The sequence below is a fragment of the Urtica dioica genome, chromosome 5, assembly GCF_054948205.1.
Source record: "Urtica dioica subsp. dioica isolate 48M chromosome 5, U.dioica_male_clone48M_v1_H2, whole genome shotgun sequence".
Lineage (NCBI taxonomy): Eukaryota > Viridiplantae > Streptophyta > Magnoliopsida > Rosales > Urticaceae > Urtica > Urtica dioica.
In genome coordinates, this window is record NC_142760.1 from 10,724,751 (window position 1) to 10,796,839 (window position 72,089).

Below are 72,089 nucleotides of genomic sequence, written 5' to 3' on the forward strand. Positions count from 1 at the left end.
ATTCGTTTGAGGACAGGGGGTGGTGAGTACCCATTTGTGCTAGTTAGCGGTAAGGACGATGTCGAGGTTACGTATCCAATTAACGTAGTTTTTGGTTTTGAGTTTGTTTGAGGAAATGATGATCGAGAGGGTTGAGAGACATGTTGCATAATTAAGCTGAAACAAGTTTATGATTTAGTCTTTGGTTTAGGGTTTAAGTTTGTTTAAGACTTGATGAAATCCAAAGATGTTATAAACCAAACGATAATTTACTCCCTCAAGAGAAGGCCGCAAAAAATCACCATTTATAAGTAAATGACACATCATTAATGCTTAGCCCAGATGTCAATACACCAATTTTAACTAGCCACCTTTTAAATTGGTTTGATCACTCATAACCTTTCGCAGAGCCTCAAGGGATGATTACTAGGGATTGAGTCTAAGTGTGCAACCAACCACTTAGTCCAAAAGAACAACTTTGAAAAAATAATCCCCCAAGATGAGGCATTGTCTTCATCGTCTCACTCTCAGACGTAGCTCATTGAGCAATGATCAAAGCAAAAATGCCATAGAGTACTCCCATTGAAGAGAGGGCCACAAGAGTGACTCTTAGTCTCACGTTAATTGCTTCTTTCATTAGTGTTGGGGATCGTGGGTTACAAACAACAAGTATAACCCTCCCACTTAGTTTTGGAGTTGGTACATCGACTCTTACGGAAACGGATTTCCTAGTTATAGAGCTATAGAGTGGACAACTAGAAAAGAATCCTAGAGGTTCATGTTCAAAGCAGTGTTAGTGCATAAAGGCACAAGGTACATACTCGGATCTTTTCCTATTTTCTATTCGGGAAAAAGCATGAGGGAAGTGTGAACTTCAACTCATTCGAACACTTGAAAGTTTGAGATTACACATCTTTATTTTTTGGCTTGTCCACGAGGAGACCTCCCACTCAAATTTTCAAGAGCATATAGATCTTGAACATATGTGATATAGATATAGTTTTGAAAACATTTTGAAAACTTATTTGATTTGGATGACAAAATATTTTCAAGTTTGAAAACGAAAATCAAAACATTTTAATCTTTCACATTATTTTTATAATCTTATAAAAAAAAAACATTTTTGCTCAAGAAAATTTTCTCATTAGAGTTCTATAACTCATGGTAGTGGGGCTGAAAATCCGGATTTCTAAAAAACTGGACTTTCGGAACAGCCGCGCACCACAGAGTAAAATCGCTATAACTGGCGGCTCCAATGTCCTTTTTACCCGAAACCAATTGCATTGGAAAGAGAACAAACAGATCTTTAATTTGATTCAAGAATCATTAAATTTAGAATTATGAACTGAGAGTTATGTCACTTTTACTGCGGGTTTTCTCGAGCTCAAAGAAAACTGGAAATAATTAAAGGTCGGACTTTGAGTGCGAAAAAAGAATCGAGTGTAACAGAACGTTTTAGGAAGTTCTTAAAGCTTTTATTTGTGTTTTATTAAAATGGTAATAACATGGTATAAAAGAAATAACAACAAGCATAAAACGATTCATGTAAATAAAAGAAACTAGTAAAACAAGATAACTAGTCACAAAATTTACTCGAAAATTTATCAAACTTAAAAACACGTTTTTCAATATAAAAAATTAAAAACTTTTAGAACTGATTCTAATGTGTTTTAATAACATCCCAAACTCATAGAAAATCAACATGATTTTTAATTTAAAGGCAAGAGCAATAAATAAAAAAAAAACTAAGAACACAATTCTAACTTGTCACAAAATTAGTAAAATTTTGAAAACGATTTTCAAGCTCATAATTTTAATAACATGTACATGCATATCTTTGTCCATAGCTCAGATACCATTTTTTGGAATTGATCTAGGGTTAAGAAAAAGTTTAACGCTTCGAGCAAGCGGCGGAATTTAAAAATTTTCTTTAAAACAAGTAAAACGATTTTACTAATCTAGACAAAGAGCAAGTACATGTAAATAAAAACTATAAATGAGCATTATAAATTTACTAACCTTTTAGAAGCTTGAACATTGAGAAGCCTTCAGAAGGTTGAAACGTTCGTCTCCCTTTGCAGCACGTCTCTCTTCTTTTCTCGGGAACTCGAGCTACCACGAAAGTTTCTATCACAAGAATCACTCAAGAAAGAATGGAATTAGTGTGTGAGCACTTTTAAACACGACGACTCGAGAACAAATCTCAAAGTCGAAGAGCTAAAACCACTAGGTCAAATGTGGACCTAGGTTCCAAAACAAAAACGAAAAGAAAACTAGAGAAAGAGAGAGGGAAGGGGCGGCAACCACAAGTTCAGGAGATAGAAGCTCTCAATCTCTAACTTATGTGGGATGAATAAAATGTGAGAATGAGGCCTCTATTTATAGGGGACGGATTACCTTGAACAATGTAGTTTCCTCTTCTATAGAATATCACATATTCATGAGCACAATTTGCTTATTACCTAATAGAGTCACGGCCAAGCATGATCCAAGCAAGTCCTTGGATTTGTTTCCTCTTTTATTTTGCTCTCTCCTTTCCTCTAATTGCCGCCCACTATGCTTTCCCACTAGAGGAAATTTGTTTCCTCTTTTTCTTTTGGCAAGTATCTTTATACATTAATGCACAAAAAAACTCTCTCTTTTTCTCCTTGGGTTGGGCGGCCAAGACCTTCTAGAAGGCCCTTCTAGATTTTTCTTCACTTGTTCATGAAAACATAAGAAAATCCATTAAGAATTTTCAAGTAAAATTCTATGAAAAGAAATTAATCCACAAGGCCCAATGAACTTATCATGGCCGAGCATCAATATGTCATCATATGACATTTTCAAAAAATTTATTGACAATCATTTCATCTTATGTCCAAAAGAACAAAAATACCATTTTGACAATTTTCGTAAAACTTGTCTCGTTCTTGTTTTGACTTAGCTTCTAGTTTAACTATACTCGATATGATTTGTGATAGTGACCTCATGTATCCAAATGAACTTAGCTTGAGCTAAAATACTTGGACTTAAAAGTTCATAAACCTTGTCCAAGTTTAGCTTAATGTCAACTGACTCCACTAAAGAGTTGACACTGAGAATCTCTCGGTTCAAATGAATTTATTTTCTATTCAAGAATTTAACCTAGTTTTAAAGAGTGGATCCACTGAATATTATCTATATTTACCCTTCATGAATATCATCAGCTAGTCGGGATTTACAAAATTACCATTTTACCCTTCTTGTTGTTATTTCCTCAACTCCTTTGTCGCTTGTGAATAAGTTAGAAACAATATATTGACTAGGAGCTAACAAGTCACATTGTTTCATCCAAAAGAGTCAAGACTCAATTTAGACACTGGCCAGTTCATTTATTCACATTCCAAGGAACAAAGCATGAGGTGATATATATTGCATTTCAGCAATCTTGTACATGAATTCCATATCTATGAGAACTTCACAACTTAGTACTTCACCAATACGTCATGTTCAGAATCACATAGTAAGTCCGAATTCTGACTTTCTCAAATGAGAATACGTAAGCTGTGAAATGACATGTCTCATTTCAGGATTAAGGTAAGCATGATGCAATTCATACGTAGTGACTTCGAGACATAAGAGGTTAAATGGTTTGTTCTTATCTTGTCTCTAGAAGTGCATTGGTCAATTCAGTACCTTCGGAAGATACCTAGAAGAACTATAGAGTCTCCAACTCTCAATGTCCTATAACCAGACATCATAGATTCTCCTAACAATCGTACTGAGGTTAATAGTCCTTTGACCCTTAGATTGTGAATATACCTTTTTAAGCAAACCATGAAGAGTTTGTTCATGCAAATCTACATTTGTCTCTTCATGTGTTGTTAGTTTTGTTTATGGACTAAAGACTAAGGTTTTATCATAAAGCTTCAGACAAGGAATAATGAATGAACGTTTCAACTTTTTATTAATGAATAAGCAATTACAAGCCAGAGTCTTCGTGAGACTTTATTACATCAAAAATGTACAAAAGTGAAGACTACAACTCTTCTTGTGGGCACCATTGACAACAGTAAGTGTGACTGGAAATATTTCGCAGCATCTCAACTTGGTAATTATCGCATATTTGTTTGTCTTTGTTTAATATTATTAGTTTGGTCACTTCGCTAATCACGAAGTGGATGTCTTATATGGAAGAAGAAGATAGTGTGAGAAATTTGATAGACGACGACATCGACTACGTCTCTGAGAAGAAGAGACTCAGACAGGCCAACAAGAAGGCTCAAAAGAGCTCGACTTTCAATATTGTAGACTGAGGAGGTTCCGCGGGCTTTGAGCCTGTCCATTGAAGTGGGAGACGATAGTGTCGAAGTGACTATGATGGAAGGAATCCCTACTCTTGAGGCTTCGGCCAAAGCCGCCCTGCCGAAGATCATGGTGAAGAGGAAGTCGACTCCGTCAAAGTCGGGCTCGGAAACTGAAGTCGTCCAATCAGCCAAGAAGTCCAGAGGGAAGAAGTCTCTGTTCAAAGAGATTGAGCTGACTACCGTGCTAGAGGAAAAATCTGGAGAGAAAGAAGATGAGAGGAGAAGAGGAAAAAGAAAGAGGAGAAAGAGAGGAAAAAATAGAATAAGAAAAGGAATGAGGAGAATAGGAGGAAACAAGTGGAGAAGGGTGAGGAAAAGGAGTGAGTTGAGAAGGATCGGGCTGAGAAGCGCAAGGGCAAGGTTTTCGAGCCCAGCCACACTGAAGCTGTTTTCCAGCGGATGATTCACCGAAGCAGATCGCACCCAAGAGTGGCTCGTTGACATCGTCAGGGCCTTCTTCTGCTGGTTCAGATTCAGCATCGAATTTGAAACCGAATAAGATGGTGATCCACTTCGAGTGGGATCATGGGATATACGAGGAAGCAAATTCGTCGGCATTCTTACTTCGATAGATCCGGTATCTCACCGCGCCTTTGGGCAAGGTGAGGTCGCTAAAGGGAGTGAATATCTATCGAGGAATGTCTCTCGTGGGCACCAAGGTACTTCACTTCGTGTCTTCATCATTCCTTAGATATCCTTGTAAGTTACTATATCTCACAATGATTTCTTTTGTATAGTGTCAAGGCGAGATTAACAATGGGGTTTATGCTTACGAGTATAAAATCCGCCAAGCTGAAAAGAAAGTCTGCTACATGGTCAAATCACTGGAGCGAACTGACGAGCTTGCGGCCGAAGTTATCTCCCTGGAGGAGAGGCTCAAGGAGTGCAAAGCTGAGCTAGCCCAAAAAGACGCCGAGCTCAAAGAGGCCACTGTCGATCAGCAATCCTTCAAGGAAATGAACTTGGAGATTAAAAATCTGTGCACCAAGATGGAGGGCAAGACTCGTGAGCTGAGTATTGCCATGGCCCATATTGACGAGCTTGAGGGTCAGGTCGCTCGCTTGGAGGAGGCAAACAGCGCCCTTTCGTCCAATGTGGTTCATGTTATGGCCGAGCTTGACAAAGAAAATACTCACGTCGCCAAACTCTGTCACGGTGCCCAGATGATCAAGGATCAGGCTATCCGTTCGGGGAGGAAAGCTGTCGTGCCGAAGTACAAGAGTGTCATCCCCAAGTACCGTGACCACTTTGCCGCTCACGAGAAGAGAGCACAAATCCAACGTCAGTTGAACCAATGTCGTGGCGGCTGGGGTTCTTGAGGACTTTGTGAAGAATGATCTCAAAGATGCTTTCGGCGACCTCCAGGAATCCAAAGATGACATCACAAGTTCATTTCAGCCCCTCTAGGAATCCAAAGATGACATCAACAAGTTCACTTCGGCGCTCTTGGTCGAGCCACTCCCTTCCCTCGCAGATGCGGAAGACGTAGTCTTTACTCTGAATTCGGAGAAGTCATCCTTTGGCGATATTTTTGAAGGTACGTCTGCCGAGATGGAAATCGATCAGTATGGCTCAAACCTGGTGCAATCGAGTTCGACACTTGCAGGTATTGCTGAGGAATCAATTGGTTCATTGAAAAATAGTGGTTTTCAACCCAATGTTAGCTTGTGAATACTTAAAAAAATGAAACGCTAAGAAAGAAAAACTTAAGACCACATAAGTCGTGGACACATTTCGATCGTCAGATGATGAGATGCATGTTTCATGACAACATGGTGTCTATTTCATGACTACACATAAAACGTTGACACATTTGAATAACGAGATAACACGTTACGTTACGTAAATTTGAAAAATAACAGAGATTGGTTACCAATACCTTGAAATATATCATTTCATCAATTTTTTATATGATAAAATTTGTGAGTAATTATATTTCTAGAGTATAATACAAGTCACTATCTCATGATCTCATACAATGATGGATTGCATGGTTCATAAAATAACTTTTTTAAAATTTCAACCACTACCCATCACCACGATGGAAATCACTACTTTTATTCGAATCAAGTCATATTGGTCGTATTTTGGAAACAAGAAATTAGTTTCGTGACCAGGATGTCAAAAAATCTCCAAGCTTCATGACCATGTTTCCTCTGTTGCGTGACGATGTGGTCACGAAATATGCGGAATTCGTGACAACAGCGGTCACAAAATCTATAATTCACGTGACAACTTGATCGCGAAACACCAAAATTTCATGACCTTGTGGTCACGAAACGCTGAAATTTTGTGACCTTGTGGTCACAAAACAAAACAGTTTCGTGACGACTGTGATCATGAAATGTTGTATTTTCTAGAAAAAAAAGTCAGCGAAAGAACAATGTTTCCATGATCATGTCAACTGGAAGATAGCTTAAGAAGAACAAAAAAAAAAGACATAAGACGTGGACACATTTGGAACACGGGATAACACGTTATGTTACGTAAATTTGAAAAATAACATAGATTGGTTCCAATACCTTGAAATATATCATTTTACCAAATTTTTTATATGATAACATTTGTGAGAAATTATATTTCTAAAATATAATACACTATCCCATGATCTCATATAATGTTGGATTACATAGTTCATAAGGTAATTTTAAAAAAATTAAACCCCCACTCATCATCGGCTGGAAACTATTACTTTTCTACGAATCAAGTCGCTCTGTCGAATTTTGAAAAAAAATATATAATTTCGAGACTAGGATGTCGGGAAATCAATAAGTTTTGTGATCATGTTGTCTCTGTTTCGTGACGATGTGGTCACGAATTTTTAAAAATTTAAACCCCCACTCATCATCAGACTGGAACTTTTTTTCGAATCAAGTCGTACTGGTCTAATTTTGAAAAATAAATTCATGACCAGGATGTCACGAAATCAGCAAGTTTCGCGACCATGTTGTCTTTCTTTCGTGACGACGTGATCACGAATTATGTGGAATTCGTGGTGACAGTAGTCACGAATTCCATAATTTTTGTGATAACTTGGTCACGAAACACACAAATTTTGTGACATCGTGGTCACGAAACGCTGAAATTTTGTGACCTTGAGGTCACGAAACGGAACAGTTTCGTGACAACTGTGGTCACGAAATGTTGTATTTTCTAGAGAAAATGCACCATAATAAGTTGGACCGCGAAAGAACAACGGTTTTCAGGATAATGTTAACTGGTAAATAGCATTAACAAACAAAAAAACTCATAATACACATAAGACGTAGACACATTTGGATCACAATATAACACGTTATGTTACGTAAATTTGAAAATAGTTTGGTTACCATTACCTTAAAATATATCATTTTACCGATTTTTTTATATGATAACATTTGTGAGGATCTATATTTCTACAATATAATGCAAATCACTATTTCCAAATTTGAAACATAGGTTGGTTACCATTACCTTAAAACATAGGTATTTTTTAAAATTTCAACCCCCACTCGTCAACAGGCTGGAAACCACTACTTTGTTTCAAATCAAGTTGAACTGGTCAATATTTTGAGGAAAAAAAATAATTTTGTGACCAAGATGTCACGAAATTAGCAAGCCTTGTGACCATATTGTCTCTCTTTCGTGACGATGTGGCACAAAATATACGGAATTCGTGACGTCAGTAGTCATAAAATCCATAATTTTCGTGACAACTTGGTCAACGAAACACCGAAATTTTCATGACTTTGTGGTTACGAAATGTTGGAAACCACTATTTGTCAAATAATCAAGTGATTCTGAGTGAATTTGCCAAAAAAATAATAATAATAAATTATGTGACCATGTTGTCACGAAATTGTTATGTTTTGTGATGATATGGTCTCTGTTTTGTGACTACAAAGGTCATGAAATATCAAGATTTTGTGTCCACATTGTCATGAAACACATATATTTCGTGACCTTATTGATACAAAATTCTAAAATTTTGTGTCAACAAAGTCACAAAACATAATATTTTCTTGAAGACATTTTCATGTAATTTTGAATTTCTCGATAAATCAATCCATAATCACATGGTTCATTGAAAATTAGTGGTTTCCAACTTGGTGTCAACTTGTGGATACCTAAAAACACAAAAACAATAACACTAAAAAATTCAAAATCCCTGCATGACACCACGTTGGAAACCAATATTTATCAAAGAATCAAGTGACTCTTGGCAAATTTGTCAAAGAAAAATTAAATTTCGTGATCATGTTGTCACTAAATTATTATGTTCTATGACACTGTTGTCACGAAATTTAGCAGTTTCGTTACAATGTTGTCACAAAATTTAATCTTAAAAAAACATGGTCAAGACTGGTATTAAATGAAAGCATTCTCCGAGGGCTTCGCGTTAATACAAAATTTTTGAAAATGGAGTTCGAAATTCAGAGTTATCGACCTTTAAAATTTAGGTTTTTTTTCATTCTTTCCTCTCTTATTTTTATTCTTTTATTAAAATGTATTTTTTATTACATATAAAGAGAAAAAGTTAGGTTAAAATGGTTACGCATATAAAGAAAATATATAAATGAACAATAAATATATAAATGAGATAAATGTAGATTAGGGAAAAAAAATAATTCACTCTCTTGATCTATTTCTATTATATAAAAAAAACATAATGAGAAAGAGCAAAAAATTTAGTCCTAAAATAGACACTTTATAAAAATCCTTTGTAGTTGAACGGAATAGAAAATATTGGTGGGACTAGGCATGATTTAAATATGTTTTCACTTCAATTTAGTGAGATGCTGGCATTGACAACTTTGTTTAAACGCCAAACTTTTTTTTTTCCCACAACTTTGTTTAAACGCCAAACTTTTTTTTTCTCTATATATATATATATATATATAAAGGCTGCTCTATGATCATTGAGACAAAGACAACTCTAATGGAGGGACGTTACGTATAGCAATTGAGCTTTAAATAATGAGTCTCTTAAATAATTGCCCACAAGTGGGTCATTTTTGGCAACCTAACTTGTCTTTTTAGGTTATATTATATATAAATATTTGTATTAACCATGGGGAATGAGATGACAACTATATATTTAAAATAGGGTACGAGATTATACATACTATTCACATGCTATTTCGACATTTGTACATCTTGTTGCACATGGGTGACATGACTCGTTGTCGTGTGTATTTTATTATAATCACGATTCACTTTCATTATAAAATATATATATATATATATATATATATATATATATATATCTTCATTAGGAGAGTTGTTATCATGTAAGTATGCAGATTAGCTCATGCAAAAAGGCCTTTAGGTTTCGTTTTCTCTACGCCGTTAATTTTATTTTATTAGCGGAATTAATCTGCTCGTGTCGTAATCCAAGTGAATTCAGTTTTGGTTTTTCTTCCCCATATGTCCCATATGTGTACACTCGCATAATAAAGAAAACAACAACAAATGGTTGACTTTGGAAATCATCAGGTTAAGAGAGAAAACAAAATCATCATCAGAGTTGTATTCACATACTTGCAAGCTCATACACACTTCATGACACAAAAACAGTTAACTTAAAAAGAAGGTTAAATAACAAAATTTAAATGTAAAATTTTGTTCGTTGATGATTTGTATGGATTGAATAAAAAATGATTGTCGATGAAAATGTAGATGTAAAAATTCTGGATATATAGAAATATTATGTAGGAGGATAATCATATGAAAATGATAGGTTATGAAATTGATTGAAAAATATATCAATTTATGTGGAAAACCTCACAATATTATGTAGAAAACCTCAAATTTGAATAAGGATTCGAGGGTCTTCATTGGAGGCAAGCATATTCAATGGGAACCCTCATTTTGAAGGTCATTTATCTTTAAAATGAGGCCTAATTTAAGGGTCTTTTACTTCAATAGGAGTCTTGAAATTTATCTCTATAAATTTTTTATATATTGCATATTAATCTTAAATATTTATGAATATTAATATTGTTATACTTACATATATAATAAAACATACATAACATACATATTGTACTCTTTAATTTTAGTTTGTGTTAATCTAAATTCATAATATTAATAGTATATGTGTTATTTTTAATTATTTATTCATCCACAAGTAAATATATCAATTTATTACATTAAAAATATCTAATTAAAAAAAATTATCTTTATGTGCCAAAAAATAAATATTTGACTAGAATTTAAAAAATGGGGTCAATTTTAACAATGTATAAAAAAAATGACTAATAAATAATAACCTAACAATATTTGAGGATCCAAATTCTGCACTCTCAAATATTGGGTCCACTATTCAAATCCTAAAATTAAAGTGTTTTACTGCTTTCAATAGGGCCAAACATACTCAAAATAAAGATTTGAGCGCTTTCATTGAGACGCTCTAACCTTAAAATGAGGGTTTAAGGACATATCAATGCCTTATATAAAATAATACATGTATTGAGGAAATGAATTAGACAATCAATATAAAAATTTAGTATTTTCCTTATTTTAACTACATTTGGCTTATAAGCCTTTAGGCAGATAACAAAACAATACGCAAACTAGAGGGAAATGCTGACGGGATTTTGAAATTTCATGGACATTTCAAACCTAAATTAAATCTCACCATATTTTAAATTTTAATATGTAACTATATAGTACACATAACGAAGTGATTCAGTAATGTTTTGGCTATTTTTATAAAAATTGATATGTTTATTTAAATTTTTTTTATAAATAAATTTGAATTTTTAAACAAGATAAAAGGCTCTGATAGAAAATATACACTATTTCACTCTCTTCTTTAGTGTATACACGTTGGCACGTGAAAAAACAGACATATTTGCCGTAACTTTCAATTTTAAAACCTGATTTTTATAAATTACTCCATAATTATATCATAGCATACTTCATCTATAAAAATAAAGAATGTTATGTCCGAATATCAAAGGTAAAAATCATCACCTAATTTGATGACCGAATCATATTGAATAAATAAGAAAACATAAATCAATAGCGGGAGTGTATTTGATGAATTTATGACGGTTAGTCTTATAGATCAACACTTATACTCTAGAGAACCATTTGTTTCTCTCTTTGTTTCACTCGGACGATGAGATATCAGAAAGTGATAAATAATTTCATGTGGTCTAGGGACCAGGAGTATTTATAAACCACCATTATGTTAACTTAGCATGCTTCATATTTCAATCCATCACATAAACAGAAGTCATAGTAATCTACACATTAAAAGCCAACAACTTATTAGATACATTAAAGCCCAATATCTATAAATCATATTAGATCACTTTTAACGGATTATCTTTAATGATAGTCTGCAATACATAATTATTTAACATATAAGTCCAACGTTTGATTTTAAGGATCCAACAATCTCCCACTTCGGCTATATGCTTAACCTTATAATTATGCAAAATAAATAAATAAATAAATAAATAACCAAAGAAGCTCAACTTTACTGTCATTACCAAAATGTATCTCATAACCAATCCGATCCATCAACCATATCAACATAGGATTAAAGCGGCATTCGCTACATCTATCATAGCTATACCCATTAATGGTCACGTATATTTGTACAACTGAACGACATGGATCATGACGTTGATGTGTAGTATGGAATTTCATGTTATGTGACCTCAACATGCCTATTTCCAATTGAACCTCGTTAAACCTTAGTGAGATCAAACCATATACCAGAAAACAGAGTATAAATAAACCAAAACTTTAATTTTGTAGAAAACCTCAATAATCATAAATAAACGAAACATGTCTATAACTTAAAAGCACTCTACGTAGCAAACAACAAACTCCCACTAGAACTTAATATCTTGAGCTGAAATAACACTCATATGAGCAATGTGCTAGTAAAATACTGTGGGTGATGGTCCCTTAGCAAGTGGATCCGCAATCATGGAGTTTGTTCCGATGTGCTTGATAGACAACTGTCTATTCTGAATTCTTTCATTCACAACCAAGAACTTGATGTCGATGTGCTTCGACTTCGTAGAGCTCCTATTGTCGTTGAAGTATAGTACAACAAATTTATCATCGAAAAATAACTTGAGTAGTCTTTCAATACTAGCTACTATGTGCAGCCTGGTGACAAAATTATGTGACCACATGCTCTGATTGGACGCCTCATAACAAGCTACAAGACATGGTGAAAGATACCATAAGAGACTGTTAAGCACTCTTCCAGGAAATAGCACCTCCGGCCAGCAAATAAATATAGCCTAATATAAGTTTCTTATTGTCTTCGCATCCAACAAAATTAGAGTCAGTGTACCTGACGATCTTGATCTGATTTGACCTTTCATATGTGAGCGTGTGTTCCTTTATTCTTTGTAAGTACTGCAGGACCCGTTTAGTTGTCTTCCAATGATCCATTCATGGGTTCCTTAAACATATGCCCAACATTCCTATAATGTACGCAATATATGGATCTACGTACAAACCTGAGCAAACATCAGACTTCCTACTGCCGAAGCATATGGAATATTTTGCATTTCTTTTTCTTCAAAGTCACTCGTAGAGCACTGATTGAGACTAAACTTGTTTCCTTTAGCCACACGGGTATCACCTGGTTTACATTCTTGCATGCCATATCTCTTTAGAACCTTTTCGATATAGCTCTTTGGTGATGATCCTAGAATGCTCCGAGAGCGATCTCAAAGTATCTGTATTCTTAATACAAAAGAGGTGTCTCTCTTGGTTTTGTGCAATAAGCCTATATCGTTGCTGGCAAGCAAAATGTCATCGACATATAAAACCAAAAAAATACACTTACTCTCACATAACTCAAAGTATATACATTCATCCACCAGGTTCATTTCAAAACCGAACTAAATAATCACTTGGTGAAATTTCAAATACCATTTCCGAGATTCTTGTTTGAGTCCATAGATGGAATTCTTAAGTTTACATACCAAATCATTTGCTTCTTTGGACACATAATTTTTTGGTTGCACCATATAGATTGTTTTCTCAATATCACCATCGAGGAATGCGGTCTTCGAATCCATCTAATGTAACTCAAGGTCAAAATGTGTCACTAATGCTATTATAATTCTAAAAGAGTCTTTCGTAGAAATCAGAGAGAAAGTCTCTTTATAATCGATGTCTTCCTTCTATGTGAAACCTTTTGCAACAATAAGAGCTTTGTACATTTCCACATCACCTTTCGAATCCCTTATTTGGTCTTAAATATCCATTTGCAACCAATGAATTTCGCACCTTTTGGTAATGGTACAAGGTCCTAAATGTCATTGTCCTTCATGAATTTCATATCTTCATTCATGGCATCGACCCACATTTGAGAATAAGAACTTTCAATGGCTTGAAGAAAGTTGATAGGTGTTATCGGTCGTTTTCGGGACATCGGAAATTCAAAAACGATTCAAGGCCGGCCGGGCTCCGCCGGCCAGAAGCCCAGCGGCCCCCGGCCCAATGGGCCCCAGCGCGCCGTAGCTTGCGCGCTCCAGTGCACCCTAGCTCGCGCGCACCCCGCGCCCCGGCCTCCCGGCCCGCGCGCGCTCCCGCGTCCCGGCCTCCCGACCCGCGCGCGCTCCCGCGCCCCTGCCTCCAAGCCCGCGCGTGCTCCAGCGCGCGCTCCCGCGCCCCGGCCTCCCGGCCCGCGCGCATTCCCGCGCCCCTGCCTCCCGGCCCGCGCGCGCACTCCCATGCGCCCCCGCATCCAAGCCCGCGCGCACCCCGACCGAGCATCCTGGCCACCTCGGCCGCCTCGGCCGAACATCCTGGCCACCTCGGCCGCCTCGGCCGAACACCTTTGCCACCTCGGCCATATCGGCCGAGCCTCTTCGCCACCGAACACCTTAGACAATGTCGTATTTCCGAGAATAACTATATGTGTTGTAAACACTGTAATTTCTGGAAATAGTGAGATACTTAGTTATTTAAATATAGTAGATCCTTAAAGTCCTGTGTATATATTGAATATGAACACGACAAACAAGGATGAACTATAAATAACCAAGTAATGGAAATAGGTCAATAAAGTTCTTATTTAAACACGTTCAAATAAATCACACTATAGTAAGTGGTGATGAGATCAAACCATGCAATGGTGCAACCTGTTTTGGCACCAAAGGGATGTACACCTTGATAGGGAGACTTGTTATCTTTAAATATAAAGTCTGGTGTATAATCTAAAGGTATGCGAAGTGTTAATTTGTTCTAAAGTAAATTTATTTACTGTGAACAAATTGACTTGACCTTAAATGGTAAGTCAAAGAACACTTGCAAAAATGCATGAACTAGAATGATATGAAAAAGGGACATATGTCAGATCGACATGAATGATAGAGTATAGATAAAAGTGGGAATCCATATGATGGGAATCTCAATCTTGGGTCAAGGTCTAAATCATCTATAATGATGGCAAAGAATTAAATTGGCTAAAGGAAACTTATCTTCTCAGGTCAAAGTGGGAGATTGTTAGGAATATTGCCCACTTGAAGATAATGAATAAATGATTACTAAATTCGATAATAAGATTACTTTATTAGCATTATATGATTAGTGGGTTGAGTTCTAAATAATTAGAATCAATAACAACTATCTTCCATAGCCTCCGTATTAAACTGAGTCACGTGTTGGGCACCTGAGTTCGGGCGGTGTGCTAAAACATGGTCGATGACTGATATACGCCTGGAAAGCTATATCTAAAGTCATATATGTGGAACACATGGGTGAAGGCTGATCACTATGTGGGAGCATTCTACACTTGTGGTAAGTGTACGACTTGGACAGGTCTTGGTGTAGATGTGTCGTTTAAGGACCGTTACGACACACTAACCGAGGCCACTATGATGGTCACAGTGAGACTTGATCTAAATCCTGAAGTGATCATGGACACTGGGTTATGTTACTGAGCTCTTTGACTCATTCGCTAAAAGGCTATTCATGCTAATCACAGCTTATGTCTTGGGAGTTTTCTCAGAGCATAATTCGAGTGGGAAGTGATTTACAGATACGGAATTCAGCCTTCCTGAAAGAAGGTTAATGTTCACTCACCTAAGGGTTGATTCCAGAACCGATAGATTGCTAGCACTTTCGAAGTAAGTAACGTTCGAAAGAATCTTTCGCTGGGGAAGCAACAATGCTTAGGGCTGATATGTATCAAGAGAAGTATGACGGATAAATTGACTTCTCTTGACACGGGTTGAACCTGGAGGATCTTGATCACGAACTGACTATATCAGTGGACACTCGTCACGATGAGTAAATATAATTCTAGTATAAAGGAGAGTTCAGTCTTGGCTTACAATGTGGAGTATTTGACCAAGATTAGACGAATCGATGGACAAAAGAGAAAGGACTATTTCGTCTTTTTCATCGGATTTGTTAAGCTTCTATTACTAGGTCCATAGTCCCCGATTCGGCTCTGATAAAGGCGGATAAGAACTTTCGTATAATAATGTTTATCATTATTAATCTCACTTGCTGTAATTGTGATTGACAACATTAATTCTGGAAAACGGGTATTCGCAGAATTAAATAAATATTTATGGTAGAATTGTTTATTTATTGTTTGATCAAGTAAATAAACAATTATTAATTATTTGTTTATTGTTGGACCAAGTAAATAAATAATTAATTGGGTTTTAAGCAATTGGGCCTTGCACAAAATATGAAAGTCGGATTTAGGGTTTTGGCACTAGGGTTTGCGCAAATCCCCTTGGCCGTGTGCCTAAAAACCGATTTTTATAATATTGGTATTTACCAATATTTTCTCTTTAGTTGTTTAAATAAAAGAGAGAGAATAATATAAGATATTTTCCTATATTTTCTCCTCATTTAAAGGAGAGTATTTAGGAGAATATTTAGGAGAATAATATATTCTCCTTTATTATCTCACTAAATAAATTATTCTCTATTTAAATATCCCATAGATATTGATCTGATGGATGAGAGAAAAAGTAGGATTCACTTGTTGAGATCCAAGGGCCTAGATTAAATCCTCTAGTATGAACACAATAAAAGGAAATAAAATATTCTGGAAGATTCCATGAATATCTCATTTTACTACTATAAATAGGGGTTCATGAGAAGGCAAAAATAAGTAATTATTTTGAAGGATTTTGACCTAGAAATTTCGTGGCCCTCCCCCTTGGCCGTGCGAAATTCTCTTTCTCTTCCCCTCGGAAATTCGTTTCCATTCTTAGTAAAATAAGAGCGAGATCTCGAAACACCTAGTTTCGTGATCTAGTGAGATAAAGACTGTGCCCACTCATCTTTCTTATTCGCCTCGGAGATTACGTTTCGGAAGACTAAGGTGTCATCCTCGAGTCCTTCATCAAGACGACTCAAGACGAAGACGGATTGTGAAAGCTTTCAGTTCGTGAGCCAAAAACTGTAAGTATTCGTTTTTTTGCTCTATATCGGTTGCTTGACTTACATGCTCTCGTGAATTAAATTAATTAAACATAACTAGATCTTGTTAATTATAACCATAATTTAATTAGCTTATGATCAGCGTAATTAATTATTTTTCCGCATTAATATGGTTATATGGTGGAATCATCTCAAAAGAGGCGCGTCGGAGCGATCGTTCGTGTCCGATGCGCGCTCGATCCACCAACAAGTGGTATCAGAGCGATTGTTCGTGTCTGATACCCACTTGATTCCCCAACAAGTGGTATCAGAGCGATTGTTCGTGTCTGATACCCACTTGATTCTCCAACAAGTGGTATCAGAGCACTTGTTGGGGGATTGTGAAAGCTTTCAGATCGTGAGCCAAAAACTGTAAGTATTCGTTTTTTCGCTCTATATCGGTTGCTTGACTTACATGCTCTCGTGAATTAAATTAATTAAACATAACTAGATCTTGTTAATTATAACCATAATTTAATTAGCTTATGATCAGCGTAATTAATTATTTTTCCGCATTAATATGGTTATATGGTGAAATCATCTCAAAAGAGGCGCGTCGGAGCGATCGTTCGTTTTATTTAAATAATTGTATGGGCTGAGCCCTAATGATTTTTTATTTAAAACATTACAAAATAAATTATTATGATATCGATTTATTTTAAATGGGACATTGGAATGTGCCCTTACTTAATTAATTTTTTCGATAAAAATTAGAAAAATTAAATAATTTGATATTGATTTATTTTTCTAAGGGACATAAGAATGGGCCCAATTGAATCCATGGGCCAATATGATTGGGCTCATCTTGATTTACTTTATAGAATCAAATAGGAAACGATCAATCCAAATCAAACCATTCTTGCATGCTCTTGCTTGTTTATTTAATTACTATGCCATGCTTGTATGCTATAACTTAGATCATGTATCGTATGTTAATGGTTGTCATGGGCTTTCATTCATTAAAATTGTCTAATTGAATTAGGATAGTTAATTAATGAATGAGTTGAACGGATCGGAGAGCTTTGTCACCAAGCCGATAAGAGGCTAAGCTGAGAGGTACTTAAGAAGACCTAGTGTCTCACCTTCTCTACTGGGAGCTTTTCCATGATGGAATACTTTTAGGATAATCAAGACTAGATGTCACGAATTCCTAATCACTAAGCTATATCGAAACATCTGTTTTTAAGGGTAGCTTAGAAACACTCGAGTTTTTAATATGACTTAGTTAACTCGAGTGGATCACCTAGATTAAAGTTAATGCTAGGAAAATTAAAATACTGAAAGTATATTGAGTCGTAGGTCTCCAACATTGACACAACACCGTGAGGATGAAAGATCCCCTCGTGACCGGCGGTTTTCTAAACATGGTGGTCAGTTCCATTCGAAAGGGCTTTTCTGATTCCAATACCAAGGTTGTGTCTCTGACGATAGGTGGGAGGGTTGATCTCTGCATGTACTAGTTACGCTAGTGCGTATGAGCTAGATTTCTTTCACTGAAATGTTGGGTTGACTCATGCATGAACCAACCGGTGGTTGCTCATGTGGCCAAAGATTCCTATAAAATTGGTAGTTAGTGAGCATAGTTATGAAGGTGCATGTACTATGATTGCTCACTAATCTGAGATGGTTCTCATTTTCACTAGGTGCACTCCGTTACGTCACCAGAGTGAAACGGACTGTGGCTATTAGTCGAATTACCTTGGAATATAAAAACTGGGTTCTTTTGTTTAGTATTTTATCCCGTGCATGTTTGCATTATAGTTTTTATTTCCTAAATTATATTGATAGTTGTTTCTTTTCATATTGCCAATAAATGTGCTTTTTATGTTTTTAGTAATCATGTCGAACCCTATTATGGCCCTGTTGTCGAAAGACGTCCTGACTGGAGATAACTTCCCTAAGTGGAAGTCGAATCTCAACATTGTGCTTGTGAGTGAAAGCATTCGCTTTATCCTCACTGAAGACAGACCTCCTCTTCCTGCTCATGGTGCCTCCAAGAACTTGAGGGAGGACTATGACAAGTGGACTACTGCCAATAACTAGGCGGTGGCCTACATGCTCGCAAGCATATCTGATGCGTTGCGAACTAAGATGGAAGGGAAAGAGACCGCTGTGGAGATCCTTGACTCGTTGCAACAAATGTTTGGGATGCAAAGCGAGCAAGCCCGCATTGAGCTCACCCGTAAGTGCACTAGCACTAGGATGATTGCGGGAACTCCGGTGAGGGATCATGTCATGAAGATGACTAACTACTTCACCGAAGCTGAACTCCATGGGGCACAGATGGATGAGGTTACTCAGGTGGGAATAATCCTGAATTCCCTTTCGAGTGACTTCATACAGTTTACGTCCAACTACATCATGAACAAGTTGACGTATGGACTGTCTCAGCTGTTGAATGAACTACAGACTTTCGAGTCTATCACTCGACATGGGAAGAACAAAGGGTCAGCTCTCTATGCTGACAAGAGTTCTTCGCCTAAAACCAAGAAGAAGTTGACTTCTGGTGCTGAGTCATCTAAGGCACGTCCGAATACTTCGAAGGGGAAAGGTCCCGCTAAGAAGGAAAGGAAGAACTTCAAGTGAAGTGGAAAAGGAAAAGAAAAGAAGCGAGAAAGCATTGGTAAATGCAACCACTGCAACACTGAAGGCCATTGGAAGAGGCATTGTCCTTTGTACTTGGCTGAGCTTGAGAAAAACAAGAAGAATGCTGGTATTGTACCTTAAAATTCATGATTAAAGATATCCTAAAAATGTTTTGAGGATAATTATTCATGAGCATACTTCTTTGCTTGTTGCAGAGCAGATCTGATGGAGCACACATGTGTAGACGAGCTTGCGGAGCAATGTCGGATTCGAGCCCGAATTGTAGAGAAGCTCATGCTCCGTTTGAAGATCTAATTTCCCGCTAGTTTTATTACTTTCATTTTTGGATTTATTTTTGAACATGGGATGTGTCATTTAATAATCCGAGGTTTTCTGGATTGTAGCCTTTACGGCTATTCCAGAAAGGATGAATCTTTCTTTCTTTATGTTTTATTACATTATTTATGAACACATGGTTGTGTCTTTAAATATTTCCTTCTATTGAATGCCTTGATTGCTTTTATGATATTTGAATATGCATGAATGCTTATGTCCTTATGAAAAAGATATAGAATATGAAGGTCACGTTTTTCCGTTCATATGCTATATAGAAGCACAATAAATAAATATAAATATTTTCTAAGTTATTATCTCTGTTAGAATTTAATTAGCTTTTATTGCTTCATTAAATTCTTATGTTGAATATGTTTTATTGTTTAAGAACTATTTAGAGCTTTGAAAGCGTCTAAATAAATATTATCATTATTCGACAATGACTTGTGCGAATAATAAGTAATAAAGGAGACACAACTAAAAGTTAGTGTTGATGATGAATTAAATTAGTGGGAGCTTCCTTAATTGGAACCTAGTCACTAATATTCGTATTGATTGAGTGGGAGCATCCTTGAATGGAACCTAGTCACTCTAGAGTGGGAGCATCCTTAATTGGAACCTAGCCAGTCTAAAATTCAATAATCGAGTAGGAGCATCCTTAGCTGGAACCTAGCTACTCTTATTCATTGACATAGTGGGAGCATCCATAAATGAAACCTAGCCACTAAATAACCAATATTATTGAGTAGGAGCATCCTTAATTGGATTCTAGTCACTATTGTTCAATAAAAGAGTGGGAGCTTTCTTTAATGAAATCTAGCCACTTGTTGTTCGATAAATAGCAACATCCTTCACAGGATTAAATCCATCATTGAAGATGGCATCCTTAACCGGAATGAATATGCTATTATTCAATAATTAAAGTGGAAGAGTAATCAATGATTACCTTGCCACATAAATCAATGAATTGAAAGGAATGATAATTTTGAATTATCTTGTAGTTAAAATCAATAACCTAGTGGGAGCATCCTAGAATGGATCCTTGTCACTCTCATCAACAATTAACTTTCCTTAAATTGGAAAGACATGATCTTGAGATATCACTCTCGATCATACTAACTTGTCTGAAAGTTATTAGCCCATATTTAATAGATCTACCTGTTAAGCTATTAGCTTAAAGGAATAGAGAGATCTATAAAAGGATTAATGAAATGGTTTAAGCTTTATAAGCTATAAGGTAAGGGATTGAGCCCTTAAGGAGAGACATTATCATCAATGATACTCTTCTTTCTGATACCACGAACCACTTCATTTGAGATCTTCAAAATTGAAGATGAACTATCCTTTGAGGATGAAGTTCCAATAACATAAAGACATGGATCGAAGTAGTTATACTACTAAACTTTTCGAAATATGAAAGGTAGATCCTAAGTACTTAACAAACTAGTCATGATTGTACATGGATGTTTGTTATAATCGATATTTTGAGAATGATCGATAAGTATAGCTCCTAAACAAGTGTCATGAATAAATTCATTACTACTTTAGTTCTAGACCTCATTATGACACAAGTAAATTGACTGAGCTAACTGTTTCTAAAATTAAATTTAGAAACGACATGCTCGTTCCATAATGTCTCAAACATACTTATTGATATAAGGTATGAGCTCAATGTTGAGGCTATTGACATTGTCTTTAAAAAAAGGACTAATAATTAGACCTTAGACAATGTCGTATTTCCGAGAATAACTATATGTGTTGTAAACACTGTAATTTCTGGAAATAGTGAGATACTTAGTTATTTAAATATAGTAGATCCTTAAAGTCCTGTGTATATATTGAATATGAACACGACAAACAAGGATGAACTATAAATAATCAAGTAATGGAAATAGGTCAATAAAGTTCTTATTTAAACACGTTCAAATAAATCACACTATAGTAAGTGGTGATGAGATCAAACCATGCAATGGTGCAACCTGTTTTGGCACCAAAGGGATGTACACCTTGATAGGGAGACTTGTTATCTTTAAATATAAAGTCTGGTGTATAATCTAAAGGTATGCGAAGTGTTAATTTGTTCTAAAGTAAATTTATTTACTGTGAACAAATTGACTTGACCTTAAATGGTAAGTCAAAGAACACTTGCAAAAATGCATGAACTAGAATGATATGAAAAAGGGACATATGTCAGATCGACATGAATGATAGAGTATAGATAAAAGTGGGAATCCATATGATGGGAATCTCAATCTTGGGTCAAGGTCTAAATCATCTATAATGATGGCAAAGAATTAAATTGGCTAAAGGAAACTTATCTTCTCAGGTCAAAGTGGGAGATTGTTAGGAATATTGCCCACTTGAAGATAATGAATAAATGATTACTAAATTCGATAATAAGATTACTTTATTAGCATTATATGATTAGTGGGTTGAGTTCTAAATAATTAGAATCAATAACAACTATCTTCCATAGCCTCCGTATTAAACTGAGTCACGTGTTGGGCACCTGAGTTCGGGCGGTGTGCTAAAACATGGTCGATGACTGATATACGCCTGGAAAGCTATATCTAAAGTCATATATGTGGAACACATGGGTGAAGGCTGATCACTATGTGGGAGCATTCTACACTTGTGGTAAGTGTACGACTTGGACAGGTCTTGGTGTAGATGTGTCGTTTAAGGACCGTTACGACACACTAACCGAGGCCACTATGATGGTCACAGTGAGACTTGATCTAAATCCTGAAGTGATCATGGACACTGGGTTATGTTACTGAGCTCTTTGACTCATTCGCTAAAAGGCTATTCATGCTAATCACAGCTTATGTCTTGGGAGTTTTCTCAGAGCATAATTCGAGTGGGAAGTGATTTACAGATACGGAATTCAGCCTTCCTGAAAGAAGGTTAATGTTCACTCACCTAAGGGTTGATTCCAGAACCGATAGATTGCTAGCACTTTCGAAGTAAGTAACGTTCGAAAGAATCTTTCGCTGGGGAAGCAACAATGCTTAGGGCTGATATGTATCAAGAGAAGTATGACGGATAAATTGACTTCTCTTGACACGGGTTGAACCTGGAGGATCTTGATCACGAACTGACTATATCAGTGGACACTCGTCACGATGAGTAAATATAATTCTAGTATAAAGGAGAGTTCAGTCTTGGCTTACAATGTGGAGTATTTGACCAAGATTAGACGAATCGATGGACAAAAGAGAAAGGACTATTTCGTCTTTTTCATCGGATTTGTTAAGCTTCTATTACTAGGTCCATAGTCCCCGATTCGGCTCTGATAAAGGCGGATAAGAACTTTCGTATAATAATGTTTATCATTATTAATCTCACTTGCTGTAATTGTGATTGACAACATTAATTCTGGAAAACGGGTATTCGCAGAATTAAATAAATATTTATGGTAGAATTGTTTATTTATTGTTTGATCAAGTAAATAAACAATTATTAATTATTTGTTTATTGTTGGACCAAGTAAATAAATAATTAATTGGGTTTTAAGCAATTGGGCCTTGCACAAAATATGAAAGTCGGATTTAGGGTTTTGGCACTAGGGTTTGCGCAAATCCCCTTGGCCGTGTGCCTAAAAACCGATTTTTATAATATTGGTATTTACCAATATTTTCTCTTTAGTTGTTTAAATAAAAGAGAGAGAATAATATAAGATATTTTCCTATATTTTCTCCTCATTTAAAGGAGAGTATTTAGGAGAATATTTAGGAGAATAATATATTCTCCTTTATTATCTCACTAAATAAATTATTCTCTATTTAAATATCCCATAGATATTGATCTGATGGATGAGAGAAAAAGTAGGATTCACTTGTTGAGATCCAAGGGCCTAGATTAAATCCTCTAGTGTGAACACAATAAAAGGAAATAAAATATTCTGGAAGATTCCATGAATATCTCATTTTACTACTATAAATAGGGGTTCATGAGAAGGCAAAAATAAGTAATTATTTTGAAGGATTTTGACCTAGAAATTTTGTGGCCCTCCCCCTTGGCCGTGCGAAATTCTCTTTCTCTTCCCCTCGGAAATTCGTTTCCATTCTTAGTAAAATAAGAGCGAGATCTCGAAACACCTAGTTTCGTGATCTAGTGAGATAAAGACTGTGCCCACTCATCTTTCTTATTCGCCTCGGAGATTACGTTTCGGAAGACTAAGGTGTCATCCTCGAGTCCTTCATCAAGACGACTCAAGACGAAGACGGATTGTGAAAGCTTTCAGTTCGTGAGCCAAAAACTGTAAGTATTCGTTTTTTCGCTCTATATCGGTTGCTTGACTTACATGCTCTCGTGAATTAAATTAATTAAACATAACTAGATCTTGTTAATTATAACCATAATTTAATTAGCTTATGATCAGTGTAATTAATTATTTTTCCGCATTAATATGGTTATATGGTGGAATCATCTCAAAAGAGGCGCGTCGGAGCGATCGTTCGTGTCCGATGCGCGCTCGATCCACCAACAAGTGGTATCAGAGCGATTGTTCGTGTCTGATACCCACTTGATTCCCCAACAAGTGGTATCAGAGCGATTGCTCGTGTCTGATACCCACTTGATTCCCCAACACCCCCCTCCACGAGAGGGAGCGCGCTCCTCTTCTGCGACCCGAGCCTCTGCAGTACATACTGCTCTCCTGCTTCTTGGCCCTTGAGCTAGAACTCCGAGCTACGAGGCAAGCGACCCCTCTAAAGTCTTCACTAGAAGCTACGAGTCCGGTCCCCCTCTAAAGCCTTGGATTCACAAAGCCTCCGAGCCCAAGATAGCCTCCCCACACAAATTGAACTATGTTCTGACCTGATCCCTACTAAAGGGTACGTAGGCAGCCAACCTTTGGCACGGTCACACCCCCCAAAACACACCTCAGGGTCTGGAGGGTGCAGCTCGGTCTACGAGCTCCCACTTTTGGCCCGGGCGCGGTCACTTGGTCCGGCCTTGGATCGAACCGCCCGAGGTATCTAATCGTTGTTCTTTTTCGTGCGACAACAATAGGATCATATACCTTCACTCCAATATCATCCTCATGTTCTTGAAGAAATACAATATAATAATCTAGTATTGCACTTCTTCTTTCTTTGGTAGATCTTCTTACTGACATATGTTCTTGAGGTTGTAGAGTTTGTTCTTCTGGAACAATTTCTTGAGCAAGCGGTTCAATAATATTGTCTCGATTGTGTCTTAAGAAATGTCACGAGTTAAGTCTTAATCATTGTCAATGCCACCTATGGGAATATTAACATATTCCTCTTTCAAGAAAAATTATCTTACTATATCTCCCCCCGCAAACTCGACATCCTAAAAAAACCGAGAATTTCCCATCTCAAAAATTGACCTAATCGCGTGATCATAAAACTTGTACCCCTGAGATCTCTCAGAGTATCCAAAAAAATAGCAACAAATGGTCTTTGAGTACAGTTTATTTTCATTAGGTTCATAAAATGTGCATATGTTTCAGACTAAGCTTCTTACTATTTCAAAGTTCGTAGCGGATTTTGCTCGCTGTCTTAGTTGGAACATTGTTAAGGATATATGCTGCAGTCTTGAGTGCTTCTCCCTAAAGCGATTCAGGCAATCTAGAATGACAAATCATACTTCTTACCATGTCTTTAAGCGTTTTGTTTTGTCTTTCTGCAACACCATTCATAATGGGTGAACCTGACATAGTGTACTATGGGACGATATCGCATTCCTCTAGGAATTTAGCAAACGGTCTTGGACGTGTTCACCTAAACTGTCATATCTACCATGGTACTCACCACTACTATTTAGATATGACGCTCTTAATCTTTTTACTGAGTTGATTTTCAACTTCAGCTTTAAACTTCTTGAATATGGCTAGTGACTGTGAGTTTTCATGAATGAGATATATGTAGCCATATCTTGAAAAATCATCTATGAACATTATTAAATAACTTCTAAGGCGTCTGTAGTCCTATTGGCTTCAAATTTCCTCTTATTGATTTTTTTTCCCTGTTATGTTATTCACACAGATATCAAATTCAAGGGATCTAGAATTTCGTATAACTTAATCGTTTGTGCCATAATGCGCTGAATTCTTGCTAGCTAATTTTCTCTTTACACATCGAATACTTAAATGAAGGATTCATTAAATGAAGCATTTATATCAATAGAATATAGATTATCATATCATGATAAAGAGCCGGAACCAACCATATTTGAATTGTGAAGCAAACTAAATTTTTCATTCTCAAATGAACAAGAATAATCGAATTTGTCCAAAGAAGAAATAGAAATCAAATTCCATCTGAAAGACAATACTACAAATCCCTTATGAACTCTTATATAATTAACAAAGTGCCCCCGGATTTTAAAATCTTACGAACGTTTACCTCAAAATTTGAAATTGTTACAAAATTACATTAAGGAATGAAATCTTACTCATAGATAATTGAAAATCATACTTACACACGTTAAGTCATCAAAATTTAATCATCTTAATTTTAACGGTAAAATACTTATTAAAATACAATAACAAATTTATTCAAACTCAAATCTTGGGGAAAAGCTACATAAATAAAAATTCTAATAGATTTCATAGCATAATATGATATATATTTATTGATTTATTTAAATATGGGTCTCAGAAGATGTCGTATAAGAAATAAAAGAGATATGAAAAGAAATGAATGAAGACAAATATAAGAACTTAATATCTTTATTGATGATCAGATGTATTACAATGAAGGGTGAAGTGCCGAACTCAAACGGGCGAACTCGGAAAGTAAGAAATAGCAGAGAGAATATCGAGAATAAATGTATATGCTTGTGTGTGCGAAAATCAACATATCGGCTTCTATTTATAGCAGGAGAGTATTCGTCGAAGAGGACACGTATTGATAAGTTCGGCTCTGCCACGTCGCTGGTCGAAGTTATCTCAGATCCGGTCTTCGCGGCGAGCTCTTCTATCTGACCAAGACCGGTTCTTCTAACTGGGTCAACACGGACGACTCATCGTTCCTTTGGCAAACTAGGCTTCTGAATGGGCTTGGGCCGACCTTCAGGAGTCTAACTTTGCCCAGATAATTCTTTGAGAGCCGGACTGGGTCTGCTGTTAGGCTTTGGTCGAACTAAAGCCCAACTTAAGTGGTTTTATTTTTAGAAAATTGATTTTTGATCCCCACAATAATTATTTATAAACTCAAATTATAATTCTTTATTATAATTCCTTAAATTCTAATGATAATTATGAGATAGTTGAAGTTATGGTAAATTATTATATACTCTATTGCTAATTACTCACATATATTTAACGTGGTAAATAAGTATTTACTCTACTGCTACTTATTCACAGTTATCTTACATTTCTTGTTGTGAAGAAAATTTTAATTTGAGAAATTTAATGCCTAATATTGAGTTCATAAATAAATTGAATTGTAAAAGTTTACGCTTTCTAAGCCACAAGTGATAATTATGTCATTAATATTAAGTAAATATTTGATAGAAGGGGTAATTGTGTGACAACATTAAAGTTTATGGTGAAAATCAGCCAGTTTTAAAAATCTTAAGGCAAGTTGTATGTCTTGTAAGTTCATGACGAATTCACACAATTCATCCAAAATTTAAGATATAATTATATCACATGTTAATCGCGTTTTTGGATTAGCATTAAGAATCGTCCGTGGTTCGATCTGGAGCCGGACCCTATGACCGCACGTAGGTTGAGTTTGGTGAAGTTCTTCTATTCTCGTCATCCTTGCCTCATCGGAAAGTGGTTTTCGGTTCCTTGTCACTTCGCCAATAGTCGGCCTTTGTGTTCTTCACGTTCTTCGTGTTCGTCGTGTTCTTCAATCTGAGAATCAAGAAACATGAACTAGGGGCCGCGAAGAGTTTTCCCCCGATGCGCGCTCCAAAGCTCAACATTAGTAGAGGTGGGCGGTCTCATCTCGTCTCTAGAGGGTAGAGAGAGGAAATATTTCTCTAGTGAGAGAGAGGCAGAGCTTTTTCAAGTCCCAAGAGAACTTACTTTGAGAGAGAGTTGAGAGTGGTATTTATAGAGGCTTGAGACTTGTCTTGATTATGAGTTCAAGGAAAGAGAGGTTGGAGGTGTGTTTTGCCTTGTGGCAAGTGGGGTTGGTGGCAAGAAGCCTTGGACAGGTTGGCGACATCATGGCTAGAGGAGTTGGCGACAATTGCCTCTAGGTGGATTTTTGGGGTTGGCGGCAACCTGGAGTGGGCGGCATTTTGGGTTGGCGCCGTCAGGTTGGCGTCACCTTAAGTTGGGGTCACCATCAAGTTGACGGCATGACAGGTTAGCGACACTATCAGGTTGGCGACGTCATCAAGTTAGTGTCATCATCAGGTTGGCGACGTCATCAAGTTAGTGTCACCATCAGGTTAGCGACACCATCAGGTTGGCGATGTCATCAAGTTAGTGTCACCATCAGGTTGGCGACACCATCAGGTTGGCGACGTCATCAAATTAGTGGCATCATCAGGTTGGTGTCACCTCAAGTTAGTGCCATCATCAGGCTGACGACATGGCAGGTTGGCGCCATCAGGTTTGTTTTGTGCCCAAAATGAGTTGGCGTCAAAAGTTAAGGTTGACTCGAGGTTTGATCAAAAGATTTCTCTTGTGAACATGAGATTTACATATGGGCTTGCCTTGTTGTTTTTACTCTCGGGGTGTCATTTTTACCTTGCAAAAATCTGACCCAACATCACATATTCTAAACTTCCAAATATAACATTTTGCACGCAAATGTAATTATAAGTTGCTCTTCACGAGTTGATTATTTTGTGTCTATATTATTAACCTTAATAGCTTATCCAATTATTGATGTGTTTATGTTATACATTTCCGCATACCACTAATTTATTTAAGAAAACTAATGATAAATCGGAATACAATTTCTATTACTTACCATGAAAAATGGTAATTTTTAGTCAACTTCTGCCTATTTTCCATGCGACAATGATTTATAATTTTTCTCTATTTTAAAATTAAAAAAAATATCACTCTCTCCTTATATAGTTACATACTTTTCTACATTGGGTCCTCTCTCTCTCTCTCTCTCTCTCTCTCTCTCTCTCTCTCTCTCTCTCGCGTTTGATTTAACAAAAAATGTTTGTTTGCTTTTAATTAAGAATAGTAATCGACGCGATTTCGGCAAAGACGGAGGGTGGGGAAGAATTGTCATCCATTCGTTGATATGGCTGACCAAAGTGGCGGCTCAGATTGAAGCGATGTTGGAGAGCAATTGAGACTCAAGACCCAACGATGGCCAGCACTCCTTGCCTTAAATCATGATGTATGGCGCTAGAAGTTTCGCAAATGGTGGTCCAACGTAACGATTCTCGAAACCCTAAAAACCTAGATTCGGAGAGTTTTTCGATTCCCTCTCGATCTGCCTCTCTAGCCTCGTTGTTGACCACATCCTTGACGACCTCACATTCTCGTCCCCGTCGGTCTCAGCCGGAACCAGTCTCTTCTTCGCCGATGCCAACGACAACGTTTGAAGAGTCTTCTTCTCCAAATTATAGATGTTTCTCCACTTGGACGCGGAGGCTGTGTTCGATGCAATTTTGGCGAGGATAGAGAGTGAGGAAGAATCGTCGCTCTTCTGTAGATGTGCCTCGCCGAAAGTGGCGGCTCGGATCGAGGCAATGATAGCTAATGATATTAATTATCATGATTAATATGATTAACTATCATGATTAATCATATTAACTCTCCAATTACTTGCATAACTAACTCTAATTTTCACCACTAGAACTTATTTTTAAATAATAAATGAGCAAAAAGGGGTATGATTCCTTTTGCTTTGTTGTGTTGATTTCAAATATTAGCCAATGATTCAAAATTATTAATATGATTAACTATTATTTTACTTGGTTAATAAACTCTAACTTCCTCTACAAGCAACGTCAAGTTTGCCGCCGAAACTCTCCTACTCTAGTGCTGTTCACTTTGTATTCTTTTTTGTAGGGCGGGGATTTTGCGAAGGTTAATTATATTTACTGTGATAATATATAATATTAATTGTTAATGTTAATATTATTAACCTGTTGAACAAAAATCTCAAAAGTAATTGTACTGTTACGAAAAGTTACTATTAAGATTGATCTAACAAATTTTTAATTAATTGAAAAAATTATATGAAAGTTAATAATATTAACAATTAATGATATTATTGGAATATTGAGATATTGTTCTAACAAATTGGCTACAATTATAAAGGAGGGGGGCTATTTGGGATACTTACTTAGCCCGCCCTTATAAAAAAAATTAATACGTTGGCTAAAATAAAATTTCAACACGTCTAGTGGCTTAATTCGTAACAATTGTTTTTGGTTTTTGGCGGCATAAATACTCAAACTTTTTTATATGATACACTTTAATATCTCTACTTTTTTTCGAGGACAAAAATACTTAACGTTACCTTTTAGGACAACTGCTACTCTTATTCCGTCAAGATAACATGTGACGGACGCAGAAGCATTTTAATTTTTCCAATCTTTCTCTCTCTCTCTCTCTCTCTCTCTCACTTGGGATTCAGAGTTTATTTGTAATCGAAACTCTTAGTCTGAATCGATTTGTAGTACTCAGCTAAATTTATGTATGTATATGTGTATGTTCCTGTGTTGAGAAAGATTTTGGGAAGATCCAATCACATATATTACATATATGTAATGTATTTTCTGGTTTTGACTTTCAAATTTGTCTCCAACTTTCAATTTCTCATGATACTTAACCTATCAAATCAAACAAAATCGATGAACACCACACTACGATTCCTAGATATTTTACATTCAAACAAAAGTTATACGAATAATCCTAAAGGTCTCACAGAATTAAGAGAAACAAAACCTAAGATTACATAAAACCGAGAACGAATTGGACCAAACAACATATAAATTGAAATCCCTTGAGAAATTCTCAGTATATTCAACGTGCGGCTTGGAGTAGGAATCGAGATATTCAGATTGGAGATTGGAGATTTGGGGGAAGTGAGAGGGAGAGAAAGAAATGTGGGAAAAATCAATTATTTAAAATCAAATTAAAATGTCTCTGTCATGTGTCATTTTAACCGATTAAGAGTAATGATGGTCCAAAAAATGACGCTAGATATTTTTTCCATAGAAAAAAAAAAAGTAAAAGTATTAAAGTGTGTCAAATAAATTTTTTTTGGATATGTATACCGTCAATAACTTTTTTTATAAACAAATTATTAACAAAAAAAATATTATAATTTTCAAATTTTAATATAAAGGTACTACCATACACACTACTATAAACTAATGTCTCAAAGATTGTAAACTCCAACCTACAAATACTCTTAACTTTATTGTAAACTCCAATTGATATTTTATTGCTGTTTGAAATACTAATATTATTAGTTATGTATATCAACATTTACTAAGATATTATTTAACGATAGGTATAAAATAATATTTCATAAAATAATATAATTCAAAATGTTATTTATCAACATTTAAGTAGTACCTATCAATAATTGATTACTGATTTTTTTACTTTAAACAAGGTCCAAATAAAATATTGGGGAACTTACCAATATATATTTAAATTAAATACATCAAAGTTATATATATATAAATATATATACACATATGTATATAAATTGTCTAGATACAGTCATTGCTTCTTTTTTTTCTTTTTTCTTTTTTTTTTTTTACCAAAAAGTAAATTCAACTTGATACCGGCTATGTATTAAACCTCATTACCATTTTTCATTTCTAAAAAAATGAAAATTCCACTCAAAATGAAAATTTTATTTTTGATCCATTTTTTTTTTAATTATTACTCTGTTGTAGTTGATATTTGTTTTTAAGAATTACGTAATCATTAAAAATAAAAGTCTCTACGTGGTACCTAGAATAGTCTAGTGGTAATTCCACACCATCTCCTGTGTGGAAATTCCACACCATCTCATGTGTTGAGCTCGTGGGTTCAATCTCCATTGCAACAAAGCTGCCTTCGAAAAATAAAAAAAATAAAATAAAAAATAAAATAAAAGTCTCTACGAAACAATCATAGTGATTGTTAAATAATTAGTTAATATAAGTAATTAAATCAATTCCGAGCGGCGGCGAGATTGAGGACCGGATTTCTCGACTCGATTTTCTCTGATTTCGTTCAGGATTTTTGGTTCGATTTCGTATTCACCATTTTTTCTGATTTCGGCAACATTGTCAGCCTTCCCCATCATTGAACTCCGATTGGGATTCTCCATTGTCGGCGAATCTAAGCCCCGTCATGGAAGAGAACGCATATTTTTTTGCTTGACATGGTGGAGAAGAAGAGCGAAAAAGAAAAGCAAATTCGATTTGGGGATTTAGGTCGAATAAGTGTTTGGGTTAATGGTACGGTGGCGTATTTAGATTTCAAGCTCTGAAGCTCATAAATGGCGCCCATTTCTGCTTTGACTCCTCACAAGCTCGCCCATTTCAATTTAGAGTTTCCATATTAAAAAAGAAAGGGATTAAATAATGAACTAAAAGACTAAATGCATAGCATATTAAGTTATGAAGAAAACTGAAACCATGTTAATCGGAATTGCTTTTTTTTTTCACGATCACTGTGATTACCCATTATTTCCTTGAAACCAAAACCCAAAAAAAAAAAAAAAAAAAAACAAAAGTTCGGCAAATGTTACCAAATTTCCCAGGCCACAACAAAAACACACTACCACCAAACAGAATCTTCTTAACCAAAAAAATGTCACGATCGACGTCAATGGTGTCGATCTCCAAAATTCCCTCGTCCCGGTCCACGCCATCACTGAAGCAGTCCAGAATGAAGAAGATTGTCGATGTAGATGTGTTGTGTCGAACAAGTCACGTTTCTTCTTCGATTGCTTACACAATACTGGTTTAGTGCTCAGTCAGACTCGCTGTTAAGAATAACGGTGATACTGAATGAAAACTTTAGAGGATGTGTTTGGTATACATTTCAAAAAAAGTTTTTCATTTTTAAGATAAGAAAATTTGAAAAAAAAAAGTGAGAATAGTGTTTGTTTTAATTTTCCGGAAATTTTTTTTAAAAAATTTTGAAGTTGTTTTTGTAAAAGAGTAAAGAAAACTGAAAACAAATAAAAAGTGTTTTTAGAATAAAAAAAAATAAAAAATAAATTATTTTCTTCTCTCCTCTTTCTCCGCATCTTCTCTTTTCATTTCTTCAAAAACAAAAATGAAAACTATACCAAACACTTTTTTCAGTTTTTTCAATTTCTCAAAAACAAAAATGAAAACTGTATCAAACAGCTTTTTGAAAACAACTGCAAAATAATTTTTCAGTACAACTACAAAAATTAGAAAATAGAAAACAAAAACTTTTTGAGTTAACTACCAAACAACCCCTTAGGTATGTTTCAGTCGAAAAAAAAATAGTGGTATTTAAGTGTATAAAATCAAAAAAGATTAATTATTTATGTTGCCAATAATCCAAATATCCAATTAAATATTTTTTAAAATGTCAAAAGAAAATCGTAATCTTATTAGTTGGATTTGAAATCGAAGAAGTATGCTCAAGCTCTTGTAGTCGAAATTGAAAAAAATATTTTCCAAAAAAATGCCAAAAGAAAATCGTAATCTTGCTGGTTGGATTTGAAATCGAAGAAATATGTTCAAACACTTGTAGTCGAAATTAAAAAAAAAATCTTAATTTTGCTAAACTAGTGTCTGGTTATTATTAACAATAACTTACACATAGTAAATAACGATTCAACAACTTTAAATTTGAAACAATACAAAAATCAAGGCATATTAACGATAATTAACACAAATTAACTAACGATTCAAAGTAGAAAAGTATGAAACCATAGAAAATCAGAATATATTAATGTTAATTACTAGAAATTTATTGCCGTTCAAAAAACAGTAAAAAAATATAAGGACCAATAATCTATTAAAGATAATTTATAATAATTTAGGCTCGAATCTCCAACCGCCGCCGCCGTAGCAGCCAAGATGCCGACGTGATCTCACTTCCTCATGCTTCCGTTTCCCTTCGTCTTCTTTGCGCTCTCTATCGCGATCGCTACGGGTGTGAGTGGCGGAAGATTTTTCACGTCATTCGTTGTATTGGCGGCGATGGAGGGCCTTGCTCGAATTGTTAATTCGTCAAGAACAATGGATTCAAGAGGTCGTCGAAGAATGGTAGCTTAATTGCACTCAGAGTTCATGAATTCTTGGATTTATTCGTATTTCTTTTTCTCTCCAAGAAAAATTATTGGTTTTATTCTTCGTTGATTTTTTTTTATAAAAAAAGGTAACAATTTTTATTTTATTTTTTATATCTCGAAATGGTAGAAAGAGAGAATCAAGCGATAAATAGGAGAGAGAGAGAGAGAGAGAGAGAGAGAGAGAGAGAGAGAGAGAGAATGTTTTGGAAAGGAATAAAAAAAGAACGTGTAGAAATTCAACTAACTGCTATAATTAAGAATAGAAATAAACTAATTCTTATTAATAATTAAAAATTTGAATTTCAAACGTGGATTTTATTTAAACTGAAAATAATTTGAGAAATTGTACAAATGAAAAATTAAAACGCAAATAATAGTGCCACATAAGCTAATTGGCTATTTGTTTATTTAATTTTTTTAAACTTTGATTAGATTGAAAGTCACAAGTTTAAAGCGGCTTAATTGGTGCTAAATCTAAAAAAAAAAAAAATTGTTGGTTTGCTAAAAGGGTTATTCAACATTATTATTTATTCATGTTTCTTTGAATTACCATGCAAGTTTATTAGCCAGACTATTTATTTTGAATCAGTCATTCAATTTAGAACAAATGTCAGTCAAATGATGAATCAGGCCTCCTCGAAATTAGTGTTTGTTGGACATGTTAATTTATGTAACATCAAAAAATTATTTAAAATTAGCCCATAATTATATTATAGCTCTTCATTAAATCTTGTAATAAGAACAACAAAAATTAGTTTAGAATTACTTAAGAAATCTAGAACTTCTTATCCATTAAATCTCATTAAACCCATACAATCATTTAAGATCTACAAGAATTTTTGTTCTTTTGAAAAATAAAATTTTGGTTCAACCATATTTCTCAATAAAATATTTAATAAAAAATAAATAATTATTAATTTAAATATAATTTACGATATGACTCACGCGGGCAGGGCGTGAGATAAAAAACAAGTATATAGTATATTTACTAATGCAAGTTTATAGGTTTATATACATGATCACGCAATATACTGACACTTAATTTTTTTAATTTTAATTATTTTGGATATTTAATAGAAACCCTTGTGTTATAATTTAGGTGTATCTTATACTCTTATTTATTCTACAAGACTGTTTTACTATGTTTAATAATTTGGATAAAAAGAGTTATCGGTAAATTAGAGACGCGAGAATCGAAACGACACACGTGGGAGAGAAGTCACGTGACTCACGTGCTCGCCGTCGCGAAAAAAATAAATTAAAATGTAAAACGAGAGAGAACAAGAAAATTAGTCCCATTTCCTTCTTTTTCTCTCCTTCCCTGTAAACCGTTACAAGATTTTTTTCCAAACGTTTCTCTCTATTGGATTGTCTCAGCTCTAGGGTTTCATTTTCACCTTCATCTTGATCTTATCGATTGAATTAGGGGTTCGATTATCTCTTTCTAGCTGTCTCTTGGTTCCTCAGAATTTCCATTTTTCCCGGAGAAATTTTACCCTTTTCTCTTTGGTAGATACCGAGAGAACCAAGAAACAGAGGTGAAGGAAAAGATTTATGGTTCAGTTGATGAAATCCTTGGATCGTATGTCCGTACAGGAACCGGTGGATCGTACGGACAAACCTCCAGTGAAATTGGAGATCGAAGACTCTTTGGAGGATGAGCACGGTCCAGCGATTAAGCGCTCTAAAACAACTTCTCAATGTTTTCAAAAGGTATTTTTGGTTTTTGTTTTATTATTCTTCTGTTTTTTTTTCTTCTTTCGAATTTCTGATTGGTTGCCGTGAGAACAAGCTTTCGTAAATAATTATAGGATCATGGATATCCATGTTACTGCTTCTGCATATATTTTTTCCTCGTTGAGATTGAAGAGCTTTGGAATCCTTATCTATGATCATCAGCTTATACAAGATTAGTTTTTGAGATTTCTTTGTGTTGTTTTATGTTTCAAAGTTTTTTGGTGGAATCTTGTGGAAATGACCAGGAACTAATGGTAAACGTTTAGCTGACTGGGAGCTGGGACAATGTTGTTTCTTCGGATATTGAGCTGGAGAAAATAGTTTGTTTATATCAAATCTTGGTTATAAAAAATTAAGATAAAAAAATTCGTTTGCTTTAATCAAATCATCTGTTTTCTCACGGTTTGGTTGTTGAGAAGAACACAGGGCTAGCATTTTGATCAAATCACTACCGAATAGTTTGATAATAATTAGTTACGATTTCCGATTGCCTATTATTTAGCGGTTACGTATGATGTGATTCTTGTTATGAAGGTCATATATTTAAGCCTTTATTGCTCGTTAGCATATTCAGCTTTCAGTGCTTTAGATTTTTGTGTCAGGTAATAGATTTTAAGCGTTATGCTAACTAACGGAGATTTTTTTTTCTTTCGTGTTGTTCAGTGGGATTCCGAGGAGGACGTATTCTCAATCCCACCATCACAATACAATCCACTAGATGAACCGAGCCCTTTGGGCTTGAAGCTGAGAAAGAGCCCATCACTGTTGGATTTGATCCAGATGAAGCTCTCTCAAGGAGCTCCATCGGTGGCACAGAGTGGAAGCACAGCCAGTGGAGTCAAAAAGGAAAAAGCCAATGCTCCTGCTAGCGCTATGGACAAGCTTAAGGCTTCGAATTTCCCCGCTTCACTTCTGAAGATTGGCGGCTGGGAGGTATCTATATTTCATAACGAACTCTTTATCATTACAAATGTCTGAATTATTGCGATGTTACGATATCATTCTAATAAATGTTCTAGTGGTGATTGATTTTTGGCAGTTTTAAGTCAAGACAACTTCTAATGAGTCCTTATCTTTGTAACACCTTCGATATGGAGACGTTACAGTATCTTTGCTGTAAAAGGTGCTAATAGTCTTAATTTGTTGCAGTATAAGTCCAGATACGAAGGTGATTTGGTGGCGAAGTGTTACTTTGCCAAGCACAAGCTTGTTTGGGAAGTACTTGATGGCGGTCTTAAGAGTAAAATTGAAATTCAGTGGTCAGATATTATGGCTGTGAAGGCCAGCTGTCCTGATGATGGACCTAGTACTTTGTCCGTCGTGGTAATACATTCCGCGCCTTGGCTTTGTTATATAAGTTGGTGTTAATGGCCACTCTGATTTTATTCTGCAGTATATTTTTAAAAATTGTGATCACGATTTTGTTGCAGCTGGCTAGACAGCCTCTTTTCTTCAGAGAGACCAACCCTCAGCCTAGAAAACACACCTTATGGCAAGCAACAGCAGATTTCACCGAAGGGCAAGCTAGTATGAACAGGTAAAACTAGTAACACCCTTCCTTTCATATTTCTTCTATTGGGCAAGCATAGACATCAGTTATCACCCATAAAATATAACAATAAATTTTGCATGCTCTGATTCTGTCTTTGTCCTCCTAATCTCTGAATTTGTTTTAAAATGAGTTTTTATACATTCCGTTACTACAATTAAATGCCTATCCGGATCTGCGCTTGTGCAAGAAATCCTACATTCATACATCATAAGGACAAAGGAGTTCTGTGGACCCCCTTTTTTTGTCGGTATTGCTGATTGTCTTTTTTTTCCCCTTCAAAATCTCCTTTTTTCAGAAAGCATTTTCTGGAATGCCCTCAAGGACTGCTAAGCAAACATTTCGAAAAGCTTATTCAGTGCGACATGCGTCTTAACTTTTTAAGCCGGCAACCAGAGGTAGTTTTGGACTCGCCATATTTTGACCAACGTAGCTCTGTATTTGGGGTCCCAGAAGAGTCCAAAGCCCAAAGTTTTAATCAAGGGGAAAATGGGGCGGGATCTTCGTTCAGTGGCCTCCATGATATTGCATCTCCATCAACTCAATCATCTTCCTTCAAGCTCGAACAACAAGATTCAGGCGGAGCGACCAATAGGTCCAGAGAAGCTCCTTCACCAAGTTCAGGTGCAAATAGCTTACTTTGTAGCTGCCTTAGTTAAAACGTTTAAGAAATGATAGAAAGTAATCTCTTAAACTATGTTCGGGGTATATAGTAGAAAAGAGGCTAAAAGGAAGTAGTTGAGTGAATTTCGGGCTGAAAATGAAATTTGATGAAAAAAAGGGATAAGTGGAAGGAGAACTTTCTTCTCACTCACGTATTAAAGAAATTAACTTTTTTATTCATATTTTAAATGTAAAATATTGTAATATTGGTTAAACTAGTGCATACACCAATTCCATCAGACCCAACTCTTACTTTATTCTTTTTCAATTTTTTTTTTTGGTTCACTCGGTGCAGTGATGGACAACCGAGCAATGGAAGGAAACGGAAGCTCGGAAACCGCAACCTCAAGGGGACCAGCCCGGAACTGGGACCAGATAAGAGTGCCGGGTCTACATCCATCGATGTCGATGAGCGATCTCATGAGCCACATCGAGACCTGTCTCTCGGATCAGATGACCTCCTCGAACCCTTCCTCCGCCGCTGCCGGGGCTGCAGGTCAACAGCCCGAAGTGCAAGGCATGTTGGACGACATAGCACAGTACCTTCTCAACGACAACCAGTTCACATCTGCTTCGGACGAGAAGTCTCTCATGACCCGGGTCAATTCTCTATGCTCTCTCCTGCAGAAAGACCCCGCCGCCACTTTGCAACCGCAACCACCACCACCACCACAACCACAATCTCAGTCCGATGGAGGAGTCGGAATCAGAACCGACGGAGGAATTGGAATCGGACTCGGTGCTGGAAAAGGCGTGGCCGAAGAGGGTGGCGGCTCGAGCAACAATCCCGCCGGAAAACTTGCTCCGGCGACGATGACAAGGATCGACTCCTTTGGAGAATTGTTGCTTCACCTTCCCCGAATCGCCTCTCTTCCAAAGTTCCTGTTCAACATTTCGGAGGATGACGGGGAACGTCACTCTCCGTAGTTAAGTCGGCCCACACACACAGGCACACACACACACAGAGCTCTGGAGTATATGAGTCGTATACTATAACCAAGCTGTTTAATAAATCATTAAAGGCAATGGATTTACCTCAGGGAAGTTTTGGGATTCAGAGATTTTGCATTGATGACGAATCCTGGTAGATTTTTCCCATGTAAAGAAAAAGTACCAAAAAAAAAAAAATAGGAACATGAAAGTCCGAAGTCTTAGGAGTTTTAATATATATTCCGTACCTTATCGGTATTTGAATATCATACAATCAAGGTCTACATTGTTTAATTAGTTCAAGTTAATGTTTCTTGAAGTTAGGTTCTTCTATGCTGTGAGTAATTTTGTCATACTTGCATCTATTTGCTTCGCCCTCTGAAACAATCTGGAGACACCTTTTATTATCTCAGAGTCTAGTCTCGTGTATATAAAAGATAATATATATATTTTTAAATTATTTTTTGCGTGGGTATACAAATGATAAATGAATGAGCCTAGTCCCCTATGCCGTATATATCTTCTCTACTTTAACTTTTTTTGCATGGGTATATTCCATTTTAATGTTTCAATTTTTCGCCAGCTAATTTCTATGCCGGATGATCTGAAATTTTTTTCTTCTAATAATTCACTCTTAATATGATATTGAATATTCCCGAACTATTTAGGAAAAAAAAAACAAAGAAGTGCTAAATTTCTACGTAGTAAAATTATAAATCATCCGCCAATTTAGCTTTTTGATGATTAATTTTTATTTAAGAAACAACCGTTGTAATTAATTAAATGGTTACCTTCAATTAAAATTATAGCCCAATTATACAATTATATATATAAAAAATAGCTCAACTCGTACATACGTCTGCATAATATGGCTCATGCGCCTTGCTTGAGTTTGATATATTTTCTTAATTTTTAGAAACTAGAAGTTAACGTAGAGTTTAAATAATCTATATGCTAACTCCCTTGTTCAGTGTAATATTCTCTCTTTAAATAAAGCCCCCTAAATAAACTCTTTTAAATTAAGACCCTCATCTATTGTTAAACTATAAGTACAACAGTAAGTTGTCATAACTATGTCAAATACATATTTCTTTACCACAGTTAATTATTATAATTAGTGACAATGGTTCCAAGGTTGATCTAACAAAAATTTCACTTACTATTGTGAGAATATGAGTTCAATTTATAAAAACTGAAAATGAAAATATGCGTTATTCTAGTGTTGGTATTTGGTTTATAATTATGTTGAACTATTTGAATTATAGCTTGTAATGTAATGAAGATATTATAAACTATTTCTATTTTTATCCTATGTTATGTATGATTTTTTTATTTAAATATTTGTTCATTGGATTTCTTTCGGTAAATACGGAACTTGATGGTATTCCTCGACGGTAACATTAACTTCAATGACATAATTAACCATTTTTTCTTTTGTATTTCACAGTATATCACTGGCTTACCACAGGATACCAGTAAAATCTGAATCCCGAAACGGTAATGATAAAGGTTTTTCGATCCTTGATTGTACATATAATATATAATCTTCTCCCATTAAAAAAAAAGATATAATCCTAACAAATAGGGTCGTTGAAATAACACGTAAATAGCTCAATGCTGTTTTGTAGATTTTTGGACGATTTGAAGTTTGCAGTTCTTCATTCGCAAAGTCATCAAAATCACAAAAAATAGATTCAGATACAAGATTGAATATATACAATTTAATTGCCAGGAAATAATTTTCAAGTCGGAGACTTAGTTTGAGAGTGAGTCGGAGAGTTTTTGTTTCCATAGAGTTCAATTTGATGTTCGAACCAAGAACTAAGTTATCGCTTACCTCTAACACGCTGTTATTATGATTTTACTGATAAATCACGTATAACGGAGGAATTGTATTTAGAAATTCTGTATGCATATATATTAATTAAAGTTAATAAAACTTGAAATTCTCATCGATTTTGTAGTATGATTTTTGTAATTTTTGTGTGATTTTTTTACAAATGTTCTACTATTTTTCAATTTTCTTGTTATATTTCATAACAATAGCGATTTTGTTAAAATCGCTACGATTAAAGTGGAATTTTCATAATCACGCGCAATTTCCGTGTGGAACCTCAAACCTTAATTCAGGTCTGCTCCTACAAGGAAGGTTGATATGAATTTTTTTTTCTTTCTTTTACAAATTTTCATTTATGCATTGTATACTAGATTATATAGATTGATTACATAGAACGTTTTAGTTCAGATTATGAAAAAAAAATCTTTAAACTTCAAATAATAAAGACAATAATTTTTTTAGGGGATTGAACCCACGTACATGAAGAGAGCTCACATTCTTTTAGTGTCACCCAAACAAGATGCTGGGGTGATATGATAGTTAAATAATTTTTTTTAAAAATTTGTTCAAAATTTTATTTCAATGACTACAACTACTAAGAGAGTACCCAAGCCATAGTGTACTAGTCATAACAACCTCCAGATTTGCTCCGAAGTCAATACGGCATTGATGCCAAATAAATATCACCATAGAACAAGTTGGGTCAGGTGGGAGAATTAACTTCGCAATTATGTGGAGTTGGGTTTAAATTATACGAATAGAATATTCCACCATATTAATACATTATCCTACAAACTCTACACAGCAATGAGCCGTGCGCACATACTCCAACTGTGACTTAGGGTATGTTGGAACCAAGGATTGAAATCTCGCATCTCGCGGTCGTACCGCAGTTCTGATTTTGAGGATATCTCGTCTCGTACCAGAATATTTAGCGATATTTGATGAACGTTGAGGGTATCTCGTACCGTGTGGTATACCGCATTCCGCGAGATATACCGCAAAAAAGAGGGTATCTCGCGAGGTATTTGAACAATAAATAATTTTTTTTAAAAAATATCTTTGAATTTTCATGATACATAGAGATTCAAAGATAAATTTAAATATAGAATTTTCACACATATAGTTTCGAACACATAAATGATAAAAATCTTTTAAGAAAATATTTTACTTGTAATAATTTATGCTTTCAAAAAATTAAATTTTTATATTAATTTATAATTTGTAAAAAAAAAAAATTAGACTGTTTACTAGTGAAAAGATATATGTTTATATATATAATAGTATAACAAAAAAATACTAATATATCAATAAAGCAACCTATATATATAGCTAGTATATATAAGATATACGAGATAACATTGAAAAACTTAAAGCAGGTATATTATTTGTTTTATAATAATTAAAGAGGAAAATAATAAAGAAATAATAAATTCATTTGGTCCGGACTCACGTGTTTCAATTTGAAACTTTCCCAAGCATAATTTTCAAAACAATATTAAAATAAAAAAGAAAGTTAGGTGGGCCCAAATTTATTGCTCTCTCCCCCTCTCTCTTCTTTCTCTTTCTCTGCGTCTTCTTCCTCTAAAGTAAACAGCTAAAATACTCTTAAACCACCATTGTTATCTCTGTGAAGATCTGATTTTTTTCAATGCTTTTTTCCCGTTTTTTAGAAGATTTCAACATGCAACGCCGGAAGCTTGATAGAATCGGCGAGATTCGGCGGTATGGAGTAAGGATTCAAGAGCACAGTGACGAGATTTTTTCAATTTTTTTCCGAGTGCGAGATTCAGCATTTACTCGCGCGAGAAGTGCGAGATTCAGCATTTACTCGCGCGAGAAGTGCGAGATTTTGTCCAACTCGCGAGAGATATGTAACTCGCTACCGCAACTGTGCGGATTGCGAGATCTCGCGCGAGATACCTCCATCTCGCACGAGATTTCAATCCTTGGTTGGAACTTAGAATTTAAAATTAGGGTGAAAAAAATGTATTAATATGTGTAATTTTTTAAATAATAATTTATAAAATTGGAATAAAAAGGGTATTTAAATTTTTTTTAATGTGTAATAGTGAGTGTAATTAAATTGATGTGTAAAAAATAAAAAGTCTTAAACATCATATTTTATTTTACTAAAGAATTCATGACATTTTTTGCCCCTCAACTTTGACAACTTTAACAGGTTGTACCCCGAACGATAAGAACTGTTTTATTGATCTTTTATGATAGATAAATTGTCACACGTGATCAACATAAAAGAAATTATTACAATGTCTTTTAACTATTATTATTATTATTATTATTATTATTATAATATCCTCCTTCTTTGGTGATATCTGGCCACAACCCAAAAAAAAAATCAATTCGTGACTAATAGTTCATTTTCTTCATCACCCGTTTCCCTACTAGAGAAGCATATAAAATCCTATTACATTCCTACGGAGCTCAGCTCCAATTCTCCGCTTCGGAAGGACGATTTCGGTCTGGATATCTTCGCCGGAAAAGCTGTCACAGCGACGAAAAAAAATATGTAGAAGATCGGAGCCGCTAATCGCCATCGAAGGAAATTCATAGCCGAATCGCCATCGAAGGCTTAGAATTGCGCTCCGAGATGATCTCTAGCACGTCTTTGTCAAATTCAGATGCTCTTTCCAACGGAGGCATCTCTTTCCAACTCCAAAACTGGTCAAACTCACTATCCCTAATCAATCACCCCCCTAAAAGAAATTAATGGTAATGAATATGTGACAGTAACATAGTTCATCCTCGATAAATCCTAGCTCCTCTCTCTCACTCAACATAACCTTAAATTTCGTTAGACCTAAGAGAAGAGCATAAATGAGACCTTCGAGAGGACGTGGTGGAAGAGGTGGCCGTGGAGATGGCAGAGGAAGGGGAGATAGAGGAGGAAGAGCTTTCGACGGAGATAGAGGAGGAAGAGCTTTCGGCGGAGGAAGATGAAGAGGGAGAGACAAAGCGGAAGAAGAGGACCGGGAATGAAAAGAGGAAGCAAAGTTGTTGTCGAGCCTCACAGACATGACATTGTTTTCATCGCTAAAGGAAAAAGAAGATGCTCTCGTCACCAGAAACTTCGTCCCCGAAGAGGCTATTTACAATGAGAAGAGAATTTATGTTCGAAATGAAGATTAAACAAAAATCTGGTACCGTGCCTGGAATCCTTTTCGTTCGAAGCTGGCAGCTACGATTCTCGGCAGTGTTGACAACATTTGGATTAAACCTAGTGCTGCTTTTGGTATAGTGTACGCTGAGTTTTTGAAACTTGTTTTTGTAGTAACTTAGAGCATCTCCAATGTAGAACTCTAAAACTCTATAAATAGAGTTAGAGTTCTCCAATGGTAAAATTTCTAAAACTCTATATTTGGTGTAATATTGACATCAAATGAACAGTGTAACACCAAATTTGGTGTCAAGATTAGACGAAACATTTAAGCATTATTATAATTTAATTAATTCCTAATCCATGATTAAAAACACATATTTTAGTTAATCTAAATTTAGTAATTATTTTTAATTGTTTAGAGCTTATTATTTATTCAATATAACTTAAATAACTTAATATGCTAATTTTTATGTAATTTTTTTAATTTTTATAGTATTTAATTTAGTTATATTATATGTAATTTTTAGATTTATGTTTTTTAATAGTGTATTATTTATACCCAAGAAAAATGTTGTACTATTCATGAAAATATAATTCTATGCTGTCATATATTTGAAGCTACACAAGACAATGAGAAATTCATCTCATGTATCAATGTTGAAAATATATAACCCAAGGAAGAATAACAAAAATGTCATATTTAAGAAGCACTTGAAGACGGAAAAGCAAATACAAAATAAAAGCCATGATATAAGAACTTCCTAGAACCCGTTTCACGAAATAATTTTTTGATCCTCATGGATGTGATCACGACGTCATCTTCGATGGAAAGTATTGTCGGTCGTGTTCAGAAACGATTAAATTCTTTGTGATTTACAAGAAATTCTATGTCAGCGCTTAAGCGAGGCCCACAAAAAAGCCTGATCCGGGCCTTCAAAGGCTAAAAAGTCCATCCGAGACAAGCCCACGAAGGAAAAGGCCGAAAGAGGCTAAAAGGCCCGTGGCCCGCCTGCGCCTATATTTTGAGGTGCGCGCGACGAGTCTTCTGCACGCACCTTGCCTTCACCCAATCCGATTTTTGGGGATTTTTCAGCCCTCTAATCACTATAAATACCCTTCTCCTCAGAGAGAATAATGTACACAATTCTCTCTCAACACAATCACTCGATTCTAGAGTCGTGAAACGCTGCAATACTTTTACTCTGATCGAGCCCAATTCTCTCAAATATTCACAAAGAATAATGGCACACCCACCTCGCACACATAGCAATCAGACTAATGTTGAGCTTCGGAGCTCGCGCCAGAAGCACCGTCTCTAAGCTTTCTTCTTCTTCTTCTTCTTACTCTCAGGCCTACGCGTCGAATGAAGAACGTTCTTGAGCCAGTTGAGGGAACTCGTGACTTTTGATTTTATACAAAAACGGCTCGGGCGTGACCACTTGATCTGGCCTTGGGTCAAACCGCCCGAAGTCTTTGATGTTGTCCGATTTTCAGAAACAATATTTTGGCGCTAAAAAGAGGGGGCTCGAGAAACATTCATGAGCTCCCATAGAAATTCTTTCCGACATGGAAAGAAAAAAATAAAATTAGCATAATCTTATTTTCTTCATCTGAAAAATCTAATTTTTCTCAAACTTGAGAAAATACGAACAATTACATTCTCGACACATCTGAGGAAAGTGCAAATTTCCGAGTGGAAAGCACTAGGTTTAGCCCCGAGTTGGCGCACTTAAGATGTCCCAAGTTAGCGTATCAAGGATGCCTCGAGTTGGCGCACCTAAGATGTTACGCATAGCGACCCAAAGACGCTCTGAGGAGCGCACAAAAGACGCCCCGAGTTGGTGCACTAAAGACTTCCCGAGGTGGCGCACCTAAGATGCCCCTAGTTGGCGTATCAAAGACGCTCCGAGTTAGCGCACTTAAGACGTCCCACGAGGCGCACCAAAATCGTCTCTCACGATGCACAAAAGTCATCTGTCAAGATGCACTAAAAGATACCAACAAGGTGCAATAAAGGTTGTCCTCCGAGACATAACCAAATCAACGACTATTGAACAAGCCAATATTTGCTTACTAAAAACAGAAGACGGTGCATCAAAGTCATCCTAGCGGTGCATTAAAGCCTACAAGGCGCAACAAAGCCATCCACCTCAAAGACGCAACGCGATATGCTCGCTAAAAGACGAAGACTCAAGAGAGCAAAATTCCTTCGAATAACCGGGAAGATTCTGAAAGTCCGTCGCTCGGAGTCCTCCAAGCAACAAACTTGGGAGGCTGATGTTGTTGATCGTTTTTGGAAATTATTAAATTCTTTGTGACTTACAAGGAATTCCACTTTCAGAACCTAAGTGAGGCCTACAAAAAAAGTCCGATACAGGCCCACAAAGGCTAAAAATTCCATCTGAGACAAGCCCACCAAGAAAAAGGCCAAAAGAGGCCAAAAAGCCCGTGACGCGGTTGCATGGCGCGGCGTGTGAACACAGGCGCGGTTGCGCCTATAGTTTGAGGCGTATGGTACGAGTCTTCCGCGCGCCTTACTTTCGCCCAATCTGACTTTAAGGAGATTTTTTCAGTCCTCCAAGCATTATGAATACCCATCTCCTAGAGAGAATAAGGTACACAATTCTCTCTCAATACAATCACTCGATTCCAGAGTCGTAAACGCTGCCGAGGACCTTCCGCACATACTTTCACCCTGATCGAGCCCGATTCTCTCAAATAGTCTCAAAGAATAACGGCATCCCATCTCCCACACATAGTAATCAAACTAATGTTGAGCGTCAGAGCGCGCATCATAGGTACCGTCTCTACGCCCCTCTAAACTTATTTTCTTCTTCTTCTTCTTATTCTTAGATCTCTGGGACGAACGAAGAATGTTCTTGAGATAGGGGAGAGAACTCATGACTTTTGAGTTTCTACAAATCCGATTCGGGCGCGGTCACTTAGTCCGGCTTTGTCGAACCGCCCGAAATCTTCGACGTTGTCCAATTTTCAACGACAACAATAAGTATCAAAATGGACATCCCTAATTCATTTGAAAAGCTTAACTGCTTCATATGTCTCTATCATTATTCTATTTCTTCACATCTTGAAGTGAGTTCGAACGAGGTTTGGTTTTTAAGATTTAATTTTTGCTCAATAGTTACGATTTAATGGATGGAGCGATACAAGTTTAAAATTGTATGTGATCTCTGTTGTTTTTCGGATTTGCTGATCCGAATTCTTAGATTTTTGATGAGTTTAATAAATTATATATGTTGCGTACTTTTGTAGAATATTAGAGGAATGTAGATATTCATGTTGGGAATATTGCCCACTTGAAGATAATGAACAAATGATTACTAAATTCGATAATAAGATTACTTTATTAGCATTATATGATTAGTGGGTTGAGTTCTAAACAATTAGAATCAATAACAACTATCTTCCATAGCCTCCGTATCTAACTGAGTCACGTGCTGGGCACCTGAGTTCGGGCGGTGAGCTAAAACGAGGTCGATGACTGATATACGCCTGGAAAGCTATATCTAAAGTCATATATGTGGAACACATAGGTGAAGGCTGATCACTATGTGGGAGCATTCTACACTTGTGGTAAGTGTACGACCTTGACAGGTCTTGGTGTAGATGTGTCGTTTAAGGACCGTTACGACACACTAACCGAGGCCACTATGATGGTCACAGTGAGACTTGATCTAAATCCTGAAGTGATCATGGACACTGGGTTATGTTACTGAGCTCTTTGACTCATTCGCTAAAAGGATATTCATGCTAATCACAGCTTATGTCTTGGGAGTTTTCTCAGAGCATAATTCGAGTGGGAAGTGATTTACAGATACGGAATCCAGCCTTCCTGAAAGAAGGTTAATGTTCACTCACCTAAGGGTTGATTCCAGAACCGATAGATTGCTAGCACTTTCGAAGTAAGTAACGTTCGAAAGAATCTTTCGCTGGGGAAGCAACAATGCTTAGGGCTGATATGTATCAAGAGAAGTATAACGGATAAATTGACTTCTCTCGATACGGGTTGAACCTGGAGGATCTTGATCACGAACTGACTATATCAGTGGACACTCGTCACGATGAGTAAATATAATTCTAGTATAAAGGAGAGTTCATTCTTGGCTTACAAGGTGGAGTATTTGACCAAGATTAGACGAATCGATGGACAAAAGAGAAAGGACTATTTCGTCTTTTTCATCGGATTTGTTAAGCTCCTATTACTAGGTCCATAGTCCCCGATTCGGCTCTGATAAAGGCGGATAAGAACTTTCGTAAAATAATGTTTATCATTATTAATCTCACTTGCTGTAATTGTGATTGACATCATTAATTCTGGAAAACGGGTATTCGCAGAATTAAATAAATATTTATGGTAGAATTGTTTATTTATTGTTTGATCAAGTAAATAAACAATTATTAATTATTTGTTTATTGTTGGACCAAGTAAATAAATAATTAATTGGGTTTTAAGCAATTGGGCCTTGCACAAAAATATGAAAATCGGATTTGGGAATTTTTGGCACTAGGGTTTGCGCAAATCACCCCTTGGCCGTGTGCCTAAAATTCGAAATTTATAATATTGGTATTTACCAATATTTTCTCTTTAGTTGTTTAAATAAAGGAGAGAGAAAAATATAAGATATTGTCCTATATTTTCTCCTTATTTAAAGGAAAGTATTTAGGAGAATATTTAGGAGAATAATATATTCTCCTTTATTATCTCACTAAATAAATTATTCTCTATTTAAATAAAAGAATAATATCCCATAGATATTGATCGGATGGATGAGAGAAAATGTAGGATTCACTTGTTGAGATCCAAGGGCCTAGATTAAATCCTCTAGTGTGAACACAATAAAAGGAAATAAAATATTCTGGAAGATTCCATGAATATCTCATTTTACTACTATAAATAGGGGTTCATGAGAAGGCAAAAAGAAGCAATTTTTTTAAGGAATTTTTGGTGAAAATTTCGTGCTCTCTAGCTTACCTTGGCTGAGCACTTCTGCCTCTCTTCCCCTTGGAAATTCGTTTCCATTCTTAGTAAAATAAGAGCGAGATCTCGAAACACATAGTTTCGTGATCTAGTGAGATAAAGACTGTGCCCACTCATCTTTCTTATTCGTCTCGGAGATTACGTTTCGGAAGACTAAGGTGTCGTCCTCGAGTCCTTCATCAAGACGACGCAAGGAGTACGCGATTGGATTAGAGCGTTCTGTAGCTGAACCGAAAATCAATGTAAGTACTTGTTTACTCTTATATCGGTTGCTTGACTTATATGCTCTCGTGAATTAAATTAATTAAACATAACTAGATCTTGTTAATTATAACCATAATTTAATTAGCTTATGATCAGCGTAATTAATTATTTTTCCGCATTAATATGGTTATATGGTGGAATCATCTCAAACGAGTCGCATCGGAGCGATCGTTCGTGTCTGATGCGAGCTCGATCCACGGACAAGTGGTATCAGAGCGATTGTTCGTGTCTGATACCCACTTGATTCCCCAACAATTCACTACTAGAAATATGACATTTAGCTACGGAGGTATTAGCGACGACTTAATCGTCGCTAATTTATCGTCGCTAATCACCCTTTTAGCGACGACAATATCGTCGCTAATTATTTGGTGCCAAAACTTCTAAAGTTTGGCGGCAAAGATAATTAGCGACGATATTTTTGTCGCTAATTATTTCTATTCGTCGCTAAGTTCGCGGGAAAACAATTAGCGACGATATTATCGTCGCTAATAGTTTGGAATTAATATCGAATTAATTTCGAATTTTAACGAAATTTAAAGAGGAAAAAATCCCTCCAAATTAATTTAAACGAAATGATTTAGCGAAGATTGTATCGTCGCTAAATGTGTAAAAAACTATTAGCGACGATTAAATTGTCGCTAAATGCCTGGTTATCATGAACTGAAAAGGTAAGTTCATTTAGCTACAAAATTGACCATTTAGCGACGATTTAATCGTCGGTAAATGTGTTTAAATACCAGGTCGCGTATCAGTTTTCTGTTGTCAATGGTGCCCACAAGAAGAGTTGTAATCTTTATATTCTACATTTGATGTAATATAGTCTCATGAAGACTCTTGCTTGTAATTGCTTGTTCATTTAATAATAAAGTTGAAACGTTCATTCATTCTTTCTTTGTTTGAAGCTTTATGATAAAACCTTAGTCTTTTAGTCCATAAACAAACTTAACAACTTACGAAGAGAAAAATGTAGATTTGCATGAACAAACTCTTCGTAGTTTGCTTAAAACGATATATTCGCAATCTTAGGGTCAAAGGACTATTGACCTCAGTACGATTGTTAGAAGAATCTATGATGTCTGGTTATGAGGCATTGAGAGTTGGAGACTCTATAGTTCTTCTAGGTGTCTTTCGAAGGTATTGAATTGACCAGTGCACTTCTAGAGACAAGATAAGAACAAACCATTTAACCTCTTATGTCTCGAAGTCACTATGTATGAATTGCATCATGCTTACCTTAATCCTGAAATGAGACATGTCATTTCACACCTTAGTATTCTCATTTGAGAAAGTCAGAGTTCGGACTCACTATGTGATTCCGAACAGGGCCTATTGGTGAAGTACTAAGTTGTGAGAATGTCATGAGTAACTTTGTGAAGTTCTCATAGATATGGAATTCATGTACAAGATTGCTGAAATGCAATGTATGTCACCTCATGCTTTGTTCCTTGGAGTGTGAATAAATGAACTGGCCAGTGTCCAAATTGAGTCCTGACTCTTTTGGATGAAACAATGTAACTTGTTAGCTCCTCGTCATATACATTGTTTCTAACTTATTCACAAGCGACAAAGGAGTTGAGGAAATAACAGCTAGAAGGGTAAAATGGTAATTTAGTAAATCCCGACTAGCTGATGACATTCATGAAGGGTAAACATAGATAATATTCAGTGGATCTGCTCATTATAATTAGGTGAATTCTTGAGTAGAAAATAAATTCATTTGAACCGAGAGATTTTCAGTGTCAGCTCTTTAGTGGAGTCAGTTGGCATTAAGCTAAACTTGGAAAAGGTTTGTGAACTTTTGAGTCCAAGTGTTTAGCTCAAGCTTTGTTCATTTGGGTCCATGAGGTCACTGTCACGAATCACATCGATAGGAATAGTTAAACTGGAAGCTAAGTCAAAACGAGAACGAAAATAGTCAAAAGGGTATTTTTGTCTTTTGAGACAAAGGATGAAATGAATGTCAATAAATTTTTTTGACAAGTTCATTTGATGACTTAATGTCACTCGGCCATGACTTGATCATTGGGCCTCGTGAATTAATTTCATTTCATAAGAGTTTTATTGAAAATTCTTAATGGGCCTTTTTCATGTTCTCATGAATAAATGAAGAAGCTTCTAGAAGCTCCTTCTAGAGACATGTTGGGCGCCTACCCTATAGAGAAATAGGAGAGTTTATTTTGTGCATAAATGTATTTAGATACTTGCCAAAAGAAAAAGAGGAAACAAATTTGCATAAGGATGCATAAGGAACTTCGGCCATGTTGAGAGAAAAGGCAAGCCATGAACAAAATTGGAAACAAATCAAGGCTTCTAGAAGCCCTTGTTGGCCGAGTGTCTCAATAGGGAAAAGAGGAAATTGGCTCATGAATATGTGGTATTCTATAGAAGATGAAACTACCTTATTGAAGGTGAGACCTCTCCTATAAATAGGAGCCTCATTTCGTCACATTTCATTCATCCAAGTTTAAGAGATTTGAGAGACTCTCTCTCTAGAACTTGGCCGAACTCCTCTCTCTCTCTCTCTCTTTCTAGTTTATTTTCGATTTTTCTTGTTTTGGCACCTAGGTCCTCACTCGACCTAGTGTTTAGCTCTGCGACTTCAAGACTTGTTCTTAAGTCGTAGTGTTTAAAAGTGCCCACTCACTGATTCCTTTATTTCGAGTGATTTAGTGATAAAAACTTTCGTGATTGCTCGAGGTGCCGAGGAAAGAAAGAGAGACGTGCTGCGAGGGGAGACGAGCGTTGCAACTTTCTAAGAGCTTCTCAAAGATCAAGCTTCAAGAAAGGTTAGTAAACTTCTTAGCTCATATTAGTTTTTAATTACATGTACTTGCACTTGTCTAGGTTAGTAAAAACCGTTTTTACTTGTAAAAGAAAATTTTTAAAATTCCGCCGCTTCCCGAAGCGTTAATTATTTTCTTAAACCCTAGATCGATTCCAACATTTTCCCCATTTCCTTCCCCGACCTAAAAATCTCATTTTCTCCCATTTCTCCCAAAAAACCGATTCTCCTCCGACGAACCTCCGTCCTCCGCCGTCCCGAAGCTCCGGTAAGTCGCTCTCTCCTCATGTCTCTCTCTCCTCACATCTCTCTCTCCTCACGTCTCTCTCTCTCCTCAGATTTGTCTCTCCGAAGCTCGTCGCCGTCCACCGCCGTCCTCCGCCGTTCCGCCGCCTACGCCGAAGTCCATCTCGTCCTCCCCGGTCCGCCTCTTCCTCCGCCTGCACGGCTCTTCCTCCGCCACCGCCGGTAAGTTATATATATATATATATATATATATATATAAGTTATATTTTATATATTTACATAATTTAGTATAAATATTTTAGCTTTACATAATTAGTTATATATTAGGTATAAATATTAAAATTATTTTTATTATAAATATTTACATAAGTATTTAGGATATAATTTAGTATATAAGTATTTACATAATTAGTTATATATATAATTATATAGGATATAAGTATTTACATAATTAGTTATATATATAATTATTTAGGATATAAGTATTTAGGATATAATTCAGTATATAATTTAGTATTTAGGATTTAATTACGTTATAATTTAGGATGTTTGATAATTTAAAATTGTAAATTAGGATTAGAGATTAATTATGTATATAAGTATAGTAGATTATAGATTAATAAATTAGGAAATGTAATTTTGTTAATTACGATTAGAAAATTTAAAATTGTTTAATTAGTTGTTTATAGATTTAAAAAAGAATAAAAATGTGAAATTAATTAGTTGCTTATGGATTATGTATTTTAGTAATTGAACCACTGAGGTTCGATTTATTGTTAGTTTTAGGATGTTTCTATGCATGTTTTAAAGTTAATGGCTTGATGTCGGGTTGTTAAGTTTATAGGGGAGGTTCTGCCGAAATTTCGGTAGGATCGTTTGTTTTGAATTTCAGATGGCTACGGCTACAGGAGCTGGAGGCAGCAGAGGCGGGGATGACTACTTATCCCGTCTCCCGAATTATTGCGAGTCGGCGCCCGTATGCGATGGCGTCGAAGAAGAAGACGAAGATATCAAACCGGCCGTGCGTGGGCCGACGCTCGGGATTCGATCTGAGCGTGCACGGCACCCCGGGGTGAAGGAAGTCGTTATTTATAACGAGGAGTTTCAGTCGTTCTTGCAGCCAGAGCGAGAGATGGATCCGGATCTCGCGACGTTCGCGAACATGCTCGGGTTGGTCGTCCGAGACAAGATCTCGCCTACGGTCCCAAGGTGGACGAATGCGAACGTGGGGCCGGCGAAGGAGGCCGAGATCCGAGCAGCGATTCGAGACAAGTACGACATTCGAGTCGATGGTGACGCAACCGGGAAGAAGAAGGCGATTGTCGATGCGGCAATCATTCAAGACACGAAGACTCGTCTTCACGATTGGAAGCATACCTTGCGATCATGGTTCGACATCGACTGCAAGAGCAGCGTACATGTGGCGCGGTCGATGAAACCGAGGACCGTTAAGCTCGACACCGAATGGGAGACACTGATACAACGATATACGAGCGATGAGTTTAAGGTAATCAAATCATTTACGTTAAATATGTGTTTACTCTTTTATTATACAATTTATTATTTACATGTACGTTTATTTAAATTACAGGCCATACAAGCGAAGAACAAGGCGAATCGCGCGAAGAAGAAGACGAAGACTCGACAGGGGACGATTGGGTTCTCGACCCACTGCATGAAAAACGTAAGTTTTATGTTTATATGATACATCAAATCATTAAAACTATCTAACACTTGAAATTTTATTTACATGCAGTAGAGCGCCGAGACAAGCGCTTTCGAGTGCTTGTTTGCGAACTATAAGCGCCAACATAAGTCCGACAAGTCCGAATGGCTGACTGCTGAAGCCTCCGCACGTTATGTAAGTTTATATTTATTTTGTCCTATTTTTCGATTAATATATACTAACTAGTTAATTATATCAGGACCGACTGGTAGATAGGTTCAACACGTTGCGAGCGGTGGCTGAGCAACAAAGAGCGAACGTTGATATTGCCGTCCTAGAGCAGCAGGCGATCCGCGATATTATGGGTTCGCGGAGTGATCACTTGACCGGCGTCGGACGCTTGGTGCCACAGGGAGCGCGGATGGCGGCTGAAATCGCCGAAGTCTACGGTTCGGAGGCTGGGACTTCGCATTCAGGATATATCTCGCAGGAGGTGTTCACGTCGACCCTCGCCTTGTTCGCCGAGGCAATACAGAGTCAAGTGCCCGGCCTCAACCTGAGCTCGTTTATGCCCAATTTCCGCAGAGTTCGCACCAGGCTCCTTCGACCCACAGCCAGCAGACTCCGACGACCGGCGTCCACACTCCGACGCCCGACGTCCACACTCCGACGGGCGGCCAGCAGAGGACTCCCGATGGTAGCTAGCAGACGACGCTCGGCGGTCCGAGTCAGTCGGCTGATGAGCAAATTGTTATCCCGCCGCACCATACAGAGTTGAGCGCCAGCAGAAGAGCGTTTCACGTCGAAGCGGGGGAAAACGAGCGGCGGGACGACGAAGCAAAGGTCGCGACTAGTGTTTTATTACATATTTTGTATATAGTAGATTTTTATTTACATATTTGTCGATAATCGAAATCGTAACCGTATTTTATATATAAGTTAATTTCGATAATATAATTATGATTTTTATTTGATTTTTCATTTTAGAATTTCATAAACGAAAAACAAAATAAAAAATAAATAATTAACGACGATAAAAATTAATAATTTCAAAAATCGAAAAAAAAATTAATAATTAGCGACGACAAAGTCGTCGCTAATTATTAAAAGATTAATTTATTAGCGACGACTTTATCGTCGCTAATACGCGCGCGAAATTAGCCCGTGCAAATTAGCGACGATAAAGTCGTCGCTAAATAATTAAAAAAAAACTCTTCGTTTAAACATTTAGGGACGAAAAAATCGTCGCTAATATCGTCGGTAAATATTTAGCGACGACTATTTTGTCGCTAAATATAGGCACGGACATTTAGCAACGATAAAAATCGTCCTTAAAATCATCGTTAAATAGATTTAGCGACGATTATGGAGTTATTAGCGACGAAAAAAAAAGTCGGTAATGGTGGGATTTGTTGTAGCGATTCATGAGCGTCGGGAACACTAACATACTAAATTACGTCCTATTATTCGAACATTTGTTTGTGGAAAATTCAGATGCAATATATGCAATGAATTAATGTTTTTTATAAAACATTTTTTAGTTGTTCCTAAAAGACAACGTGTTTTATTTATAACTATCCACATAGTCGATCCCGCTCACAATTTATTTTGCAGGTGTCAATTAGAGGAAACAAATATTAGGATAATGGAGGCAGTTGGCAACACAGTACAAAATCTTTATGAACAATTAGATCTTATACCTATCTCTTATATGCAAGATACCCGCGCGTTCCTTGATATATTTTTATAATCTTAAGGTATTTTTTGTACGAACAATAAAGAAGGACATAAATATAAATTTAAAAGTTACAAAAAGTATTTCCATCATTGAACAATGTAGAATGAATAGTGATTTTGTACTCTAATTATATATATATATAATAATAATAATTTTCTATACAAATTTGATCAATAAATGAGTGTGGTTCTGGTAGCTATATATAAGCTAAAAAGAATGTAAAAAGTCTCATTGTAGAATTTTCGGACATCTGATTGACTTCAGCAATCCAGTATTTCTGGATAATTTTGCCATGATAACCCCTGAGTTGACATAAACAATCTGAATTGTCTGAATATCAATGACATTTTATGTAATTTATAATCTTCTACAAGGTAATTTTGTACGGACGATAAAGAATGACATAAATGTAAATTCAAAAGTTACAAAGTTACTTTCGTTAGTACACTGCAGAATGAATAGTGAATTGTTTCTTGATGAATAGTAAACCTTAGCTCTCCTTTATATTTATATATATATATAATATCACCGGACGCACAATGAGAATCCATGCCCAATTGCATGCCACCGCACGCCATTCATGTTTAAGGATGAATATAATTAATTTTTTATGTCGATTTTGCAGAGATAGGAGTGATGGATTGTTGTTGGATATGATGTTTTGAAGTTAAAATTCATGATTTTCAAGTTGGATTTGTATATATGGTTCAATTTTGGATATCTATCTAATGAGTGATTTTCAAGTATCAATACATATATTCGACAATCAACTGTTGCTGTCAAATCTTTTAGAAAACATAGTAGTAGACATTCATCCATTTTCCATCCATCCTCCTACATTGCCGCCGCCGCTGGAGCGAGCTAGCCGGAGTTACACGGTGTGGCTGCCGCTATTTAAGTGTTGCACATCGAGGAGCTCACCGCTCCACACCATTCAACCGACGCCCACCGCGTTGGGCATATGCCAAGCAGTGAACTAGTGATCACCTTCCGACTCTGACATGGAATTCCTCTTGCACTTTAAGAGCCTTTTTATACCGGCACCAAGTGCCGCCGGGGGGTAGTTGAACCCGGCATGCACCTGTTGTTGATTTCGGAGTAGCAGATGATAAAGTTGGAATGCCTTGAAATCAGGGCAAACAAAGGAGAGGAGGGGGGAGGGTATAATGATATTACTAACTGAAAGTTGTTGAAAGGTGGTGTGAATGAGTAAAACTCACACAATCTCTAGTAAAGAAGCACGGCAGTAGAAACTTACACCATGACTAGCTGTATTTTACATTATCGGTCTTTTATAAAAAAGATTGGGGCAAGACCAACAAAGAGAGTGTGAAGATGTCGACGGGCATAGAAGCAAGGCATGCGCTGAAATACAACTCATATCTCTGGGCAAAATAGAGATGAAGCGAGAAATTTGTCTGGGTTTGCTTGGCTCGAGAGGTTCTAGCCTCACTTTGCTCTCAATATACCAACAGACCATGCAGTGTTATGCAGCTTGATCCCGCGGCTTCCACTTGGTTTACCTGGGAAGATTGAAAACCCGAGAAGGCAGTAGAGCTACTCAGTGAAGGATAACCAAAAAGACCACACACATACATGCAACGATGTTGTCTCAAGTAAATGATCAAATCAATAAAAAGATAAATCTGGATGCTATTCACAGTCTTTATACATATTTATATAGATATAGTGGTATGTACAGAGGTTAGGAGATTAAAGCACTATTGAATCATCATTAGCTGCTCTATACAGAAATTAAGAAAGAAAAGAAACAAACAAATGAAAAGTACCAGTTCCCACCAGAAAGATCTTTCTAAAACCTTCTCTTTTTCATTCCTTTTTTTTTTTTTTTTTTTTTTGGTAATGTTCATAAACTATGTACACTTGGGACTTCTCTTCCATCACTTCATTCTGTCTAGTCTTTTTGTCTTGTCTGTCTGAAAAGGCAGGGATCAGGAAGCAGAAGAAGAAGGTGTGGGTGGCGAATGAATGGCGGTATCGGGTGGTAACATGGCTACTGTCACTACAAAGTATTCACAGCCGATTGGGAGACCGTAAGGGTTCGCAGATGTTGACCCCGAATTCAAGGTCAACCGGTCGGTCCCCGAGTGGTCAGACGTTGCCGGATTCAGCCCGGGCCCACATGGAGCAATCTGCTGCTTCACGGCCTGGCGCTCGATATGTACAATCTGTCCAACTATGTATTTGGGCCTGCTAGGAAGATGGTCTGTGAACAAGGCCACAGATTCCACTGAGAGGTAATAGTTCGTGGAGTTTCGGTTGATGGCCTCATAATGGCCGGATGCATTACGAACAAACGCCGCGATTTCGTGGACTTCCAGACGCCCGAAAGATATTTTTTCCTTGTTGACCTGTTTATTAATCAATAATTTTCATAATTGTAACCCAAAACCGTATAATAGGAAATATACGATACAAAGGTGTCTAAGGCTATAGAGTTTCTTAGACGCCCAAAGAAATTTCTTCCTTTGCTTCACAATCTCATACAGCTTTCCATCATCATCCCCTCCAATTCTAAGCATTCTAAAATCAGGTCTTAATTGATAACTAATTATTATGGTTACTCTGGCCTCATATGATCTCTCTAAGTTTTATTTGGTTGGGGGTAAACTGGGTTTTACCTGCTTCTCGTGTTGATGCTTGGCATAGAGGGTTTTCACGAGCTCTTGCTTTTCCTCCAATTCCTTTCTGAGCCGTTCATTTGCAGCTTCGGCTTTTGGGTACTTCTCGAGTAGCTCGTCACGGTTCCTGGACAAGAAACCGACCTTGTCGGCAAGGACGCGGATGCATTTCCGAAACTCAGCAGTGGCGTCATCTTCGTTTTCATTAATGGAACTGAAACAGAACCGAGCTCTTAATTAGCGATTGGTTTTTTCAGTAAGCGATATGGGTCAAAATCATATTAAAAAGTTCTCAGAAGCAATAAAACATGTTTTGTAACAATCTATTCGCAACTTCTACAAGAAAGCTCTGCTAGCATACCATCCAAATACTATCAACAAAACGTGAAACAAAATAAGAAATTTAAACTGCATTTCAACACAGCCAAAAAAACCTGTTCTTCTACAAGAAGATATTCTATCTCATTGATTTCGGGGTTTTTTTTCTCAGCTAAAAAGCATGATGGATCAGCCGTCAGCCACAATTCTAATTATATATAATAGGAAGAAAGAGGTTTGACCAGATAGAATATTTTGTTCAACAGTAGGACAGAAACTGGTACTAATATGGCGAAAAAGAACACTTACTTGGCCAAAGATTGAGCCAAAGCTCGTAAGGAATCAACAAATGTGGCGATTCCACCAGAAGCATAAACACAGCTAGAGAGTCTTTCGAAGAGGCCACGCGTCTTCACAGCAGAGGCACGCAGAGTGCTATACTCAGAAGCCCTTCGATCGGCTGCACAAAGATGAGTGTGAGCTTCTTCCCGAGCTTCGTGCAAGCAGTTCTCCAAATGGGCACAGTTCATCTGAAGCAGATGAAACAAGCGTACATTAAAACCATGCCAAAGCAAAATCGTAATTTCCGAACATCAATAACTAGATAGAGTAAAAGACACGGCATGTTAAATGATCATTAAACTTATTTAAGAGTCGGAATAGACTGGAGTTATCTTTACATGTAAATCAGCATCATCGTTAAAGAAGGATTCATATGATAGCCATGAACAGAATTACAAGAAAGAGGAAAAACACAAATGAAGAAACATGTAACCTTCTTCAAACGAAGAGATTAGCTATATGGTTACAAATTAGTACCTGAGATTCGTCGAGAAGCTTCCTACTGGTTTCCAACTCCACCTTCAGCATCGCAACTTCCTCCATTGCAGCTTCAAGCTTTGTTTCAGTTTCAGCCAATTGGTTCGACTTGTCAGCGAGGGCAGTCTCCAATTCCAACATCAAATCACTGTGGACTTTCGAGCCCAAACAAGGATCGACCACGGTACCACAAGGTGAAACGCTCGAAGGCTCGGGCGTGCTCTCTGCAGTAGAACTGTTAGTCAGTGACATGCCCAACTGGCCTACCATCTTGTCCTTCCCATCTTTGTCAGATTCACGATTTGGCTCGATCATCGACGAGTCCAATTGTGGGTTTTGGACTCCGGAAGAATCCATCATGTTCTCATCAGCCCCGTCTTTCACCTTCCCCGGTTGCCCAGTGAACATACCCAGCTTTGATTCCAGGGAGTTTGATATGCAAGAGACCCCGTCCATGGGTTCACTTGTAGAAGCGCATGGCATGTGAGCTTCTGAGCCACCGAGGCTCCTTGGCTTGAAATCAGCGTCCCTGGCGGCCGAAATATCAAAGCCAGACTTACTGCATTGCAAGTACTGATCGGATAATCTCTGTTCTAATTCCTTGATCCGCTTCTCGTATGACTCGCACTGAACCTGCTTCATCTTCAACATTGAATGGAGATGTTTCTCATATTCATCTTTCAGATGCAAGGCTTCGGAGGTCTTTTCGGCAGCGTTCTTCAACAAACTATCCATCTTACTGTCATCGAACGACTCGTATTCCACTTCGGGGCCCAAAGAACAGATTAACGCTATTTTAGAGGCAAGCTCAGCTTTCAACTTTGCATTCTCAACTTCCAACCTGCTAGTTCCAGCGATCTCGACCAGCTCGGAGCCATCAAGTACCTCCTGTAAGTCGAATCTCTCAAGTGCTTCCGAAGAACTTTCTTCACCCTCGCCAGAATGACAGCTTTCGTTAGACATGGAGAAAGAACCTTTGAAGCTTCCTTGCCTTTCCACCTTATTGGGCAGTCCAACCAAGTACTCGGGAGCATAGCGGTCAACATCAGCGATATCGATGTCAAGTAAACTAGTGTCAAATGGAGCTATATTAACATCACACTGGTTAGGGGTCTCATATAATCCCATTGATACAAGAGCATCTTTGGGTACATAGGAACTATGCCTTTTCAGAAACTCTTCCCTTATCCTGATCTCAAGCTCTCTCTTAGTAGCTAGCCTCTCTGCCAACTGACCGGCCATTCCCATGTAAAGCTTCATGTTAGCCTTTCTTCTCACTATTTCTGCAAGGCAGGCTCTGTATGCCGGGCCAATCCCACGGACACACTTTAGGTCCATGAATAGATCGTCCTGACGGACCATCGCCTCTCTGAAAACAGGGAACTGTAACTTCGTGTCCTTGATTATGTATGAAACGTATGTTATCTTTTGCATGTAATTGTGCAGAAACATGTTCATTTCGTTCTTCTTATCCTTGCAAAAGTCTAAGAGCTTGGAAATCGCACGCTCACAGGCTTCCATTTTAGGCAGGTGGTTTTTGTCGTGGACATCGTACATGGGACCCAAGGCTGAAACTGCATCGTGAGGACGGAGTGAAGAAGACAGCTTCTGAGACAAACAATCCTCTACTAGCTTCTTCACTGTGCCCACATCTTTGCTGCATTATTCATACCCGATATGAGATCTCGGTCAGTCACTATGACAACAGATCATCGCAAAATAGAATTTATAAGTTAAAAACAGATAGACCTCAACAAGGATCTAGTTCAATATGATGTCGACAACCATGTTACCATGGCCACTCAATTTAGAGATTCAGAAGATGAGAAAGAAATGTGGGGATAAAACATAGATCAGTATGTCTAATCAATAACAAAAGCCACCACTGCTAACACCAAGAAGGGATTTGAACACAAAACCCAATGGAGATGTATTATTAAAAATCTAAATATCAAGAATCTTAGAGCAAGTGCATATCGTATTTCAAATCAATGTTTCTAACAACGATAATGAGTTTCTAATCATTTACAATTCCGTACGACCTTCCTTCCTTTAACAAAAACGCCTACATCCTCAGATACTCTAAAGGATAACTAGTATTTAAATGCAGAACATGATCAACAATTCATAACAAAACAAACAAAAGAAAACACCTAAGACTAAAAGCACCAACCTCAAAGACTGCATTATACTCTTTTGTTCGACGATGAAGCGGTGATGATCCTTGACCGTCTGTTCCAAGTTCCGAAAAGGAAGAGCAGCCCTGGAAGAGAAAACCTCCTCGACCTTACAGTTCACATCGTTGATAAGCTGCTTGAACTGCGAAACCTTGTTGTCAAACTGGCGGTGCAAGACCCCACAATTCTCTGCCGACTTTCTCAGGCTGTCCTCCTTCACGAAGTCCAACAAGCACCTCTGTGTGGGCTTCTGAAGAGCCGGATGAACCCTAACGCTCCTCAGCCTCTCCAAGTCCCTCTCGAAGTTCACCAGAAGGTCCGAATGAACCCGGTGCTGGTGCGAGAACCGCTTCAGGAACTCCCTGCAGTTCTGCGATATCATCTTGTAGTATTGGTCCAGATTCCCCGTGGCCACCTCCACGGCTCTCTCCTGGACCCTCAGCTCCCTGAGAAGCCTCTCGCAGATCCCGTACTTGGAGAGGGTTCGGGAGTAGATGACTTGTCCCTTGTGGCAGTGGTACCGGAACTCCCTCTCGTAGGAGGGCAAGGCCTTGAGAGCCGGGTCGGGGGCGTTGTCGAGAAGGTGAGGAGGGTCGCGAGAGGAGGTCGGGGACTGAGGCTCGGGATGGGACTCGAGGTCTTCGATGGGCTCTTCCTCCGGGGGCGGCGGAGGAGAGTTGCTTTGGAGCCTCGCCTTGTTGAAGACGAAGACCTCTCGGCCCTCGCAGGGAAGCTTGTAGGCCGAGAGAGGCCTCTCTGGTTCGAGCTTGAGGTCGAGGCAGAGCATGAGCTGGTCATTAAGAGCGATCCTCGACACCGACTCGATGATCCTCATGACTCCCTCGACCAGCGTGGAATCCGAGCAGTCGAGCTCGAACGAGTTTCCGTTCTCGGCTATGTGGACCAGAAGCTTCCCTTCGTGGTGGGTTAAACTCTCCGTGACCGTCGAAGAACTCATTTTTTTTAATCAATCTTCCACGGACTTTTTCTCAGCCGAAAGCTTGAGAGAGAGAGAGCGAGAGAAGGAATCTGGATTGAAAAATTTCTCAACTTTGAACCATACAAAACCCACCGGTCAATCTCATAAACAACCAGTCCAAATTCGAAATCCGTCAAAACCGCCACCAACGATTTCGTGTTAACCCAGCATTCGAAAATCCCCCAATTTCTTCGAGAGCCAACGAAAGGGAAATCGAAATCCCTAATTTCCCCAATAACACCCACCGAATGGCAAAACCCGAGACTATCGCGAGAATCGACCACAAAGCACACTCTCGAGGATCAGAAACCCTAGTTTCTCACCCCGCGAATGTCGAACCGACCGACCCAGAGAAGACGATTTCGGTTAAACAACCGAAAGCAGAAAAACGACAACACAGAGACCAGAAACGACGATGAAGCGTTTACACACAGAAAGCTTCGAGTCGTCGATTAAGCCATTTATACACTCCTCATCGGCATTATCATCATCAAAAGGTTTATAATATTGCTATTATTAATATTCTTATTATTGTGATTGGGCTATAGCAATCTAGACCTTTCACTGTTTCCTTCTTATTCTTCTTCTCCAAGCTTTTTCGTTCGTGTTTTTGGGGATTCTCTCTTTTTCAGAGAGATGATTAATGAACAGAATTAATAAAGAAATATTAAAAAAAAAAAACACAGAGAACCTTCTGCGGGAAGAAACCACCGCGAAGCAAGAAGCTGTTTCGTCTCTCTCTCTCTCTCTCTCTCTCTCTCTCTACAATAAGTTTGGAAAAAGTACAGAAAAGCAAAAGCGAGACACCATATATTACTCATAATAATATGAGAATGTGACAAAAATATCCCTGAGTTTGAAATGAATGATTTACCAATTTTGTTTTATAATGACGAAGCTAATCTCTCTGTTTCCGATTTGTTAACAAACAATTACTTTTCCCGATGTTAAATAATAGGGACATTTTGTTACAAAACAAATTATTTTCAAAATCAACACTCAAAATTTGTAAAATATTACCCTTTGATTTTAATAAATTGATTTTGATTTGTTTTTAATATGACAAAACCAGTTTTTTACTTTATATATTTACATAATGAAACTTAAATATATTTTTTATCAGGAAATTTCAATATATTCTTAAATCACTACATCTAATTGTGGTGCGTGTACGCGCGCGCGCGTGTGTATGAGATTTATTTAGAGTTTTGTTTCAGATTTGAAAGACAAGTCTTGAAATTCTACTTGATAATTGTATTGCATTTGCACTTTTGCACCAGAAAAATAAGCAAATAAATTCCACGTTTAAGACCAAGTTTCGAGTTTCTCAAAGATCATTTATTTATTATTTGGTGCATTGTACTTAGAAACAGCAATGATTATTTATGACAAAACGTGACCCAAGTAATCTTGACTTAAACAGTGTTTTCCTAATCACACTCATATTCATGTTAATGCATTGCACTATCTATCTAAACGTGACCCAAAATAATTACACCCATCTCATGTTTATGCATTGCATTATCTATCAAATTTATTCTTGATACCGTCATAAAATAAATAAATAATCAAAATTATTCTTCTGATAATAAATTATTTTCTGATAATAAATTATTTTTCTGATACGGTCATAAAAAATAAAATAAAAAATAACTGACCATATGATAAAACAGTGTAAAAGTCATCAATTGTTTTGGCATTAAATAGCTCTACGTACACAATAAATGGAATTTAAATAGGTAAGCCTTATAAAAAGGAATATAAATGGGTAGAGGGCTGAAAAAAAAAAAAAAAAAAAAAAAAAAAAAACCTCTCATGAAATTCCACTCCTAATAAAACACTTCGAACATAAAAAGAGTAGTAATATTTCTCTAGCCTGGCTAACATTGTCATCGATACGATGACGTAATCATGTAATATTTGAGAAATGTAGCTAATTATTTAAGGATGAATGTCATCTCTGCTCTAAGTATTAGTATATCGAGGTGAGTCTCAAATCTTTGCCTGGCATTGAGGCCTCTCAACATCATAAATTGTGATGTTCGACTTTATCCGTCTTGTATCGAACTCGTTTAATATAAGAAAAAATTGTACAAAATAATTATTTAAAACTAATTGATTAGTAAAATAGTCAAAGTTTCAAATTTTCAGCAGATTAACTAAATTTACGTTGTCACATATTTTTTGACACCAAAATTAATTTTTTTTTTACAATTATTATAAGCAATTTATCACCTTCAAAGATATTAATCTTAAGATTAATTTTGATTTAAAATCTGATTACTACATATTTTGACTATTCTTCTAATTTGAGACAAACCTTGACTATTTTACAAATCTTCAACTTGAAATCGACTATTTAGTCAAATCACTTTTACTATAATTGCTTCGAGTTCATGACAAATTACTAGTTATAAAGAAAATTATAACTTTGCATAGCTTTAATTATATAGAAAATAAATAAAAACGGAACTAGATGAATTTAAACATGAAAAATTTGTTGCAACTAGTCATTCTCCTAATTTTTTTTAAGATTCTAGTTAAAGCTTTATTTTATTAAAAAAAATAGCCCAATAAATCGAAGTAAATTAAATCGATTAAAACAATTAATTTAATTTATTTTGGCTTAGTAAATTATTTTTTTAATAAAGTAAAACTTTAACTATTTAAAAAAAAAAAAAGATGAGTTATTATGCTACTAACTTAATTATCCCTTTAAACATCAAGCATGTTTTACAACCTTCTTCTCTTACCATTGGTAGATTTTTTTAGAATTTCCAAATGGATGCTAGTATACCTTAGTGTCATATAGACTTATAATCAATATAATACAGGCGTTTGCTGTATATAATTTGGCTGTGCTGTTATCATCTAAACTACAACTTTGTAATCAATAATTTTCTATACTCTACCGAAAATTCCAAACTTCCTTCTTTGAACTTGGAACAAAGATGTTAATGTAGTTAGGTACGTATACTTTGTGAATAAAGGCATGATAAGGTGCACATACATTTCGAGGTCCGAGTCATATTTAGTATCATAATTATTATATAAAAACTAGACACAAATTTGTCTCTATTTTTTTAGCATCAATTTGTATATAAATTTATCTCGGATTTAATATAGTGGTTTATCTTTGTAAATATAAAATTTCAACGAAATTTATAAATTATAATATAAGGTGCTAAATCTTAATTATATATGTTATCCGATTCAGAGTGCTTTCGTTCCGGACCACCTCATCACCGGCAACATCATTGTAGCGTTCGAAACAATGCACTCTATCGCGCGCCGTAAGAAGAGGAAAAAAAAAGGATGGATCACCTTAAAACTCTATATGAGTAAAGCGTTAGATAGAGTGGAGTGGTTGTTCATTGATCTTATGCTCCGAAGACTTGGCTTTAGCAACTGATGGTACCGCATCATCTCCGACTGTATTTCTTTGCCGACGTACGCCTTCAACATTAACGGGACCACTGTGGGCCATGTTGTATTTCAGCGTGGGTTGCGCCAGGGCTACCCCTTCTCGCTTTATCTCTCCCTCATTTGTGCAGATGGGTTGTCCTCATTTTTTTGAAAGGCTTCCCTCAATGGATCATTGATGGGCTTCACCAGTGGGTTGAGGGGTCCACGTATATCCATCACCTCTTCTTTGCCGATGAATCTCTCATCTTTTTTCGAGCAAAGATTGAGGATGTTGCAACTCTGAGGCCGATTCTCTACTGTTACGTCGTCGTGTCCGGACAGATCGATGTCGGATCGAGGAACGAATTCAGAAATCTCCTCGATATCTCGATGTCCGCCATACTCGATACCTACCTTGGCCTAACCCACCTCGTTGGCTGAAAGAAGAAAACTGTCTTTCAATCGATATGTGACAAGTTAGATCCTATCTCACCTCGTGGCGGGGTCGATTTTTCCCTCAAGTCGAGAGAGAAACCTTGATCAAGGTGGTCGCTCTCGCTCTCCCAACCTACTCGATGAGTATCTTAGAGATCCCAACGGGCCTTTTCTAGGAAATTGAGTCTATTATGGCGAGATTTTAGTGAAGTGGTGACTCAGATAATCGTAAAATTCATTGGGAGTCATGTGAAAAACTATATCTCCCTAAGGGAGGCATGGGTTTTCGGGATCTCGATCGGTTTCATCAAGCGATGTTGGGCAAGCAAGGGTGGCGCTTGATCTCGAGGCTGGAGTCGCTGGTTGCGAAGGTAGTAAAGGCAAAATATTTTCCTACTGACACATTCCTTTCAGCCAACATCAAAGCGGGCGCTTTTTTCTTTGGTGATCCCTCCTCTAGGGTCGAGAAGCTCTCAATTTGGGTCATCGGTGAAAAATCAAAGACAGCTCACGAATAAAAGCTTTCTCTTCGCCCTTCACCAGACCCTTGAAGGGTCATGACCACCTATTGGTAGCAGACCTGATCGACGAGCGCACTTGCACCTGGATCGAGCCATGGGTCGCGAAATTTTCTGGCCCCGGACGCTGATTGCATCATGATGATCCTTCTGGGTCTCAACAGTATCCCAGACTCACTTCTCTGGCACTATGACGCCTCGCGGACATAAACGTGATGAGTGCATTTTATATGTACAAATCGCTTGTTCTCGGACTTGAATCGAAGTGAATCGTTAGGTGTTTTTGATATATTTTTACATTTTTCTTAGATTTTATAGGTCTTTTATGAGTTTAAAGTGTTTTGAGGGCACTGGAGCAATTTTGTGATGATTTAAAGACTTTTCAGACGAGTTAGAGCTAATATAGAAATATGGCGTCTTCTTCTGTATGATTTGAGATTTTGAAGAGACAATTTTGGATGAATTCTTTCTGCTATTGGATACAGCTTTCTCTTAGATTTTCAACGCATATTTATATGCAAAAATTGGACATCGGAGCAAGAAGAAACAGCCGATTCTATTTCACCGCACAAGTCACCACATTTCAGACCGCGTCTGTCACCGCGTTTTAGTGCGCCGCGATGCCGAAAAACACTGTATAAGTCAACTTCACAATTTTAAAGTGTTTTTTTACTCAAGGATCTCATCTAAGGGTCCAAATAGCTCCGAAAATACTCATTGACCTATATATTCGACTTTAGGCTCTCAAAAATACACTTTAGCTTTTATTTTTAGTTTCTCTTATAGTGTTTGACTACTTTGGAGAGCGTTTGAAAAGAGAAAAAATGTTCTACGTCAAAATCGACGCCTCCGACGAGTCTCTTGAACTCAAATCAATTCGTTCTTCTTCCTTCTTCCTTTATTTTTAATATTAATTATTGAATTATTGTTGAGCATCAATTTTGTTTATTATGAATTTCTTTTTTCTCTCAATCTTTGTTTTATTGGTTTCATTTATTGTGATTTGTTTATTGTTGATTATGAACACCATTAGAGGCTAAGTTTCTTATAGGGTTAGATGATTATTGTTTGCTTCATTATTATCGTTGCTTGATGTGAATTATGCTTAACGCTTTCTAGTGCTTGATCATCATTAGAATTGTTATCTATGATTATTTAGCTACTCGAGAGAGAGAGAATGAATAATCGTGTTTTTGTTCATGTCTTCATAGTTGATCCTAGGTTTGTAGAAAATTTAGGCAATTTACGTAATCACTTGAACTCTTGTCATATTGCGTGTAATTGTTTTAATAGTATAGAAGCTGATAGGATAACAATCTGTCAATTACATAGACTCCTCTCTGAGCGTGTCGCCGCTTCACCCTGCACATCGTCCCCTCAGACTTTTTGAAAAAACATGTGGAGTTTACCTGCTCTACCTAAGTTGAAGATCTTTATATGGAGACTCGCTCGCAACAGCCTTCCGACTTTCGAGGCTCTCACTTGTCGGCGCGTCGCTTCCGGTTATGCCCCAGGTGCGGCTCTTACAAAAATCTCGTCCAGATCTTATTCATTTGCCCTGAAGTCCGTAAAATGTGGCGCTCCTCCACGCTCAGTGACCACGTCTAGGCTCCCCTGTCCGCCTCGATTGGAGACCTTATCATCAACATTTGACGTCGGCTCTCTCGTGATGAACGAGAGCTATTTGAGGCGATATGCTTACTTCTTTGGAAGGCCCGAAACGATCTCTCTCTTGGTAACGAGGCCCAGCTAGTCGCTCTCATCCCTGAGGTCGCTTAGATCTGGGTTCACGATTTCCACTCCGCTCGGAATCATCGTCCCGATCGAGTAGCCACCCCTAGAGCCAAACCATGGTGGGTCCATCCCAACACCGGCATTAATGGACGCAACGACATGTAAATTTTCACGCAATTTCGACGCACTATCCGCGACACAAAATGACGAAACACACATATGGTCGTAAATGTGCATGACTTCTCAAATTTCTACAGCTCCGACACAATTTCCATGCAATTTCTCGAAATTTTAAACTTTGTTTAATAGTATGATCATAATATGTAATCAATTTAAGAATAAAATCTTATACACCATCTAAAATTTGGGAGTTTCCTAGCAATGAAACCATAAAAATTATATAATACTAGTAGAGTTTATCTTTACGTGCATTGCAATAAAACTCATCTCACTAAGCTCCTCACAAATGAAGCAATTAAAAATCATATACATTTATTTATATTTAACAAATAATATATAAAAAAAATATTAAATTATATAAGCTTTTGATAATCAATATATTAGAAATTTAGGTTTCCTTTTTATTAGATATTAGATCAATTACAATTTAAAACTTCACAATTCCTTAATTATTTACTACTTGTTAAGTTATAAAAAGGAAAATAGAGTTATAATTAGGTACATGGATTATAGAAGTTCTCGGGAACTTCTAACTTTGAAGGAAAAAAAGTAATACTTAGCGTTTGACAACTTTAATTATCAATCATAATTGTCTTTTAAATAAAAACCATTCGAGTTGTCTTATACAGAACCATTTGTAGAAGTAACCCCAAACTATTGGATGGACATATATCACACATTTTATATTTGTCCTCATTCATGCGCATCAATTTGATACCGTATAAATGATTAGTATAAAGATAAATCATATTAGCACGTGACAACACACATAAGCACTTTTTGTTTGCTTTTTCCTCTCTCTCTCTCTCTCTCTCTCTCTCTCTCTCGATAACATATGGTCGTGTCTTGTGATACCATATATATGCGCATGTTACATCAGAATATAAATGTCCACGTGTAATGTAATTCATGTGTATATGTATAAAATGGTAATTATATGTTTTTATTTGATGTTCTAATTTGTTGTGTTTTTAGGTCGTTTGGGAGGCTCTCAAATCTGAATCGGTGGATGGAATTGAGTTGTCCAATGCAACTTATGCAAGGAAGAACAATGACTTGGCAACTCTAATATTATATTTATTTCATGGCATGTGTGGCATGGATATACGTACAGCAAAAGAACTCTATATAATATGGAGAAGAAAATAGATAACTTTAGGTAATAAGCAATATGTTATCCTCTTCCGAAAGAAAAGCTTTCCGAACTTTGGTTTGGAGTTGTTTTTTTTTTTTTTTTTTTTTTTTCAATGAGAATAAAATTGGATGAAGTTATACTTTTCCGCTTTTGTTTTTAGTTTTAATATTGACTTTGGAAACATTACGGAAAGAAACGAAAGTCAGCATTTATTGAAAGCTTTTACTTTGACGAAAATAAAGGTAAGTGAAAAGAAGGCGGGTGGGATAGGAATAAAGTAACAAGGCAAAATTTATACAATAAAAAACGACAGGATAACAAATTTAAATATGCATGCGTTTCAGAATCTCTAAAAATCAAATTATGGATTTTGTAAAAATCAAGGATTAAAATTGTAATGTATAAATTTTTGTAAACGCTCGATTTGTGAATTTGAATAAAATAAACGAGTTTTATTTTAAATCAAATTCTTGTTGCATATGAGACGTCCTTAAATTTTAAATATCTTGAAAAAAAAAAATTTAAGGTTGACGAAATGTCGGAATAAGAATATTCGAGTAAACCCGATATTATTCTTATTTTATTCTTATTTTCCCGAATAAAATTATTCGGTACATACTCGGAGATTTAAAAATCTGGAGAGGAAAAATAAATTTCGAAATCCCTTAATATATTCAAGGTAACGGGAATCAATGAGAATTTTCTCGGGTAATTTTTCAATAATATTTTTAATTAATTAAGGACAAAGTTGTGAAGTTTTATTTTGGAAGGACTTATGTGCAACAAAATGAGGGACGAAATTGAAAGAAAAACTTATAGAGGGGTTAATGGGAGAATGACGTGTCCATCACGAGGTGGGCCACCTGTCCACATGTGGCATGAGGAGGGGATGCCATGTGGTCTTCTTTTCCTCTCTCTCTCTCTCTCTCTCTCTCTCTCTTTCTTCCTTTCTTCTTCTCCTCTTCCCGTGCGCACACAAACCTGCAAACAAAGAAGAAAAAAAAATTGTTAGCTAATCATCATCGCCGATCCTCACCATCACCACCTTACCTCACCTCTCTTCGTCTTTTCTTCTCCTCTGTGCGCCAACACCCACCCAATTCTCCTCCACCGCGCGCGCTCCGACTGGGATGAACAGCCACGCCGTGAGCCACCGAGACGCCGGACCAAGGGGGAATCACCAGGAAAAGGACGAGAAAGCACCGGGAACAAGAAATTTCACGAAATCAAGGTAAGAAATCGCTTACCCAGATGGATTTTCGGATTTAGGGTTTATGGTTCGATTTGGGGTTTTTTTTATTTCGTGATGGATTTCTGAGAAATTGGTAGGATTTTTTGGTCATTGGACTCGATTAGTGATGATTATATCTTGAATTTGAGGATTGATTTCGGATTTCTTTGATTTGGGTTGAATTTGGCCGAATTTTGTGATGAACTAGGGTTTGAAGGTTTTGATTTTGGGCCTTTTTTATTATGTGTGTTGTTTGATGTTTCTGAAACGTGTTATAGCTCTTTTGGTGTTCGGGTATTGATTGAGAAGTGTCGTTTTGAATTGTGATGAATATTGGACGAATTTTTGGTATGTTTTGATTCTTGGTCGTGTGAGTTTGGTCATGTGGGTTTCGATTGTTGTCAATGGTGCCCACAAAAAGAGTAATAGTCATTACTTATGTACATTTGATGGAATAAAGTCTCACGAAGACTCTTGCTTGTAACCGCTGAATAATTAATAAAAGTTAAAACGTTCATTCATTCTTCCTTGTCTGTTTGAAGCTTTATGATAAACTATAGTCTTTAGTCCTTAAACAAACCTAACAACAAATGAAGAGTCTAATGTAGATTTGCATGATTAAACTCTTCATGGTTTGCTTAAAATAGTATATTCACAATCTTAGGATCAAAGGGCTATTGATCTCAGTATGATTGTTAGGAGAATGTATGATGTCTAGTTATGAGGCATTGAGAGTTGGAGACTCTATAGTTCTTCCTAGGTATCTTCTGAAGGTACTGAATTGACCAGTGCACTTAGAGACAGAATAAGAACAAACCATTTAACCTCTTACTTCTCAGAGTCACTATATATGAACTGCATCATGCTTACCTCAATCCTGAAATGAGACATGTCATTTCATAGCTTACGTATTCTCATTTGAGAAAGAAAGAGTTCTAGATTCACTATGTGATATAGACAAGACCTCATAGATATGGAATTCATGTACAAGATTGCTGAAATGTAATGTATATCACCTCATTCTTTGTTCCTTGGAATGTGAATAAATGAACTGACCAGTGTCCAAATTGAGTCATGACTCTTTTGGATGAATCAATGTGACTTGTTAGCTCCTCGTCAATACATTGTTTATAACTTATTCACAAGCGACAAAGGAGTTGA

The 72,089-nt window shown here is 36.7% G+C and overlaps 2 protein-coding genes across 2 annotated transcripts; one reads left to right on the plus strand and one right to left on the minus strand.

The window, feature by feature from the left end:
* The first annotated feature begins 35,120 nt into the window (after window positions 1-35,120).
* On the plus strand, window positions 35,121-39,108 carry LOC149395150 (ATP-dependent DNA helicase). Its single transcript, XM_089615663.1, has 6 exons — window positions 35,121-35,533; window positions 36,221-36,490; window positions 36,707-36,880; window positions 36,988-37,094; window positions 37,405-37,730; window positions 38,065-39,108. The coding sequence occupies exons 1-6, from the start codon at window positions 35,375-35,377 to the stop codon at window positions 38,694-38,696; spliced, it is 1,668 nt and encodes a 555-aa protein (XP_089471789.1). The 5' UTR covers window positions 35,121-35,374; the 3' UTR covers window positions 38,697-39,108.
* Window positions 39,109-56,962: 17,854 nt separating this feature from the next.
* Window positions 56,963-63,070, minus strand: LOC149395151 (autophagy-like protein). The gene is made up of 5 exons (XM_089615047.1): window positions 61,308-63,070; window positions 59,135-60,791; window positions 58,625-58,845; window positions 57,998-58,211; window positions 56,963-57,727 (listed from the first exon to the last, which is right to left on the minus strand). Exons 1-5 carry the CDS (start codon window positions 62,267-62,269, stop codon window positions 57,308-57,310), a joined length of 3,474 nt encoding a protein of 1,157 aa, XP_089471173.1. The 5' UTR covers window positions 62,270-63,070; the 3' UTR covers window positions 56,963-57,307.
* Between the last annotated feature and the right edge of the window lie 9,019 nt (window positions 63,071-72,089).

What these genes read in the sequence shown, in the direction of transcription:
- LOC149395150 (XM_089615663.1), top strand. Translation starts at nt 35,375, where the DNA reads ATGGTTCAGTTGATGAAATCCTTGGATCGTATGTCCGTACAGGAACCG. An exon ending in TGAAGATTGGCGGCTGGGAG is followed by an intron (nt 36,491 to 36,706) that starts GTATCTATATTT and finishes AATTTGTTGCAG; the next exon opens with TATAAGTCCAGATACGAAGG. An exon ending in AGCTCCTTCACCAAGTTCAG is followed by an intron (nt 37,731 to 38,064) that starts GTGCAAATAGCT and finishes CACTCGGTGCAG; the next exon opens with TGATGGACAACCGAGCAATG.
- LOC149395151 (XM_089615047.1), bottom strand. Translation starts at nt 62,269, where the DNA reads ATGAGTTCTTCGACGGTCACGGAGAGTTTAACCCACCACGAAGGGAAG. An exon ending in AGCTTCTCGACGAATCTCAG is followed by an intron (nt 58,846 to 59,134) that starts GTACTAATTTGT and finishes CATCTGCTTCAG; the next exon opens with ATGAACTGTGCCCATTTGGA. An exon ending in AGCATCAACACGAGAAGCAG is followed by an intron (nt 57,728 to 57,997) that starts GTAAAACCCAGT and finishes ATTAATAAACAG; the next exon opens with GTCAACAAGGAAAAAATATC.